We start from the raw sequence: 60006 nt of genomic DNA, 5'->3' as shown, positions 1-60006 counted from the left end.
TTGATCTAAAAAAATTTCAACATGGTATCAGAGCCAAGGTTCGGGCCCATGCAAGCCAACAAGCTTGTCACCAAGAAGGAAACAAGCCAGGACTCTTAAGAGAGAGTTGGCCTCTGAGTTCCATTGAAAACAAGTATGGACTCTTAACATATAACCAACCTTTGAGTTTCAATTTCCAATGTATGGATCTCTACATGTGAACCACTAAATGGGGTTACACGTGAGGGGGAGTGTTAGAATTCCACATCGGTGGGTGAAAAGAAAACAATGGGATTTAAATATGATTACCCCACTCTAACTAATGCCGATGCCTTTTGTTGTAAAACCCCACACCTAACAAATTGGGCAGGTAGTAAAGTTAGGGACAATATCGATGTAGTTAGAGTGAGGCCCTCCAGGCTCGTCAATCTAAAAAAATTTCAACACTTCTAACACAGGGATTTTAGTCAGCACTCGTCTTGGCTTTATTGTTAGATTTTGGGGACTTTGTGGCGGTCTAATTTTATACTCGTACTTCAGGTTCTTGAATGTTTTAGAGTGAATGGTTTTATGTGAGGGTGATTTTGACCAAGCGACACTTCAATTAAGCAATGGTATGTAGATATGATTTTATATTTCTTCTTAAATTAAGCGATATGCATCTCTTCTTAAAGTCTTCCTAATTAATTTGGCCGTTGTCTTCAAAACTTATAATTATGTGTGCTTGTTTACTTTTTTTCTTCAGCTTGTATGACTTCACTTCACTTGAAGGGGTTCCCATGTGTAATTTTCTGTGGAAGTTTTCACATATTGGGCTGTCATAATAAAGAAATGACATTCTGTAAAGATTTGCGATCTGACCTCTTCTCTCTCTCTCTCTCTCTATCTTCTGATATGATATTCCATTGTTTGCGAGAGATGCGGCGGTGACGAAAGACAAGATAGTTAGTATGCAATAAATAAATAAATGCCTAGACCGCTAGAGAGCACTTAACTACTTCTCGATAAGAACTTATTTCAATATATGAAAACCCCTCATAAGAAGTGTGTGGCAACTGCCAATGGTACTGCTGTTCCTATTGTTGGAGTAGGAACAATGTGTCTTACATCCTCTCTCCCTTTACATCACTGTTTATTGGTTTTGTTAGGTACCGTTTGGTATGTGGGATGAGACATCCGTTCCGTTCCGTCTCGTTCTGTCCTGTCTCATCCCGTCTGCGTACCAAACGGTACCTCATTGTCCCATCATTTATTTATTGTACCACAAGTTATGAAAGAATTAGATTGTGTTGTATTAATGTATCCACTATTCTATGTACTTCAGGATATTCAGACCAAAGAGATCATTGGACATGGCACTAAGAGAGATGTTATATACTATGTGGATGACGTCGTTTATGGAAGAGCTAATTTGGTTTATACGTCTCATGACAGTAATCTACAGAAGATAGGGTTGTTGCATCACCGATCGGAACATGCATAATTTGAAGCATATGATACCTAGTTAATTTAGTAAAATTAGTGACTTAGATTTACAGTGTGAAGTCTATATTCTTGCTAAAAGTTATCATGTTTTGTTTGCTCTAAGTATGAATAAAAGTGTTTCCCCATTTGGTCCAGTCCATTCAGATGTCTGGGTATTTGTTAGTTTTGGTGATGATTGTACTTGTATGATGTGGTTATATGTGTGTTAAAAAAATAAGAGTGATATTGATTCGGTATTTCAGAACTTTTATCAGATGATTAAGGCTAAGTATTCTCATTAAAGTTCTCCCTTCTGACAATAGAAGCGAACATATTGATTTGAGTTATCCCAGTTTCTTCATGATCATGGCGTTTTACATGAAACTACTTGTCCTCGCACCCCACAATGAAACAGGGTAGTGGAAAGGAAGAATCGCCATATCCTGAAGATAGCCCGTGCATTGCTTTTTGGCAGATCTGTTCCCAAACGTTTTTTGCTTGCAACAGTTGTACATGCAGTGTATGTTATGAATCGTATGCCATCACATGTGTTGGGGTTTCAAACATCACTTCAGGCACTTACATAACGATGTGGAATTCCATTGTTTTCAAAAGGTATTATTTTTTTCTAGTGAAAATATATTTTAGATTTGTTAAAAGAGACTAGCATGTTAGGGTGTAAGCATGTGGACACTCCTATTTGTACTATACTGCACCAATCTCGAAATTACCGAGCATCAATCAACTTCATACCTTCAAAGGACCCACTGAAGGATTCGTGTTGAGGCACCCCTACTGAAACACACGAGTTTCTCTTCAACCAATAGGCTAATCACAACGCAATACATGTCAATATCAAAATAAAGCTCCTAAAGTCCCACATCGACTGCAGACGGAAGCCGAAGGCTCTCCTCAACTGTAAAAAGGAGACCATTCTCCTACAGTTAATCCCTAATGCTATTATTGTACTTAAATCATTATTAGAACCCAGTGATGATGACTCTACTTAAACCATTGTATTATGTCAACTTTACAATATTAATGAGAACTCCTCTACCTTCGTGGACGTAGCCAAACTTAGGGTGCACCACGTACATCTTGTGTTTACTTCTCTATCTCTCTCTACATATTTACTTACACTTAGTGACTAAAGCAATCATGTGAAGGTCACAAACTTGACACTTTACGTTGTTCTAAAGTCGCATCGTTTTTTTGCATCAACATTTGGCATTGTCTGTGGGAATGACATTGTTCCTACTCTCACTTATATTGTTAGGCTAGTTTCCATGTTTTGTATGCTCTCATTCGATCTGGCATTCCTAGCCAATATAGGGAGCGAAAAGAAGCCATAACACACAAAACTACACCCTTCTTTATGTCTAGTGTGAGGCAACAAGTGAGCAAAAGAAAGAAGGTTGCTTTACATGCCAAAGTCAAAGAGATTTAAGCTCAAAACAACAAATAGAAATCGGGAATAAGATCCTTCAAGAATAGTATAACAAACTCTTCGGGATGCTCCATGAGGCTAGACAAACTCAGTCTTATAAGCCGATCACCTCAATGATTGTCGATCATCATATGGGTACCCCCGACAATAAGGGTTAACCAGTTTTCAACATAGATGCTTCCAACAAGGAACGACCTTCTCATCAGAATGTTGATCAACATGAGACTTCTCTCAACCCAGCTGCTTTGACCTGAAGCAGAATAAGTAAAAAAAAGACATCTCCTTATAGAAGGAATAGAATGATCAAGAGCCATTTACTGTGACTGTCACGTTGAGAAAACATGTGAAAAAATGAATTTTTAGGGCCGGAGTAAGTTTGGTCTGAATGCTACTACCTCAAAAGTCTGGTCCTGGACTCACCAGCTTTTGGCAGAGCTGTATCAGATGGAGCAGGGTGCCACCATCACTCTACACTAGGGCACTAGGCAGAGTTCTAGCGACTCCGCTGGATGATTATGCTTATTCCGCAAGACACACTATCTGATCCGGATATGGACACAATCAGATCCTATAAGTCTTGGAATCTCTACTTCCTAGATATCCTATAGGATTCTTCCAGCTTAGAACAAGAATTCTATCCTAAAAAGATCTCTCTCCCCAAGGTATAAATACATCCACCTAGGATTCATTTATGGTAACACAATATAATATATATACTTCAATTCTCTTGCCCACAGCTTGAGTCTAAAATCATTCACTAACTTGACCGTCTGAAAGCTTTTTGCCAGCACACACCCCCCTCCCCGGGGCCATAGGTTGCTTACTGTTCTTTTTTGTTTTGCAAGTTGCTCGAGTTTGTGCTCAACCACCGTTAAGGAGGTGCACAAATTTGGTTCCAACAAAACTTATTCACATAGACTCAAACATCAATGATGCAAATGTTGTTAATAGACTTGGTCCCCTACCACAACTCATACCAGCTACCAATCCAGGGAAGAAGCGACAAACCTTGGAGAAAGAAGGTGTAGAAGACTCAGGGGGCTTGCAACAGGCACTTCCAGGTAGCCAGTACTATGAATCCAAAGAAATGCCACATGCTCTTTACCAAACTTAATTTCCTACTTCCAAAAGATGATGGAAGCTTGCGAAAAAGAGTTCCAAGAGTGCCTGATTCCACTAAGAACCCCCTTATCCTGCAACTCCTTGAAGAAGTGAAGAAGTTGAAGGTCGAGCATCAAGCCGTGATACCTGACTGGAATCAGCCCGACCCTCTGACAAGGAAGATTCTTGGCACCCTTTACAAAGATAAATGAAACAAAAGTTGGGTTTACAATTGTACAATGAGAGAGAAGATCCAATTGAGCATATACGCATCTTTGAATCCATTACGGCGTACTATAGATACGGTGGTGAAGAACGATGCCTCATTTTCCCCTCCACTCTCTAGGATGAAGCTCTCAATTGGTATTGTCATCTTTAACCTGATATGGTGGATTCCTTCGTTGAGTTAAGAAAACTCTTTATAGCTTAACACATATTATAAGATGATCGCTTACACTATGCTGATGATTTATGCACCATTCGTCAAAGGCCATAAGAGTCATTGCGTGAGTATGCTGGTCATTTCAACCATGAGTATTCTTGTTGTGCAAGGACAGATGACAAAACAACACTCAAAGCCTTCACGGTACGCATGCGTGAATGCTTTTTCACGTACATGATCAATGATAACACTTGGAAGACTTAGTCTAAGGTGATGACACAAGCTTACAATCATGCCTCTGCCGAAACAAGAACTTACCAAGGGAACGTTCCTATTACTAACCCATATCAACAAGATAAGAGTTGAAGTGAAGTTCTACCGAATGAGAAGATTTTGACCATTCAGACACCCATTGCATCTCTCCCTGCCCCACTTAGCAACCCACTAAGTCACCAAACATATTCATCCCATTGGCAAGAAGAATAATTTTTACTCTCAACAAGCTCATACAACAAGTAGGATAAATGTTCGCATCAAGACAACCAGGGGTGACTATACCTTCAACTACTATGACCCTAGGGCTCAAGCCTTACTCTTTCAAAGTGGGAGACTAGTATTGAAGAAAAGGCTACTCGGTGATAAAAAACTCTAATGGTGAAACATGTCATTCGGTAAATAAGTGGGCATGCACACTGCATACATCCTGACATTCAGCCATTCAGTTATCTTTGTAACACATGCCATTCGGTAAATATTTAATGAATTCAGACAACTTTGTCTAAATCTTTTACATTCTAACGTTGAAACACTTGGTCTAACTCTAACCTACCCTTGTACTCTAACTCAAAGCTTCAGCATGCATACTTTAACACAAAGTAAGTGAACCTAATTGGTAAGACCAACACGGTTCACATATCTAAACAATGGATTCCTTTATGCATAACAAAATATTGATAACCAACACGCATGTCATAAGCATCAATCATGTCAATCAACATAAACATCATACATTTCAATACATTCATACATAATCTAATTAAGCTTCCAAAAGGGTGTCAACATACATTTTTGCCTTTTGACGTGTGCTACAATGTGCCTCTGCAACTTGACATTATTCTCACTAAATAGGTGATGAACGGTACAACCCGTACTCTAATAAATAATTTTTTCCTTTGACAACTTGCCACTCTTCCCGCCAACCAGGTGATGAAGGAACTTACCTTCGTATCACCAACTAGGTGATGAAGGGTACGACTAATTCTTTAGTAAACATTTTCGCCTCAACAACTTGCCATTCTTCCCACCAACTAGGTGAGGAACAGTACAACTCATACGTGTGAACTCTTAACATTCACAAATAATCGAAACCCTCTAGCCTTACAACTCGAAAATGGCACAAGCAGGCTTAACTCAACCCAAGTGGGGGATAGCGCTTAAGCCCAATAAGGGTTATAGTCAACAACAAGATCTCATTACAAGTCAACGAGGGTTTCAACAGTGTTTGATACTTCACCAAGCAAACAAATGTTCAATGCATGTGTAATATTTCGACCTCATATTGTCTACAAGTCTCTTCAACAAGTCTAAAGTTTTACTAACCCAGACACACTATAAGAGTTCAAATTTTTACAAGATTATTGTCATCAACATGTGAAGCGGTCGCTTGCCAAAGCTTTTCAATCATCTTGGGTTTGCTTCAAGCATTTTCCTTTTCAACAACGCATACACTACAACCTCTGTGTGGGTTTTCAAGGGCACTGTTGGAAGGTAAAACAATTTATATAGCTTCTAAAAAGCTTCAAGCAACACTTAAGCTTCAACTCTTTTGGTTTAATTTGCAACATGCAATATGAAGCATTATTAGACATATCCTTCAACTACACCAGAAAGTCAAACATCAAAGCTTCAAAAAATTATTTGGGCTCCCAAGGGTATGGGTCAAATGAAGCTAATTTCGGGTTACTCGAAAGCCTCAAACATTAGCGAGATCTAGTTGGGTTCCCATGTATATGTTTCAAGGGAAACTCATTTATAGGCTCTCTAAAAGCCTCAGGTATTTTATATTCCAACATTTACAAGGACTCTGAAGTCGCAAACTTTGGTAACTTATAAAGTCATTCTTGAAAACATGCAAGTATTATATCTTACCTTCACTTACCAATGATGGTAAATAGGAGGCTTCGGTGGGTGATGCACACTAGCGTCCAAAGGAAAATCATATTGTGCCAATTCTCCAACTCTTCAACAACCCGAGAATAACCCAACAAATAAATTGTATTACACATTCTTGGTCAAGGGTGTGCAGGGCAAAATATTGTATGGTTCCTCCAAACCTTTAACTACAACAACATGTAGATTGCCTTCCACACACTTGCTCAAAGTGTGGAAGCAAAATCTATTTATGTGGTCTCTGCCACATTTTTTTTGTTCCTAGTTCAAAAACAAAAACAAAAAAAAAGCAAAAAAAAAAAAAAAAAAAGGGCTAAAAATTTATTATTATTAACTATTTAATTAATTGTCAATTATTAATTAATTTCAACATGTGGAAGGAGACCAACAAAAACTTTGATATGTAAGATACAACTACAACGTGTAGAAAGTCTCGCATGCTCTTGCTCAAGACTGTGCGAAGCAAATTCATATTATATGGTTCTCTAAACCTTTAACGACTACAATATGTAGATAGCCTCGCCCACTCTTGCTCAAGAGTGTGCGAAGCACAATCATTTTATGGGGTCCTATGACTAGTTTCAACTACCTTGGTATAAAAACAGACTATGAAAGGGTGAAGCTTCACACACCCTTGAAGAGAGGAAGCTTTACATGTTTATGAAGGGTGAAGCTTCACACACCCTTGAAGGGAAGAAGCTTCACATATTTATGAGGGTGAAGCTTCACACACCCTTAAAGGGGAGAAGCTTCACATACCTATGCAAGTGTAAAGTTTCACACACCTTTGCTTACTACTAAATTCAATAAAGTCTCGTACACTCTTGTTCAAGAGTGTGGAAGCAAAATCTATTCATGTGGTTTCAAAATCTTCAATCACATTTTTTATTTCAAATTAAAAAAAAAAACAGCAAAAAAGAAAAATGTGGGCCTATTTTTTAAATAACAGAAAAAGAAAAGAGGCGCTGGGTTTCTATGACACACCCCGACCCAGAAAGTCCACTTGGACCCTGAATCGAGCTGTGCTGGCCGACACCTGGACAGTGACGAAGCCATAAAATGTGATAGAGTGTAGAAAAAGTGAATAAATTTGAATCTAAAAGTGTCTAAGTACCAGAGTGCACTATGAGTGGGAGCGAACCCATTTCACACGCGATGTCAGAGCATAAGTAAGGTACAGTAGTGTGGGTAAGAATCATACCCTCAGAAATATCCATCAATACTAAGATTCGCCACATATTCTTGTCGATACAAACTCAGCAGCTAAAACCTGGAGGGCACCAAACAGAAGGTGTGAGTAAGCAATAAAACCAAGCTTCCCAAAGTTATTACCTCTCTAAAAGTAATGCCCCTAAATGTAGAACCCGTATCGTTCCATAAGACAGTACAACATATATACATATATCCAAACCATACTCAGAAATGACCAAAACCACGGTTTGCCATCAACTCCACCATACATTAATAAGTAGGCCAAATGAACTAAATCAATACAAAGTGATATATCAGTCAGAGTCATCTAAAATGACATGTACAACTTATCCATATCTCATCAATCATGGCTAGCATATAAGTCGGAGTCACCTATAGTGACCTGTACGACTTATCCATATCTCATCAATCCTGGCTAGCATATAAGTCGGAGTCACCTATAGTGACCTGTACGACTTATCCATATCTCATCAATCATGGCTAGCCAATAGCTCAATAAGTATACATGCACACGAGTCGGAACCACCTAAAGTGGTCTGTACGACAGGACTGGGTGTAAATAAATACGCTCAAGTGCTACGATCACGTGAAGACTGGGCGAATAATCGCGGGTCACCTACAAGTCGGAACCATCTAAAGTGGTCTGTACGACAGGACTGTGCACCTACCTTGAATCCAAGGTGAGCGTAAGGTGCAGGAGGTGAACATCACGTGAAGAACTGTGCCCTGGCCACGGGCGGGAGCACTAACACCGGGGTGTAGGTTTATGAGCTATACTATATCTCAACACAATCGTACTCACTACCATCACTAACATCAACATGTACTCACCCGAAACTTACCTGGGTGTCCTGCGTCCACCTTTGCACTTGAAAGCATTCCCAATAATTATATGCAAGTATAATACATATGAAGATACCATGATGCAATCTAACACTCAACCATGTTGTAGCATTTTCAATTATAAACTATACAGTGTGAAATGTACAATCAATAACGCTCTACTCCCGAACTACTTATTTTCAGGGATAATTATCCATAATAACCCAATTAACACTAATTAACTAACTAATTCACAAAACTAAAACTTGTCTTTATCAATTTCCTTCGCATTACTCAATTTCCCAAATAAGGCTTTTGTCTCAAATATTTTATGGCTGCATCTAACGTCTCGTTAGACTGCCTACGTACCCTAGACAGGGATCAAGCCATTCGTAGTTCATATAGTACTTCAAACATTCACAATAATTATATATGAAAGTAATATGCCTAATCAATTTAAAAGTGTCGATAAAACTCTCAACAATATGTACGATAAAAAGGAAAAGATCCACTCACCAGGAGTCCACGCTATGATTCTCTCGTGCACGCATCGAGGCGTCCTGAATGATTGGTCCCTTTGACCAATTATCAAATCACATCTCAGAACTCTTATCCGTAGAATATGTAATTCACATAAAACACAACCTCAACGACATTCTAAAATAGTTTGAGACCCATTGACCACAAGTTAACCGTCGATCAAAGATCGACGGTAGGGTTTACAACCCTGTATAACTTGACCGGGAAGATCCGCATATCAGATTTCCAATCCGAAACTCCCAACGATCCAAAATATGTTTCTAGAATAACATATTAAAATTTCATTACGATCCAACGGTCAGATCTCCGCCAATTGCCTAAAACAAGTGGCCGTGAACATTTATTTTACTAACTTACAAATCCAATTCAGGAAGATTCGTAAGTCAGATTCCCGATCCATAAATTCCTATGATCTTTAAATATTACGTATTATAATGTATCCAATTTTGGTGACGATCCAACGGTCGGATCATCGATTCACATTTTTATCAAGTAACGTATCGTAACGAATTTAGGTTCCAACTATCAACCTACGTCATTCAAATGACAAAACTGAATTCAAGACATTTGACATAGCCTAAAAATAGCATTGGTGGCCCACTGGCCACGCGCCTCCGTGGGTGGCGGTCGGCCGCCCCGACTCGCCGGAAAATTCAACTATTTCCAAAAATTCTCAAACTTCACAGAAATGAAGATCTCAGTGAGTGGAGCAACGTTCATACCTTCCATGAAGTCCAAAAGTGGAAGGAAGATGGTCAATTTTGCCCACAAAGCTGGCGGGTGCCTAAAACTTCCCAACGTCGATTCGTCGTCTACGGTGGTCCAACGGGGTCAAGGTTGGTTGGGTTTTTCTCCTAGGATGATGGGCTACAAATCCCAAGTGGTGGCATCGGCCATCGCTTTGCCGATTTTCCGGAAAATCGAAAAGGGTGGCCGGAGCACCATTGATTTTCGTCAACTTTCGTGGCCTCAAACCGCCCCATACCATGGTTAATCAAGGTGGTTCTTGGGTGGGTTTTGTAGAGGGGAATGAGAGCTTCAAGATGGTGGTGGTGGCATCCAAAAACTCCACCGGAGTTGGCCGGAATCGGCCTTGGAAGATGGACTCGCGGTGGTGCGGGTATGGGTGCACGGGAAGCTTTTCCCCCTTTTTTTTTTTCTTTTTTTTTCTTTTCTTCTTTCCTTTTTATTGGCTGCAAACTTTTCTTCTTCTTCTAATTGGTTCCTTGTCCCTTTAATTTAATTGGTCCACTAATCCCACAAGGTGGGAATTTAAATATTTAAATAACCAATTTCAAACGTCCATAACTATACCGTTATAATCCGGACTCGCAAACGGCTTTCGCCTATACGTTCGTACCAATGAGTACTACGAGGATATGCTAAAAGAATAAGTCCCACATCTCTCAAGTCGATGGTCAACAGAAGTCAAAGTCCTTACCTCTAGGGCAATTTCGTAAATTCACGCTTTTAAAATAAAATAAAAACGTAAAATTTGGAACAGGTTGTTACATTCTAATTTGGGCCTTTTTTTTTCTTTTAGGAAGAAGGAATTGGGCTTATAACACACACACACACACACATATATATATGGGGTTTAGGATCAAGGGACAAAGATTTTGACAAACACTTTTACACTTCTTTATAGCCTTTAGATCTTATAACATTCAATGGTCTAGATTAAGAGTGATGTAGAGATTTTTAAACATTAAATGACTTGGATGATTATGTGGATTATAACTAATAAGGAAAATACTAATTTAAATTAAATAGAAATATCTAATACAATAAAATTGAAAGAAAAAAAAATTGAACGGATAGAAAAAGAATGTAAAACCCACAGTGAAGAACACCCAAGAAAGGTGAGGAGACAGATCGATGTTCTTGCATCTTACTACTTGTGATAGCCTCTTAAATTTTACTACTTCTGATTCGATTGATAGGAAATTTTGGATGCACACACTACAACGAAACAAGTTATCAGTCTCTTATATCTTCTTAGAACAAAACCCTAAATTCTAAATCTTCAATCTTGACTCCTGGATGTCACTTTTTTTTAATACGGTGCAAAATGAATGGTTGATGATTTTGTGGCTGTAAAAATCTCAAACATGCTTGGCTCAATAGGGTTTTGCTATGGTGGTGGCAAAGTGATTAAGTTGCTAGATTAGGACTAGGGTGCTTAAACTCAAAACAAAACCCTAAATTATTCTCAAAGAAAAACTCTTTCTGCCTGGTATCATGTTTGTTTTTTCCTGTAATTAGGGTTCTTTGTTTGAAGGAAAGAAAGACTCTTCATCTAGAAGTTGCAAACCTGTTCGGCAAAGATGGTGTGAGATCAACAGATGGAAATGAAATTTTCATTTTTTTTATACTGGATATTTCAAAGTTTGATTATTTCTTTTTCAATTTTATTATTATTTGATATTCTTTTTAATTTAAATTATTGTTTTCCTTATTAGTTATAATCTACATCATCTTCCAAGTCATTTGATTTTCAAAAGCCTCTAACTCACTCTTAATTAAGACTATTGGATCTTATAAGATCTAAGGGCTACAAAGGAGTGTAAAAATATTTGTTCATTGATCCTATCCCTATAAATGTCACATCCCAGTTTCGACTCCGTCGTAGCACGATATTGTCCGCTTTGGGCCCCGGCCATGCCCTCACGATTTTATTTCTGGGAACTCACATGAGAACTTCCCAGTGGGTCACCCATCCTAGGAATGTTCTCGCCCGAACTCGCTTAACTTTAGAGTTCCGATCAAATCCGAAGCAAGTGAGTTCCCAAAATACCTCGTGCTATATAGAGGTGGGTATGTACATATAAGGCACATCACCCCCTTTTCGTTGGTCGATGTGGGATGATACTATAAATATACATATACATATATATACACATATACATATACATACATACATACATACATATATATATATATATATATATATATATCCTTGGGCTACATACAAGAAAAATAGGAGAGAATTTTTGAATTTTTTTTCTTCAATAATGAATCAGGAAAAGCTAGCCACCTCCTTCGGATATCCTCCTCAATTGGAGACTAGGAAGGAAGGGACCTATTGAAGGAATTGTGTTAAGGCACCCCTGCCGAAGTACAAGAGTTTCTCTCCAACCAGGATGCCAATCATAACTCAACACGTGTCAACATCAAAATCAAGCTCCTATAGTTTCACATCAACCGTTGACAGAAGCTAAAGACTCTCCTCAACTATAAAATGAGACCATTCTCCTACAATTAATCCCTATTGCCATTATTACACTTTAAATTATTATTATTAGAACCTAGTAATGATAATAATGCTTAAACCATTGTATTATGTAAACTCTACAATATTAATGAGAACTCCTTTACCTTCGTGGTAACCCAACTTAAGGTGAACCACGTACATCTTGTGTTTGCTTCTCTATCTTTCTCTCTCTACATATTTACCTATACTTAGTGACCAGAGCAACTGTGCAAAGATCACAAACTTGACACTTTACGTTATTCCAAAGTTTCATCAATTTTGTGCATCAACAACTCCCATTGTGGAAAAACATCACTTGGGTATTTATCTTGATCAGGTGCCTGTTGCTTAAGATGGATATCAAAGATTGGTTGGGAAAGTAATTTATTCAGCCCATACTTGTTATGATATTGTTTATGTTGTTAGTGTTGTGAGTCAATTCATGCACTCACCGAGTAAAGATCATGTGTCTGTTGTCATGTGCATTTTAGTATACTTGAAATCTATACCTGGTAAAGGGATATTCTATAGGGGACATGGGCATCTGAAAACTAAGGGGTTTACAGATGGAGATTGGGCAAGTGACGTCTAACATGCGTTCTACATCTACATATTTACATTTGTTGGAGGAAATTTGGTTACATTTGCGTAGCAAGAAACAGAAAGTGGTGTCACAATCTTCAGCTAAGGCAGAATATAAAGGTATGGTACATGATGTATGTGAGTTTCTTCGGTTACACAAACTTCTGGGTTGTCTGGGTTTCAAACCAAAGGATGCTATGCAATTTTATTGTGACAATAAGTCTGCAAGAGACATTGTAGATAATTCAATTCAACATGATTGAACAAAGCATGTGGAGGTTGATAGAATTTTTTCAAGGAGAATTTTGAGAGGAAAATTGTGTCTATAACATTTGTGAATTCAAAAGAGCAACTTGCTAATGTTCTTACTCATGCAGTGTGTAGTAGAGTGTTTAATGACTCTTGTCATGTTGGCATGTGATATCTATGCGCCAACTTGAGGGAGAGTGTTGGCGTGCATTATAAAATATAAATATTCTAGGAGTCCTTAATTTGGTAGGAATATGATTTTGTATTTATGTTTCCTTGTGAGATAGCGCATGTACATTTATATGTATATGTTGTAATCAAAGACTGAATAAAAAGTAAGAAAGTGTTTTGGGTATCATGTTCTACTGATCCTCCTTTCAACTGGAAGACATAATATCAAGTCCTTGTAATGACTACATACCCTCAATGAATTGGAAAGTTACAGTCACTGGATCCCTCTGTTTATGCCGGAAACCCTCAATTGTGTGGACCTCCACTTCAAAAGGCGTGTGACTCGGAGGAAAGAGGTTGTCCAAAACACTGTGGTAAGTAATGAAGAAGAAACGACGAGCTTATATAAGCAAGGGATTTTACATCTGGAAGGGGCTTGGATTTGTAGCTGGATTTTGAGGAGTTTGCACCAGTTTGATATACGTCAGGCCATGGAGATACTCATACAGTACAAATTCTTGAGTATTTTATATGATTCGTTTTATGTGAAGATTACGGTGATTAGTGGAAGATTAATGCTCAAATGATAAGCGTGTGGTAATCTTTACTACCACGTACGTAAGTACTCTCTTTCTCTCTCAAACACACGCATACACAGAATTGGTATATTATTGTACACAAACGTAATCACCAGTTCTGGTTTTATTTTTTGCTTTTAGGTACATAGCTCCTGATATATTCTGATTCATTTCATCAGTCAAAGATGCCATTATGCATGGACAATCGATTATCTATAGTAATACTTCGTTTTAATTCCATAAAAATACTATTGAAGTTTGATTTGTACTTCGTTTTATAAGGTTATAAACTAATTTAGTAGTAAACTCTGTTTTCATGTGCTTACATTGAAAGCTGCATAAATTTTCTCTTTGTTCTCCTATGAAACACATAATGATGATATCTTACTAACCAGTTCTGAACTAATAATTCCAAGACTATCAATTCCCAAGTCAAGAAACTACATTATTCCCACTTTCATGCTGGAAAGCTTGATTCTTTGGCCACGTCTCTCTTTAATTTAAGTATGTTTATGCTTCCTGTTTTATCTTTCTACAAATACATGGTTCTGTTCCGGTCACCTTTTGCCTAAGTGTATACAATTTGTTGTAATTTGTTTGAGACAAAATGGCAGACAGCTGGACAAGTAGGAGGCTTCCTGTTTTATCTTTCTATAAATATACGGTTCTGTTCCGGTCACCTTTTGCCTAAGCGTATAGAATTTGTTGTAGTTTGTTTGAGACAAAATGGGAGACTGACTGGACAAGTAGGAGAGAAACTTCGTAGTGCCGCGCTACTAGTGAAGCTCTCACACCGGATGGAACCATATACAAGAGGTCCCATGCATATGTGAGACATACGGATGACACGGTCGGATTGTCACTACCCAAAATTTTCTCAGAGGAGTAAAACGCTGATTTTTTTCTACTGATACATGGATTAGTACCCACAAATAAAATTCTTTAGAAATTTGTTGTGCTATATGTAAGAAGTTGAAACTTCTCCATTGAGATATTCTAGTCTCATCGTTGACGTTGTGCGTAGTATATTTTAAAATTTAGAGGACGCTACTTTCTAACTGGTTTCTACAGTGTAATTATATGGAATGCATATCTCATGGTAATTCAGTCTTCAATTTTAGTCCAGAGTCCAGACTTATCAATTAGTAGGTCTTCCGTTCCCGGAAATGCTCTGGTCCATTTAGTTAGTCCGGTCACACACATTGTGATTCCTTTTTAACTTTTTTTTTTTTTCCACAGGTCACTGGTGTTGATTAATATGGACTGAGAAAGTAGCTATTTTGCTCCTTGATTTACCCTGTCTCGTACATCTCAGTATGAACGTGTGACTGTTTTAGCTACAACTGGCTTCATCATCCTTCTTTTTTTTTTTTTTTTTTGAACCTCTGTAGTACGAGGAAAATTTATTGACATGAAAAATAAAAGTTACATCTAGTCAAGGAGACAAACATTTCCCGTCATACTACAAGAAATGAGAAGGGAACAAAAATTTGGAAAAGGATCCTCGCCGGATCTTTTTTCTAGGGATCCTAGGGTTCCCGCGATCAAAACCATTCATCGTACATCATGCAGTCATAAATCATTTCAAAATTTAAAATTTAAAATTAAATATAAATAGTACCTAACGAAAACTGACTGCACGATGTACGATAAAAAAGGATCCGGCGAGGATCATTTTCCCAAAAACTTGCCCTTCTTGAAACTTGAAGGAAATGAATACAAGAAAAGAGGAGGTGCAAAGGATCAAAACCCCTCTGAAAGAGAACTTAGAAGTCATTGCAACCAAGTGACAATCTACAAACCATATCCGAAAAATATTACCTCGGACGAAAAAAAGGAAGTCCAATATGGTCTCTTCTATATGATGCCTTTGCAAAATCAAGTATCAAGTCCCACCACGTAAAACTACTATTTATTGTACCAAAATTAAAAAAAGAATCTGCCAAACAATTTCCTTCCCTAAAAATGTATGAAAAACAGAAGCACAAGCGAGCAATATACCATAGACAACTTGCTTCATCTAATTGGCTTTGTGTTTTCTGTTTGTATATGATATACCATATCATATATACCATAAACAAAGGTCAATGGATTCATTGACGTTTAGCGTAATTGACAATTGCCTACTTATGAATGGTTGCTTGGCGATTTGCAATTACAGGTCTCCTTATCACATATGTGGCTTTGAACTTGATGGACGGTCAAGGCCAACTGGCTTTGTTTGTTCCGTTCACACTTGGTAAGACGCAAGCTTGGCTAATCTGCACCAACATCTATATTGATTGTGCTCTATAGAATGGAATTAGGTTTCGCGCTGAACGTTCATTGCAAAACAGAATCCACGAGCATCCATTGACATAAGCTAGTTGCATTTTTGCAGGTACCTTTTTGACTTTGGGACACATGAGAATGGATCTCAAAGTTCTGTGGATAAGGGGGGAATCGGAAAGGCCATGCATGTTGAATTGTATGTTGTGAGCTGATAGTATTAGAATAAGTTTTGATTTGAAATGGTGTATCCACTTGTGTCAAAGAATGCCAAATGCAAAATTCTAATATGTAAGACCATGAGTGCCATGTGTCTTTTGATCCTAGTTATTAGATAGATGAGTGGCTGTGATCAAATCCTAATGGGAGAATGATCCAGCACTTCCCTAACGGTAATATTCGTTCCCCACGACTTGTATGAGATAGAGGTGTGTGTAAGCATCAATGAAAAAAAAAGTGAACCACTCTTCTGTGACTTGCAGAGTAAGAGAGAAACAGTTGCCATTTTCCATTTCTTTCTATGCATTCTTCCTTGTCTGAATCCATCTAATTGGAATTTCAATTCATGCTAACATGGTATCAGCCAGGTTGCGATCAAATCCAGGCGTGAACTATGAATTTGATCATCACCGATGTTCGGTTTTCTGGGTTACATTTGGGTTTACTCAAGGTCAAGTGAAGTTCGCCGAAGTCTGTATGTGATCTAAGAACTAAATGTTTTTTGGGTACACTCAAGCTCACGATGGCCAAATCTGGGAGTGCTGAAGTTCGGACTCCGATCATCTTCGATGAGAACTACGAGTTCTGGAGAATTAAAATGGTCACCATTTTCAAGTCACATGGGTTATGGAATTTAGTGGAAAAAGGGATTATGACTCCCAATTCAAAGAAGAAGGTGAAGGTTAAGGAAGACACAGACATTGATGATGAAGATGATGAAAAAATTGCTACAATCTTCATGAAAGATGCAAAAGCTCTCGGCATCATACAAAGTGCCGTTTTCGATCAAATCTTCCCTTAGATTGCTAACGTGGACTCAACAAAAATGGCATGGGATCTGTCGTATGGAGAATACCATGGTGGAGATCAGGTAAGATCAGTGAAACTTCAAAATCTTAGACGAGAATTTGAATACACTAGAATGCGCGATGATGAATCCTTATATGGGTATCTTACTCGATTGAATGATTTGATTAATCAAATGAAGATATTTGGAGAAACTCTTTCAAATGAGAAATTAGTTCAGAAAGTTCTAATTAGTCTCACTAAGATGTATGATCCTATATGCTTAGTAATAGAAAATACAAAGAGTTTGGAGTCTGTTGAATTGCAAGAAGTTTTAGCTATTTTGAAGAGTCAAGAACAGAGGTTTGATTTGCATTCCACGGATGCAACTGAAAGAGCTTTTGCTTCCTTCACTGTTAGTTCAAAGAGACAGAATCGGGGTAGTGCTCAGTTTAGCACATTTAAGCCACAAAGAAACTGGAATTAAAAAGGTAAGAAGTGGGATTCAAAACCCAAGTTTTAGCAAAAGTCATTCACTAATGCTGCACAAAATGGTAACCCCTCTCTAACCATTGGTCAAGATAGTGTAAAGCCTCAATGCAAAGTGTGTTCCAAGCTCCATTATGATGAATGTAGATTTAAAGGAAAATCCAAATGTCATAATTGTGATAGGTTTGGACATTGGGCCAGAGAATGTATTGTAGGAAAGGCTGTTCAAAAGGCAAACTATGTAAATCAAGTGGAGGTGACAAGAAACTTGTTTTATGAAAATAGTGTTGTTGCTGAACCAAAAATTAATGGAGAATGGTATATAGCTAGTGGCTGCATCAATCATATGATAGGGAATATCAATCTTCTTGTTGATCTAAAAATAAATGTTGTAGGGAAAGTTCAAATGCCAACATGTGTGTTAGTGGATGTAGCAGGAATGGGATAACTAGCATTTGAAACCAATAAAGGGAGGAAATACATTAAAGAAGTTATGTATTTACGAGGTTTAAAGGAGAACTTACTCAGTGTTGGGCAAATGGATGAACATGGGTATTATCTTGTGTTTGGTGGAGGAATATGCATTGTTTTTTATAGTCCTTCTCTTGATTGTCTAATTATCAGTGAAGATGAAAGGGAACATATGTTATCCTCTGTCTCTAATGCCTGAGAAGCAACTTGTCTTGAAACCAATCTTACTTACTGCACCTGGACCTAGCATAGAAGAGTAGGTCATTTGCACTTTGGAGGACTCAAATTGTTGAGAGACAAAGACATGGTTTATGGTCTGCCATATCTAGAAGAGTATGATGGAGTTTGTGAGGGTTGCTAGTATGGTAAACAACACAGAGAAAGTTTCTCAAGAGATCAAACTTGGAGAGTTAATGCTCCACTTGAACTGATTCATGTTGACTTGTGTGGACAATGAGAAATGAGTCTATTGTAGGAAATAAATACTTTATATTTCTTTTTGATGACGCAACTAGAACGATATGGGTATATTTTCTTAGGTATAAATCTGATGCTTTCACTTGTTTCAAGAAATTTAAAGCAATGATTGAATTACAAAGTGGGTTAAAAGTGAAGTGTTTGGGAAGTGATAGAGGGGAATTCTTATCTGCTGAATTTAATCAATTATGTGACACTGAGGGCATTCAAAGACAACTTTCTCTTGCACACACTCCCTAACAAAATGGAGTGGTGGAGAGGAAGAATAGATATGTGGTTGAAATGGCTAAATCCATTCTAGATGATAAAGGGATGCCTTATTATCTGTGGGCAGAAGTTGTGCACACTGCAGTTTATATCCAAAATCGATGTCCTACCAAGTTTGTTGACAACATAACCCCATTTGAAGCCTATAATGGAAGGAAACCAGGTATTGCTCATTTGAAGGTTTTTGGCTCAGTATGCTATGTTCATACACCATCTGAACTGAGAATAAGCTTGAAGCAAAAAATGTCAAGGGAGTTTTTGTTGGATATGCAAAGTGTGAGAAAGGATATAGAATTCTTGATCCAATCTCCAAGAAATTATTCATGTCAAGAGATGTTGTGTTTGATGAAAATTCAACTTAGGATTGGCAAGGAAGCACAAAGAAGTCTATGTCATTGCCCAACTGTGATTGGAAATCTGTTGATGTGACAGGAAATGAGACCATTGAAGATGAAGTCAATAATTCTAATAGCTTGTACATTGAGGAGAATCCCCTGTGACTTTGATGATGCACATATCACATCACAATTACATTCATGTGAGTTTTCTGGCAAAGTGTGTGAAGATGTGAAGGACACTCAAGCTATTGATCATACCCCTTTAAAATGGAGGAAGCTGGATAATGAACTTGCACAATGTAACTTAGGCATTATGGAACCAGAAAAATATGAAAATGTTGCTAAGGATGAATCTTGGATGAAAGCCATGAAGGATGAATTATCCATGATTGAGAAGAATGCAACCTAGGAGTTGGTAGACAGACCAACTAACAAGCCTATAATTGGAGTTAAATAGGTGTTCAAGACTAAACTCAATCTTGATGGAGTTGTACAAAAGAACAAGGCAAGCCTTGTTGCCAAGGGATATGCTCATAAACCAGGAATAGACTATAATGAAACTTTTGCTCCTGTTGCTAGATTGGACACAATCAGAACTCTCATTGCTTTGGCTGCTCAAAAGAATTGGAAGCTTTATCAACTTGATGTCAAATCTTTCTTTCTAAATGGTGTTTTAGAAGAAGATGTCTATGTAGAACAATCTAATGGTTTTGTGATCCAAGGAAGGGAGGACAAAGTTATAAACTTCACAAATCTCTATATGGTCTCAAACAAGCACCTAGAGCCTAGTACGGAGAAATTGACACTTACTTTGCACAATTTGGATTTGTGAACAGTCAAAGTGAAGCAACTCTCTACATCAAAACAAGGGGAGAAGAAATTCTGATTGTTTCTATCTATATGGATGACATAGTGTACACTAGTAATAGCAATGAGATGCTAAAGGAATTCAAGAAAGATATGATGGATAAGTATGAAATGACTGATTTGGGTCTTCCTCACCATTTTCTTGGTATGGGAATTATTCAAACTCACTCAAGCATATTTATTCATCAAAGAAAGTATGTTGTTTCTTTGTTGAATAAGTTTGGTCTAAGTGAATGTAAATATGTGTTCAACCCTTATTCCATCAGATAAGCTAAGCAAGAATGATGGTAGTGGACCTGCAAGTGAGGAACAATATAGAAGAATTGTGGGAAGTTTGTTATACCTTACTGCCACTCGGTCAGAATGTATGTTGCTAGTCCTCTTGCTAGGTTTATGCACAGTCCTACAAACAAGCATTTTGGTACTGCCAAAAGAGTGCTAAGGTATATCAAGGGCACTTTAGATTATGGCTTAGAATATGAGAAGGGTAAAAGTGTAATGCTAATCAGATTTTGTGACAATGATTAGGGAGGATCTGTTGATGATGGTAAAAGCACTTCTGGTTATGCTTTCTCTTTTGGCAATGGAGTATTTTCATGGGCCTCTGGCCCTCTGTGAAACAAAACTGTGTAGCTTTTTCTACAGCAGAGGCAAAGTACATTAGTGTCTCTGAAGCCACTGCTCAGGTCATTTGGCTCAGATTCGTACTTAAAGATTTTGGGGAGTTACAAACTGAAGCAACACCATTGCAGTGTGACAACACAACTGCAGTTACCATCACTAAAAATCATGTGTTCCACTAGAAAATGAAGCATATTGACAGGAGATACCATTTCATCAAAGATGCATTGCAAGAAGGGATAGTTGACTTAGTGTATTGTCCAACAAATGAGCAAGTGGCAAATATATTCACTAAGGCTCTAACCAATGATCGGTTCAACTATCTCAGAGACATGCTTGGTGTGAAATCAGTTCAAAACTTAAAGATGAGTGTTGAATTGTAAGTTGTGAGCTGATAGTATTAGAATAAGTTTTGATTTCGAATGGTGTATCCACTTGTGTCAAAGAATGCCAAGTGTAAAATTCTGGCATATAAAGCCATAAGTGCCATGTGTCTTTTGATCCTAATTATTAGCTAAATGAGTGGTTGTGATCAAGTTCTAGTGAGAGAATGATCCAGTCATTCCCTAAGGTACCGTTTGGTACGTGGGACAAGGCGTTCCGTCCCACGTTTGGTGTGCCTAAAACGGGTGGAACGAGCTGTTCCACGGGACGAGTTTTGGGTGAATTTTCGTTCCACCTCACCCCCCTGGAACGACTCGTTCCACATCCGTGGAACACAAAATTATAACATCTCCGTCTCCTTCTTCTTCCTCCTTGTTTCCATCCGAGGGCGTCTTTGATCTCGCTCCGTTCCGTTCCGTCCTGTCCCGTCCCGTCTTGTCCCATTCCGTTCCGTCCCGTCTCGTCCCGTCTGCATACCAAACGATACCTAACAGTAATATTCCCTCCCCACGACTTGTGTGAGAGAGAGATGTGTGCAAGCATCAATGAAAAAAAAAAGTGAATCACTCCTCTGTGACTTGCAGAGTGAGAGAGAAGTAGTTGCCATTTTCCATTTCTCTCTGTGCATTCTTCCTTCTCTGAATCCATCTAATTGGAATTTCAATTCATGCTAACAATGCCCGCACTTCCATCTGCAACCAGTTTGGGTTACTCGAATTTGGGCTTTTGTATGGGGAAGAATTGAAGGGCGGGCTTTGTGTCTGTTTTTGGGTGCCCTCTATTGCTACCCAATTTATCTGCCTTCAAAACAAAACAAAAAAACAACTTTTGATAGAACACGTGGATGTGGATGTGCCACTTAATACTACAGTTTAGTGGTATTCTCCATCATCGATAAGTGATATGTTTTAGGTTCAATTCTCTCAAAAGTGAATTTGAACCACTTTCGTGCTAGCACATTATAAAGCTTAACCCAATTTCCCTCTCTGTTAATGTAAATAATATCGTTTGTTCGAAAGAAAAACAATTGCATTGCAGTGGATCTCAGTAAAAGTCGAACTAGGAAAAAGAGAGCACGACACATATGTTTAACAAGTCAAACAAAGGATCTTGTTTATGCCAAGGTATCTTCAAATAAAATGCCTCCAGTTAAATCAACAATAGAAAGGAAAAAAATGGGCACTGCCCACTTCCAAAAAATGGGCAATGCCTCCTTATTTGTCATGGTTGTAGAGGATAGCAAATATTTACCAAGTTGTAACTATAAGATGATTTTTAAAGAGTCAACTGATATAAGTTAGAATTTAGTTCCAAAAACAAAGTCCGTTTTCTTAGAAACTATATGCTCCAAAGTTGCTGGATATACCACTGGTACAAAAAAGGTCATAAACGACAATTTTTAACTGTCTGTCTGGTACCAATTACTCAAACTTTGATGATAAAAGTCATAAGCACAATTGTGACTGAGATTAATTACCAAGAGATCTTATAATATAGAGAAAATTTTCATTGTAACTGAAACACGAGTGGTACATATACATTTAGTGAAAGTATAAACATTACTATGTATACTGGGCCTGATTTTCACGACACTAAGCTCATTTAAGCATCTTTTTTCTAATATATATATATATACTGTGTTATGAATCAACAAAAGCAATTAAATGCCTTGAAATTTGCATTTTATATTCTTGGCTGGCCGCAAAGCATTCTAATGGGGATATAAAATATTCAACTTTGCCGAAAGAGACAAATAATAATGTAAATTTACATATTTTGGAAGTGGGCAGTGCCAATCAAGGAGGGTACAATAAGTGGAATATACATTGACATATCTCCCATTCGAGTAGAAGTAACACTATCTATTCTAAAATTGATGAAGGATTTAACTGTAGCTTAGATACAGCCAAATTTTTGCCCCTTGATTTTTCTTTATTTGCACACTGCTGCCACCAAATCTGTGTTGGGCTGGGGTAATTACTAAAAAGTTTGGAGGGTAATATTGTCCGTAAGTTTGGGTGCACTAGGCCTGATTCGGGCCTATTTTGGGTTGCTAGTTTTGGGCCAAGTGTGAGCTTCGGAAGTGGGTTGTCCAATGTGTTGGGCTGGGTTGCACCGAAAGAGTCGAAATGACTCTTTTACCCGCTTCAATCCAGATCCAACGGACAGTATTTGGAGGCACTTTTGTCATTCTGCATTTAGGGTGTCGATGTCGTCAGAGGCATGTTCACAGAGGGGTTGATGGGTTGCGCGTAGAGAGAGGGTTGACGGGAGGGGTTCCAGGTGGACGGAGTGGGATGTGGGTGCGGGATTACAGGGAGAGAAGGTGAGAGGGTGGGTGCGGTCGTGATCGATTTGGGGGGAAGGTTCTGGGAGAGGGACGCGTGTTTGCTGCAGAGAGAGGGGGGTGGTGCGGTTGCCCCGCCGCCGCGGGGGGGGGGGGGTGGGGGTTGAGGGGAAGGCTATAGAGAGAGGTGTAGGGTTGGTTATTTCCACACCAAAAATCGTCATCCTCTTTTTCAGTAAGTAGAATTAGTACTAGCTGAACAGAGTTCCTCTCTGCAACTCCTCCTCCATTACTGCATTCGAATTTTCGACAATGGTGGGTAATTCAAACTCTTCTTTTGTTCGATCGTGTTTATTTAATTTAATTTGAATTCTTTCGGATTTTGTTTTTGGTGTATGGGTTATGAATTTCCATGTTTTCGGTACTTTTATGCAGCTGATTGCTTTCCTCGCTTTTTATCCATACCGTTTGGTTCAAAGAATGAAAACACGCATTGACCTGAGAAATCTTAAGAGTTGTTTACAAATTAGTAATTAACTTTGCAGTGTGGATGGCTCTTGATTGTTCCTAATGGTTTTCTCTTGCCTAATAATCAGGTGAACAAAATGGTTTATTTGGATTTACGTGTTGGTGATGTCATCCGTTTTGGGCTGTGAGTATCTTCGTATCTTAACTCTCACCCTGCAACGTGATTGACGATCTCTTCGATCTCTGTTTCGTTATCTCTTCAATCCCTGCTTTGCGACCTCCGTTGTTCACCCTGCCTTCTCATCTCCGTTGGTATTTTCGCCAACCAATGAAGTGCCCGGAGTTTGGACATGAAATGCCCAGGAAACAGCCCAATGCAAGGTAAAGTTTCTTTTTTAACTTTTCTGGGTGAAATGTCAATGTGGGTTTGACCTAATTACTGCAATTGATAAATTATTGGTTTTGGTTGATGGTTTACCTTGCGCTGGGTTTTAGTTGATGGGTTTTGCTTGCATTTGGTTTTGGTTGATGGCAGGTATATTTGATCTCCGTTGCACACCTCGCCTTCTCATCGCCGTCACACACCTTACCAGAACTTGAATCAATGGTAACGTATAAATTGTATGGAATTTGCGCCTATTTTAATCTTCGTTAACGAAATTAGCGTTTAAGTTGAATAATTCATACTCTTTTGATATTGGAAATTAGGCTCTGATTTCTCAGTCCCATGCTTCTTTGCTGTATAAGATGAGTTTGTGTTATATTACTCAGAAACGGGATTTTTTTTTTTTTTTTGTTCAGTAAGAGAGTGAAAATCCCTAGCCTTAAGTTTTTCAGGTATTTGGGCGGCAATAATAATTTGTTTTTGCTTCTTTATATGTGTGTCTGTCTCCAAATATGAGGATCTCTTAATTTGCTTATGTAGCTTTTGTAATTTGTAATATAATGATCTCTTAATTTGCTTTTGCATATCTTCTTTGCTTCCTCTGCTAGCTCTATATGTGATTCTATCTCCAAATAATTATTCCATATTTCCTATTTTTATAGGAACCAAATCATTGAATACACATGGAAAATTAAAAGGATTTTAGTTTTTGGATTGGTTTAAATTTTTTATTGTTATTGGTTGTTTGCTGTCAAATATTTGATGGGAAGTTTGAAATGGAGAACTTGGTTGATTGGGACAGAGAGAATCCGACAGCTGCAGACTCTCAGTTCAGTTCCACAACGTAAACCAACTTCTCAGTTCAGTTCTCAGATATGAGGTTTCTCAGCTACCTCTTTTCTATCATGAAACATTTGAATAGTGCTCGCGGGGATATCCAATTAATTAGGTCAGTTTTTGTTTAATTGGGATTCTTAAATTTGATATTAGGGATTTTAATTTGATTGGGTTTTGCATTGCATTGTACACAGTTTCGGGTATCTTTAGCAAAATAGGATCTTTTTTTGGGGATTCTAGAAGTTTAGTTGAACGCTAATATTAAAGTTCTAACCCCTGTGGTGCCTCTCTCTATTTGAGTTTGAGTTGGGGATGGTGGACAATGAGCAATTCGGAGATTTATCGCAGTGCAATTTGTCATTTCCATGGACCACCTATAATACTGGCTTACATTTTTCTTCTTTTTTCTTTTTCTATAGTAATATTATTGTTTATTTCCAAGATCTGAGTTTGTCATTCAGAAGAGATGCTTCATTCAGAAAATTGAAATTTCCCAAATCTTTGTTAATAGTTGTATCCCTTGCAGAAGGATTTAATTTTCTTGGATATCTACTTTTGAGCTTTAAGTTTTCCATGTCTGCAGCATTACTAGACCAAAAAAAGCGCAGTGTCGTGGAGTAATTAGGACTGTTTCTGTTCCTTTTTTTATTTTTTATGTTGAATTGACAAGTGGTTTTAAAAAATGGATGATTTTTTTACTGGGTTTAGTTTCTGTGTTTGGTTTGAGAGTAAATTCAGAGAGCTAAAAGGCAGTAAAGTTTGAATTTTTATGTTTAATGTTGTTTTGGGTTTGGATTAATTTTTTTTATTTGATATGAGAAATTGAGTGATAGAGAATTTGCACTTTTCTCCCTTTTGAATAGCTTATAACTCTTTTCTCATTTTCTGTTTGGTTTCCGAGAAAATCGAGGGAAAAAAGGATAGAAGATTAATGAATTCACTGAATTGAGTGCTTTAAGTCCATTTATGATTGAAGTTATTCCCTTTGCTTTCATTTCTGCTTTTGTTCTTTTGGGCTTCAAGCACGTTGAGGATGGTAAAATCAATTATTTTGATTTTGGAAGTCTACTTTGTTTTTCAGCTTTAGCGTTTGGGAGAAGTGAAAATATGATTTCGTGTATGGTGCTTGTATTTGTCTATCATTTGAAAGGAATTCAGAGAGAGAGAGAAAGGAGAGGGTAGGTTTGTTGTCAGTGAGATTGAAGGATGTTCTGATGTATCCTTGCAGGTGAACTATATGCTCGCGCACCCTCATCCAGTGGAACCTGTAACTGATAGCTGCAGGTTTTTCCTAATTCTCACTAAACTGGAGCGTATCTTTATTGGACTCATGTTAAAACATCATGCGCGTACGTTACTCTCAATAAGATTCCTTTACATTAAGTTTATTGAGCAGTAAGTTTTACTTGTGCATTTTGATTTGTATCAAGGTGGACTGAATGTTATTTGTTTTGCAGATATTTTGTTCTACGTGTAGAGGGGAACATTGGTGAGCTTATATACTCTCTCATTGTTGCAAACTCTAATGATTTAGTGAATCCTATTATCCTATCGTTGGAACAATTCAAAGAGTGTTGTATACTGCCTGCAAATAGGCTTGAAGACAATAAGGGTGGATGATGTATTTCTTGGTATTTTGTTTCTCTGCCACCACATGTTCTAGGTTTCAAGGGTCCATATATATGGCTAATCATCTTTTTTAGTGATAGTGTCCCGATAAATATATGTCAGAACCAAACCTTTTTTTGTTAAGAGGAAATATCCATCACTCGAGCAGAAAATTGAAATCAAGAATTATTGAAGTTAATAATTGAACTGGATAATTATACTTCGTAAAATCTCGTCAAAACAATAAACTTGCCCGGAGCACCAGATACGAAAGAAACCCACACGATACCTAAACTTTTACAAATTAAAAAATATTTTGAATACCTCAACGCTTGGGTTGGTTCAGTGAAGAAAAAGAGCAATGAGAAATATGCAGCAAAAGAAGGATTAAGCGCCAGATAAATATGTAAGATATATTGTTCTCATTACGTCTTGAATGAGTTGTAGAATACTCATTTTGTGTTTTTATTTTCTCAACATGTGTAAAGATAAACTTACATACTGAATTGGGTTTGTGAGGATTGTTTAGGTAGTAAATTTGAATTCAAAGAGATATTGATGGTTTAATTAAAATTAATATGGATGTAGAGAGTAAATTTATTGTAGAAATAAGTTATATAGATTCAAATGAAATTTCTCAACAACCCCCCAAAACCAAACCCGGGGACCTCCCCCACCCCACCAGAAAAAGAGATGTCGGTCTCGTGGAAAAGAGCGTATTAAACCCCACGCACTCCCACGCATTGATTCTTCATTCCTCCTATACCAATTTTCCACAAGTCTTGTCAGCCGTTAATCTCTCCACTTTAAAGAAATTCCTATTTTTTACATAAAAAAAGAAACAAATAACAACAAATGTGGTTTTGATTTTTGACTTTTGACTTTTAGAAAGTTGCACATGAAATATTCCTGCCAAAGGACAAAGTCAATACATTTCAATTGGCTTGGTGAAAATTTTAATTTTGTTCGTCATTTATTTTCTCAGTTTGTATTCTTCATTCTTTAATTGTCTCTTCTTTGCAAGTTGTGACGATTCCAATGCTAGAAGAAAAGAAGACTTTGGAACAAATTATCCCTTCTAATAGTGTATCATTTTATTCTTTTCAATAATTTTATGGGTTGGGAGAGACTCCATGAAATGTGGAAATGATGATGCAAAGAAGAAGAAAACTAGGAAATGGACATTAATGCAGCGTCTAAATAGAAATGTAAAAATAGAACCAGGAAATGAACAATCAAAATGCCAAAAAAAAAAAACAAAAAAAAAAAAAAAAAAAAAAACCAAGAAACAAATACTACGACGTAGTTTCTAAATCAAAATGTAAAGAAAAGAAAAATAGAATAAGGAAACGGACAAAAAAAAAAAAAACCCAGGAAACAGACACTACGTTGTAGTTTCTAAATCAAAATGTAAAACAAACAAATAAATAAAAAAGGAAACATACATTGCGTTGTAGTTTTTGAATAAAAAATAATAAAATTGAAACAGAATAAAGCATAGAAGGCGTGAGTGATAAAAAAAAAGGGAAACAGGAAACGAACACTGCAATGCAGCGTCTGAATTCAAGTGTAAAAAACAGAATCAGGAAACAGACACTGCGTTGCAGTATCTGATCCTTTTTGACCTATTCCAAAATATGAAAAATATGAGAAAGGGGATGTTAGTTGAAGTGCGTGCCAACTGTAATGGCAGATTTTATAATTTTTGTTTATTTTAAATGCATTTAAGTGTCACAATATATGATTGACATATTTATAATTAACATAAATATTGTTGATCTATTGTCAATATGGTAACTTTGTATTGATTTTATACAAAATCACCCTTAATATAATATATATATACGGTCTTGGTAGAATTATTATAAAGTAATTATATTTTATCAAAACCTAGCGGGTGGGCATAATTCAATATTATATAAATACATAATTATTTCGAAAGAAAAATACTACAGGGACTCTCTCAAAAGTATGACTCTCTATAATCACTCCGCCACCTCATGTTTTTTACACAATTCATGACAATATTATAAAATATTGTGCAAAATGCATGAGGTAATGGAGAGTCTATGCACTTTGAGAGTCTCTTAACATTTCTCTTTTCAAAATTATGTAAGGCAAACTAGAAAAGCAGTAAATTACGTGGTAAGTATATTTGGTAAAGAATCAGCTATATCTGATGCATCAAAAAGTCTCATTTTATCAATCATGTTGTCTGGTGGAATTATTGCATAGCTAATTGTGCTTCTTGGTCTTAATTTGACTCTAATGAACATGGTTGAACTTTAAGGAAGGTACCGCTTCAAAGTCCTTTAAACTAGGATTTCAATACCTTGGTAGAATCGAGAAAAAAGAAGTTTGGTGGAAAGCAAATTAGGTAAAGACCAACCCATATATGGTGCATCAAAGAGTCTCAATTTATCAAATTATGCTGTCTACTGGAATTATTGATCTCCGATGGGGACCTTGGACACCACAGCATAAGGACAAAGGGTTTCTAATGGGCCGGAATAGAGGTCATTTATCCTCTTCTTCTTTAACCATTGGAATACCTAGAGATAGCTTTTTGGCTTTTTGTTCTTGTTTTTATCAATAGCAATGCTCCAACGACATTAACAACGTTTTTTTTCTAATATTTTAGTCCCTACATTTATGTATTCTACTATAAGGACTTTTCATTGAAGACAATATTCATTTAGAGACCCAAATATTACCTTGAAGCCCCTAAAAGAGTTCTCAAGAGTGGTGGTGGAGACCCAACAATAGGGTCTCCCATTGGAGATGCTCTTAGTACTTGATGAGTGGAGAAATAATTTTTCTTTTATCGCTGACATGAATCCCTGCAATGGATGCCTAGAGAGGATTTTACATCAGTATAGGGATTGGGTTCGTTGTTGGATTTTGAGGCGTTTGTGGCACATTGATATACAATAGGTCATGGAGATATTCAAGTACACTTCAAGTTCTCAAATATTGTAAACGATTGTTCTTTAACAATGCCCTCATCTATACAGATTTTTTGGCTTCATCCCTGCCTGCATCTACCATTCAATTGGAGACGGAGATTGAAAGATTCATGCCAAATGGTAAGGCAAATACATGTAATAAATTCAAGACAAAAAATCACTAATTCAAGTCAATACATTTTCTGTTTGCATTGTGAAAATTTTGATTTTTTTTGTCATTTATTGTCTCAGTTTGTATGAAAAAGTTTTTCCTTCTAATACCGTGGGATTTTTTATTTTGCATTGTGGAAATTTTGATTTTGTTCCGCTTTTTTCCAGTGATTCCGACAACTATTTTCATCGAGTGAGGTATTGTCACGCCCCAGACTCGAAATGATGAAAGAATTGATCCTGCACCCGATACGCGAATAAAAATAAAATAAATAAAAAGAAACTGAAACAAGTTTGAAGAATAATTCATTTAAAAATGATACAGAAGAATAAATAGGTTGGAATGAATTGGAAATCGATTTATTAAATATACGAGTCAAATACACAATAAATCAGAGTTTACCAAAATACAATAATCACCATTCGACTTCACGTATATCTCACAAATCCCTTAATTCTCTAAATTGATTTGCAGCCTTAGATGCTTGGATTCGACTCCCTGATCACTGAGGTGAAAATTATACTGTAATTTGACTTAACTCAAGTTATGAAAATACAGTAAAGAAGGGAAATGGATCCTATCCGGATCCATTCCCACCTAATCCACCTATTCCAGAATTCGGACCGTTCAAATTTGATCCAACAGCTAAAGTTATTATCACTTTTAAAGGAGCCCCATGTTTGTAACCGTTGGATCAAATTTGAACGGTCCGGATCTCGAACTAGGTGGATTAGATAGGAATGGATCCAGAGAGGATCCATTTCCGTAAAGAAGTTGGAAGGCTACAAAGTTCCCTATGCTTTGATTGCTATGATGTTGGATTCATCAGCTAATCAAATGGTAAAGCTTCAAACTTCAGTTTTGCGTCAAATTTATGGAGTTTTATTGATTTGTAGAGATTCCATATAAAGTTTTGATTAAATTCCCTCGAAATCTTAAGGGAAGACGTAAGATATGTGGATGCTTAAAATACATCCAATTGAAAACACCCCTTATTGTGATTGGTTTCAGAGCAATGATGGGTTTTTTATGATTCAATTGTTTTCTTGTGTGTAATGTGTAGGATTTTGAGGCTTTTCATGGTATTGAGGAAGTTGCAGAGCCCATAAGGGACAAGCATGTTGATAAGAATCTCAGGTTTTGATTTATTTCTCTTTGCTTGCTTGATTCTCGTTGTCATGAGTTGTGATTTGAAGCTCTCTCTGCTTAATGTCTTTTGAATTAGTCCTCTTGATAAACGAACAGTCACAAGTGAATAAAACGCAAGGAACTGTTGTGCTAAAAGACCATAAGTATTGTCTTGATCAAATGACAGTGATGATTCTTCACTAACAGCAATTTAGCATAATTTCTATGCAAATACATTTAAGTCGGTCAATTTAGCATAATTTTTATGAGTTGTTATGGCCTGAAGCCGTCCCTTTCCCACGCATGGATTCTCCCCAATTCAACGAAAGTCCTCTTTCTTACATATACAAAAAAACAACAAACACGTTTTTGAGTAATTATATCTCTGCCTGCCCTTTTTACTTTTGACTTGAGAGAAAGCAGCCCATGTAAAGTAAGATTCATGCCTAACTCTAAGGCAATACATTATTCTAACAAACTATAAAACCTAGTTTTCCCAATCAACATTTATTCACACCCAACACATTACACTGTCGGTTGTTTTCCATACCCCCTGAGTCCTCACCATTTGAACTACACTTGCAGCTTTCCTTTTGCTCCTAAATCAAAATCCTGAATCCACAGTTTTTCTTCCTTCTTCAATTGTCTCTTGGTTGATTTAGTTCAATTAAGATGGAGGGTGACGGAATCAGGTGCTTGAACAAACTCTTTCGTGCTTTAATTGTGGTGGTAATTTTACTACAATGTGTTGTCAACCCTTCCCTTTCCCTTGGATTCAATAATATTTCTTCAGCAGGAGTGACGAGGTGCTTTGAGAGGGAAAGAGAAGCACTCCTTGCTTTCAAACTGGGCCTCGTGGATGACTACAATCTCCTCTCTTCGTGGGGAAGAGAAGAACAGAAGCAAGATTGTTGCAAATGGGTAGGCGTCCACTGCAGCAACCGAACCAACCATGTTACTCAACTTGATCTTGGGTGGTATTTTTTGAATGAAGCTTACTCACTTCAACAGAAAGGACAACCGGAGTATCCCGAATATTATTTTCAAGGTAAAATGATGAGTCCTAAACTAATTGAGTTGCAGCATTTGAAATATTTGGACCTTTCTTCCGTTAACTTCACTGGGACCCAACTTCCATATTTCATTGGTTCTCTTTCCAATTTAAGACACCTCAATCTCTGGGATACTTCTTTTGGTGGTCGATTTCCAAGCCAGGTCGGAAACCTTACACGCTTGCAATATCTTGATCTCAGGTCCAATCACTTTGCTAATGTAGAAAACATGAATTCATGGCTGCCTCGTCTTTCTTCTTTAACATATTTGGACCTGAGTTTCAATAATCTTAGTAATGTTCCTGACTGGCTGGAAGTAGTTAATAAGCTCCCTAAACTTACAAACTTGTCTCTGTCTTATTGCAGTCTTCCTTCTCCTCTAATTCATTCCAGTACTCTTTTTAACATAAATTCTTCCAGATCTCTTGCTCATGTTGACCTCAATTACAACCAACTCACTTCTTCCATATTTCTTTGGTTGTCCAAATACAATGCCACCCTTGTTCATCTTGATCTCAGATCCAATCTCAGATCCAATAACTTTGCTAATGTAAAAAATCTGAATTCATGGCTGCCTCATCTTTCTGCTTTAACATATTTGGACCTGAGTTACAATAATCTCAGTAATGTTCCTGACTGGCTGGAAATAGTTAGTAAGCTCCCTAAACTTACAAACTTGACATTACAGGGGTGTGGTCTTCCTTCTCCTGTAATCCATTCCAGTACTCTTTTTAACATAAATTCTTCAAAATCTTTTGCTCATGTTGACCTCAGTTCCAACCAACTCACTTCTTCCATATTTCTTTGGTTGTCCAAATACAATGCCACCCTTGTTCATCTTGACGTCTCTTACAACCAGTTAACTGGCTTATTTCCCGATGTCATTGGAAACATGAGCTCTCTTGCATATCTAGATCTCTCTTCTAACCAATTTGAAGGGATGATTTCAGAAAGTCATTTCTCGGGTCTCTCCAGATTAAGATCTTTGTCTCTGTCCTCTACCTCCCTAACTTTAAACTTCCATTCTACATGGGTTCCTCCCTTCCAATTGGATTCTATAATCTTGGGGTCTTGCAAGATGGGTCCACATTTTCCAAACTGGCTTCGAACTCAAAAAAGTTATCAGAGTCTTGATATTTCTAATGCAGGAATTTCTGATATTCTTCCAAGTTGGTTTTGGGAAAGGCTGTCTCATGCTCCTGAAATTGGTCATGTAGATCTCTCCAACAACCAAATTAGAGGAACAATTCCAAACTCGCAAATCAATTTTGTATGTTTCTCTCGTCTACTAAATTTGAGTTGGAACCAATTGGAAGGTGAAGTCCCTCCATTCCTATTGAAAGCCTCGTCATCTCTCTTTCTCTCCCACAATAAGTTTTCAGGGTTGTTCTCTTTGTTGTTTCCAATTAACGCAAGTAATTTAAGATTGCTTGATCTCTCGAGCAACCATTTACATGGAGAACTTGCCGATTACTGGACTCATTTCAAAAATCTTTTAGTTCTTGATTTGAGTGACAACCTTTTTTTGGGGAGAATTCCTGCCACAATGGGCTCTTTATCTTCAATTCAAACATTGAACCTAAACAATAATGGACTTGTGGGAGAATTGCCTTCATCTTTGAAGAACTGTTCAAGTCTCGTGGTTTTTGATGTTGGAGAAAATAAATTATCAGGTTTGATACCTGAATGGTTAGGGGTTGGATTTCCAAATTTGACTATTCTTATCCTCCGCTCTAATCACTTCTATGGAAGCATTCCATCACAATTGTGTAATATGGGAAGCATTCAGATTCTAGATTTTTCGATCAATAGCATCTCCGGAAGTATACCCAAATGTCTCAACAATTTGACTCATTTGGCTCTAAGAGGAAGTTCAAGTCTAACCATCACTCACTCAAAGTCATTCTTCACTGCTATTGATGGTTATGATGACGAAGCATCCTTGATATGGAATGGAATAATGTCCAAATACAAAAGTACTCTAGGGCTTGTAAAGAGTATCCATCTGTCAAGTAATCGATTAACAGGAGAGATTCCTAGTGAAGTTACTGATCTTGTGGGGTTGATTTCTTTAAACCTATCAAGAAACAACTTAACAGGTCAAATAACTCCAAAAATAGGGAAGTTGCAGTCTTTAGATTTGCTTGATTTGTCAAACAACCAAATACATGGTTCAATTCCAACAAGTCTCATTGGAATATCTAGCCTTGGTAAGTTGGACTTGTCCAACAACAACCTGTCTGGAAAAATTCCCCTCGGGTCTCAACTACAACCCTATGACACCTCTGTTTTTGCCGGAAATCCTCTCCTTTGTGGAATTCCACTTGAACATATGTGCTCTCCTAAGGAAACAACTTTGAAGGAGAAACCGGTGGTTGAGAATCAAGATGAAGATAATGACGGGTTTATAACACCTGGATTTTACGTGACTTTGGGGCTTGGATTTGTCATTGGATTATGGGGAGTTTGTGGGAGTTTGATATTCAACCGGTCATGGAGATACACGTACTTCAAGCTCTTGAATGGTTTAAATGATTGGCTTTATGTCAGGGTGACATTGTTCAGGCAACGAAGAATGCTCGATGAATAAACTGTAAGTTTTCTGTGACATAATGAATAATATTACAATTAACATACATGTCTTCTTCCCCTTTAAAATCCCGGCTAACGGCTAACGCCTGTGGTTTACCTGAATTTTTGTAGCTCGTTCATCGTCTTGTTTGGTACTTCATGCTAACCCTTTCGGCTTTCGGTTTGAGGAGGAGCCTGAAGGAGAAGAAGAATGCAATAACTTAAAGTTATGGAAGAAGAGATTTTACAGAATGAAGAGCTCTACTGTTACTTGTAACAATAAGTTGGAATTTCTCCAAATACATTAGAGGTAGATGTATTTGGATCATTGTCGAGTTGTAATTTCACACAAGTATTTATGGTTTTAGTTTCAATTTTTCCCAATTTGTATGAATTAATGGATGAATAAACTGCATTCCAAATTGAAAGCCAGGATTGAAGAGCTGTGTAAGACACTAAAAAAAAGGGCACTAAACGAAGGTAAAATTTCAAAACTACATTGAATTTGTTATACAAACGCCAAAATAAGTGAGACGACCCTAAATAAATGGTGGAATATGTGAGCTAAAAAGTTAATAACTTAAAAAATAAAATTTCCCACCATTCCTATTAAAACACGTGGTGTACCACTTGTGTTCCCGTCACAACTAAAAATTTCTCCCATTTGTGCAACATCACAAGCTTGTGATAAACGAACAAGTTTGGCTCATGAAAACAGAGGCAAAATTATTATATTTTATTTATTTATTTATTTGTTGCCCTAACATACAAACAGTTGCCCCCAAATCCAACTCCAGCTAATTACCCCAACAAAAGAAGAAGATTAAATTATGAAGAAGGGAAAAAAAATAATTATGTTTGGGGTCCAAATAAATGAGAATAGGAACTCTTGGTAGCCTGTTAGCATCTGGCCAAAATTGTTCCAGCCTTTGGCCGATAAGAGTTTTGTTCCAGCCGTTTCCACTCTGGATGTACTCCTGTATGCACGAGTGGAAAGATGAGTAATAGGGAATGTAATGCTGAATAAGTGCTATTGAGTTTAATGCTGAATAACATACGATTCAGAAGCGGATAAAACAGATACACACTCGGGATTGGTACAATACTAGTGGAATTACGCTTGTCTGAGTGAGGGAATATCACTAATCAAATAGCTAATGCACAGCCAGCTAAGTGAACAGGGAAAGGGAGCAATATTGATATCAATATCAATTCCTCTCACTTGGTAAAATTATAACGTGACAGAAACAGAACGGCCAACTATGAATAACCAGGAATACGAAAAGAAATTCTAATGAAAAATATTCATCAGCCCATGAAAAAAAATAAAAAAGATTTTGGAAAACCACACGTAGGAGACAGGGAAACAGATTATACTTTCCAGCTTTCACTCCACAACTATATACTTTATGGATATCATATAGTAAAGAGGAATGGTGAAAACAATTTCTTTTCGGGTTGCATAGCTAAGTTTCATAGACCCACCGGGATTAGCACTCGCCCTCCACCCTTGGTCTCAAGGAACATGGCATATCATGAGGTTTAAATGCTATTTGAAAGGAGAAACATGTAAAGCATTTGCAACGTTACTTACCAAAAGAAAGTAACGAAAATATCTTAGCACAGATTTACTTATGTGACAAGAGTATTGTGTATCGGGAAAAAAACAATGGAAGAAGCTTTCGGAAGGGAACAAAAAAGCAAGAAGAAAGAGAACATACAAGCATATCTTCTCAAATAACCGTTTCCATTAATGGAAAATGGTACAGGCCTCCTTTCCTGACCGAAAGATAAGATCTCTTGCATCCTTTCAGGCCAGTCTGAATTTAACCTCCGAGCAAAATCTTCAACCTCCCTGAACAGCGATTTAAGAAAATATGCAGCAAGAACAAGTTGTCTCTAAAAATTGCATATTCACATGCAGAACCATGGTGGAGGATGCAACTTGAAATTCCAGTTTATCAGAAAATAAAATAATACTGACTAGAGAGAAAAAGACCTGCAGAACCAGAAGAGTGGGCGGCCGGAACCATGTTTCACAACAGATGCTTAATGGTGATGACCAGAATGAGAGCTCTTTTTCTTTATAAACATAAACGAATATTTATTTAAAATGTCCAAACAACTATTGCACACAGAAAATCAAAAACCAACATCTTTCAAAGCCACCATAAAGAGCTAGCAAAGGCAAAACATTGTCCCCAATGTTTACTCATTTTTATCACAGACCAACTTTTTTAAGCAACCTTTTTCATCTTCTTAGCTGGGTGAGGAGTCGATTTGAACATGGGACAGTTTAAAAAAAGAAGTGGAGAAATACCACTACATTAATAGCTATTTAGTTTTTAAGCAAACTCTGCAACATTGAAAAACATATGACAACTTGAAATTCCTTTGCAGGTATCAAATTTCATCTTCTAATTGCACATCTTCAATTTCAGAACTGCGTTCATAAAAAAATAAATTAAAAAAGCAACGAAGTTACACCATAATGAGATCCACCATTCTGTTTCCTTAAGCTTTCTATAACTAAAGTCATCATCGACAAAGTTATTACCGTTCAGTTCAATTCAGTAACTTTTCTTCCACATGTTGCTCAACGTGATATATATTTTTTTTTCATCCACTAAAATTAAAAAAGATGAGATTATATTGCAAATCATGTAATAACCCAAAATAGTTGCAGGCAAACCTATCAATTTTTTCCTTCAATGCCGGATCAATCTCATCATCAATATCACCATCATCAAACCCAATCATATCCTCCACCCTATCATCCTTTAGATCTTGTAGCTTTAATGTCAAACTAGAGCTAGGTGTAAATTTGTTAAGTTCATCACTGGGGCAAGCAAAGTTAAGATTGCTCGACACCTACAACATTTGGGCGAAAAGAAAAATGAAGAAAAATTAGCTACCTAACAACTCAAGCGGAAATGTATAAGTTCAAGACCGAATTAGTGATTCAAACCTCATGGATCTCATTAGCCTCATATAGACATGTGCTTTTCTGCTGATCTTTTCTCATGCGATTCTTCTTTTTGTTCTTGGAAGTTTTAATCCCTTTGGAATCTGTGAAACATAATTTCCTTACCTCCAATGGGGCCTTCAAAAGGAAATAAAGTAAAAATAGACGACTAAGACACTACACTTCAAATCCCATTTAAAGGAATCTTAAGTACTCCCAAGTACAGTATAATGTGGGCTAATGCAATCCTGAAAAAATTAGTATCAAGTATGCGTTGTGCAATTTGCTCGTTGGAACTACAAGCAACTCAATGATAAATCCAATTTCTCAATTAACAATAACTATGCAGTCAAGGAATAAGAGAGCAATTACTCAGGTATACCTCCAATTTCTCCATTAATGAATGACAAGAGATCATCAACTGAACGTTCATCATTTTGCTCTTCTTCAAGCTCGGCATTCTGAAAAGTATGGAAGGTTCAATAATGACTACCAGTAAGAAGGATATATTATTTAGCATAGTATAAAAGCCAGAGAACGTATTATGGAATACGTTTTGAATTCAGATTCATCAAATACCAAAGTCACCTTCAATTTCTCTCTTTCCTGAAGTTCCCTCCTCTTTCTTGCATATAATCGATTCAAAAGCCGGATGCGTGGATCGTCAGTTGAATTTTTCAAAGGCTCCAACTTCTCTTCCTGGATGATTTCTTAGTGGTGTTAAAAACAACAAAGAAACACCAAGTTTTTGCTAAGCATACACAGATATCTCAAGCATCGGAGACCTCTGTAAGATCATCAGGGAGATGAAATATCTCACGTATCTCCTCACGTGTTTTCCCTTCAATTATTCGTGCAAGAGCACGACTAGTAAGATCCACCAATGGTTTAATTGGAGGCTGTCAGCAGCTGTAGTCAACTCACAGAGCAACTTTGTGTCCATTCGGATGTATTTTTCATCAAAAGCCTTGCACTCCTATATAAACGAGTGGTGCCGAGGGTGCCGAGTTTACACCAGCATCAGAGTAAACATTTAATCCAGTGTGCAGGTGGAGATTAATGTCCTCAGTAGCTCAAATTTATGCAAAACAGACAGAGGGCATAGACTCAGAAAGAAGGAAAACAGAATGACATTCCAAAAACATGTAGAACCTTGTTCGAGCGACCTGGTACTTGATGAAACCTGCAGTAATCAAGAATTAAGCTCAACATTGCAGTACTGACTCTTTCAGGAAGAGGTATTGCATGGTTCTTGGAAGCTCCCATCCCTTTCTGTATATTTTCTTTGCATATCATGGGGCAATACATGGCAACTTCTTGTTCCACTTGTTGGATTGAACCGTCGGTAGTCTGAAGCCAGATGTAAGACTTCATCATCTGAGAATGAGTTGGCACCGATGTGGCTTTAGAATTCCAACATTACAAAGTAAACGAAAAATATAAAACAGTTAAACAACCCACCCACCTTACCCCCTCCAAATAAACAAAAATAAAAAGAGAGAACAAATTAACACTCAACAAGTAGAGGCAGCTACAAGCATTCGAAAGAAACGAAAAACAGAAAACAATCGATTCGACTATGGCTTGAAGAACAAAGAAAAGAAAACATAATGCATTAAGGGGCATAAAAAGAAGCCCGAAGAACGTGTACGGAAAAGTGATAATACCTCAGGTTTAATAACAGTCATGTCACCTTCTGACATTTGAACAATCCCAAGTTCTGAGGCTTAAAAACTGGAGTGCATTCAGGCAAAAGAAAACAGCTTTATGCTTCTTATGCAACAACTTGCTGATACCCTGTTAAGTCAAACAAAATTATAATTAGCAGCCCTTTTATGCAAATCCTTACCCAAAATTAAAGTTTACACAAATTTAACATAAACCCAAGTTAGCTAGGGCAGTAAACCACCCTTTGCAATCCCCACTCCGTCGTTTAGATTAGATTAGAATATCGCTCTCAAAACACATACCCAGCTCTTACTTGCCATGAAACAATACAAGTTCCATTTTTATCTAACAAATCTATACTTCATACATATATATTTCCACTAAACTTAATTCCATTTATTCCAAAGTACATGAAAAAGCATTCTGGTGATTATATTGCCCTAAATCAAGTGAGAAAAATTGCAATTCATAGGTATTTTAGCTGAATTGCTCGATTAAACTCACTTTTATTACAAATAAATGATTGTTTTTCCTAAAGATTTTAGTTCACCGAGCTCCGGATTAAAGGGTACTTAGCAATTTCATTTTTCCATTCAATCATTTCCATTTTTCCTGCACTTTCTAGGCAACCAAACAGGCATCCAGAAGGGGAAAAAAAAACATGGTAAAGAAAAGCAAAAGGATAGATAATTAATTAACACGAAGGAGACATACGAAATGTACGGATTCCAGGTAGAGGGAGCTTTGAATGCAGAGATTTGGCGGTTGTCGGCGAATCCCAAAAATGGATAAAATTGCGAATAAATTTTAGAAAAAAATAAAAAATAAAAAAAAGCCTCTTTGTGTGACTGAAATTGCGTCAAAAATCAAAAGGTCTGCAAATCACACGTCAGCGTTTCGTTAGGGTTTCCTGACCTCTTGTATTTATTTTGATTTGATTGATTAGTGTTGTTTGTTTGTACACTTCCTGGTGCGGGCCCACCTTAATCAACGGATCATATTGATCATCAATGTGAGCTGGTAATTAGCAGCCTTTGATTGAAAATGGTTCCTATCATTGAGGCCCGTACTCCCTTAGATAGTTGGACACTGAATATTGAGTGGAAACTAGATGCAGTGAGAGGTTTTTGTGCGAGACCATCGTTGGTGGTGAGTCATTAGTGTATGAACTGAATGAGGATGCTCTTCGGATTTTTTTTGTTATGATTTCAGAAAATTTTTTAATCATCGTATACTGTGTGTTCATTAATTATTTTAAATATTTTATTTAAAATTAAACACAAATAGTATTTGAAGAAAACTGACCGCACGATTTATTATAAATAGACACAATTAAAGAATCCTTTAGATCCTGACAAAGAGGATCCCAAGAGAATCCTCATTTGTATGAGCCACCTAGTCTAGGCTCTGAACAGAAAAAATTCTCCTTCGTAGGGCATATTTTCTTATGAGTCATGTCACTAATACATCACGTAGTCAGTTGATTAAGTGTTTAATCAGTCATTACTTTTATTACCCTTTTCTTCACTATTTTGTTTAGTTTCTTTTATGTGAGTCGTTTTTTTACATTTTGCAAGTCATTTAGAGTAAAGAGAGAAAAAGGAAGAATTTTCAAGAGATTTGAAGCAAGATTTGTCAAAGTGCTAGAATGTTGCTGGTGGAATGTCACGAAGATTAATTTTCCGGGACTAGATCAGGAAGAATTTGATGGTGTGCCATGTATGGATCCGGATCTAGTTTTTGGAGGCTTTTACCTTTTGTGATACCGATGCATGAAACAAAAATTATTGTTGTTTTAGTAACTGCTGCTCAGTGTGAAGTTTCTTCGCGAAAATTGGAGAATTAAAAAACTAATTCAAATTGTTAAATTGGGTTTAAGAGTTAATGCTGCTGAAGTTAAAGATTGGAAAATGCACTTTGATGAAAAAATAGGAATAACAATGCTGATGTGGAATTGGACTAATCCTAATCATCGAACTCGTTGGGCCTCAACTAACTACCTTTTGGTGTGGGCTTTGGTCATGGATGAGTTCATACTCGTGTTCTCTAATTTAAATTTGGCCCATCGGCTTTCTCTATGCACATTAGGGTTTTTTTTTATATTACAAACGATATTACTCATCTAAAAAAAAAGTGTATATCCACTAGAGAGAATCAACCACCTGTTGTATATAATTTTTAATTAGCTAAAGGGTGCATACTTTACTAAAAAATCAACTATTTTTAAAAATTCCCAAATTTCACAAAAATGAATATCTCAATGAGTAGAGCAAGTTTTATACCTGTGACTAAGTCCAATTTGGCCGTAAAAAGCTCCAAATAGCTATGAATCCACCGGAACCCTAGAATTTGGATGTTCTTGATTCGTCCTCAAATCAACTCCGACGCTCCAACCACCGATTGGGCTTTGTTCCTAACCTCTTGAGGAGTATTTTGGTGATGGTAATTGAAGAGAAACGCTTCAAAAATGGTGGATTGCCATCAAAATTCCCTCGCACCCACCAGTGCTGTTCTCACGAAATTGGGTCTTAAAACCCTTCGATCTTGGGTGGAAATGGTAGATGGGAAGTAGCAGGTGAAGAATGGGTGAATTTCGTTGGAAAAAGTGGTGGAAATTGGTCAGAAATAGAACCAGGTCGAAACCGGTTTTGTCATGGGTGCGGTCGACGGGAAGAGGGAGATCTTCCCTCCTGATTGGCTGCCCCCTTTTTCTTCTAATTGGTCCCTAGCCCTTTGTTTGATTGGTCCACTCATTCCTCCCTAATTTCTGATTGGTTACAATTCCCACATTGTGAGAGTTAATTACTTTCAAATCCATACATTAGTAAAACAACTTCAAATGTCCGTAACTATATCATTATAATCCGGACTCGTAAACAGCTTTAGCCTATGCGTTCGTAGTGATGAGTACTACGAGGATACGCTAAAAGAATAAGTCCTACGTCTTTCAAACTGATGGTCAACGGAGGTCAAAATCTTTGCCTCTAGAGCATTTTCATAAATTCACATTTTTAAAATTTATAAAATCGTAGAACTAAGGACGGGTTGTCACATGTGAAATTTTAATCTTGTAAATTTGTGAGTTTGATACAATATTTACTCTTATAGTGTAAATATATGTCATTGTATAAAAATAAAAAACAATTTCACACCAAAAAGACAAGTCAATGTAGTGAAAAATATAGCAAGAATAACAAAAATGTTATTTTTATTATCTATTATTTGGTGTGGAACACATTTTTTCCCTCCGACGGGTTTGAAATTCTCAGCAAGATTTTTAATGAAGCCATATGCATCCTATGGTTGTACGTATTATCTTCATTAATGCATATCCTACAATTTCATCACAGCCACCCATGCCCTCAGCCAACACGGACCACACAACCCAACCTAACCCACCCACCCACCCAACAAAATTCCTGACCATTTTGAACCCCATTTGCAGCTCTTGTAAATCAAAATCCTGTATCCACAGTTTTCTTCCTTCTTCAATTGTCTCTTGGTTGATTTAGTTCAATTAAGATGGAGGATGAAGGAATCAGGTGCTTGAACAAACTCTTTCGTGCTTTAATTGTGGTGGTAATTTTACTACCATGTGTTGTCAACCCTTCCCCTTCTCTTGGATTCAACAATATTTCTTCAGGAGGAGTGATGCGGTGCATTGAGAGGGAAAGAGAAGCACTCCTTGCTTTCAAACAGGGCCTCGTGGATGACAACAACTTCCTCTCTTCGTGGGGAATAGAAGAACACAAGCAAGATTGTTGCAAATGGGTAGGCGTCCACTGCAGCAACCGTACCAACCATGTTATTCAACTTGATCTTGGATTGGAACGTCACCATCGAACTCGCTCATTTGATCAGAAAGGACACCCGCACTTTATCCGATATTATTTGCAAGGTAAGATGATGAATCCTGAACTGATTGAGTTGCAGCATTTGAAATATTTGGACCTTTCGTGGATAAACTTCAATGGGATCCGACTTCCAGATTTCATTGGTTCTCTTTCCAGTTTAAGATACCTCGATCTCTTTGGTGCTTCTTTTGGTGGTCAATTTCCAAGTCAAGTTGGAAACCTTACCCACTTGCAACATCTTGATCTCAGCTTCAATCACTTTGCTAATGTAGAAAATCTCAATTCATGGCTACCTCAGCTTTCTTCTTTAACATATTTGGACCTGAGTTACAACAATCTTAGTAATGTTCCTGACTGGTTGGAAACGGTTAGTAAGCTCCCCAAACTTACAAACTTGACACTGTTAAATTGCAGTCTTCCTTCTCCTGCAATTCGTTCCACTACTCTTTTTAACATAAATTCTTCTACATCTCTTGCTCATGTTGACCTTAGTTCCAACGAACTCACTTCTTCCATATTTCTTTGGTTGTCCAAATACAATGCCACTCTTGGTCATCTTGACATGTCTTTCAACCAATTAACTGGCTTATTTCCCGATGTCATTGGAAACATGAGCTCTCTTGCATATCTAGATCTCTCTTTTAACCAATTTCAAGGGACGATTTCGGAAAGTCATTTCTCGGGTCTCTCCAAATTAAGATGTCTTGGTCTGTCCTCTGCCTCACTAACTTTAAACTTCCATTCTAAATGGGTTCCCCCTTTCCAATTGGATTCCATATTCTTGGGGCCTTGCAAGATGGGCCCACATTTTCCAAATTGGCTTCAAACTCAGACAAGTTATTCAGTCCTTGATATTTCTAATGCAGGAATATCTGATACTCTTCCAAGTTGGTTTTGGGAAGGGCTGTCTCATCATCATGAAATTGGTTTTGTAGATCTCTCCAACAACCAAATTAGGGGAACAATTCCAAACTCGCAAATTGATTTTTTATATTACCCTCGTCTACTAAATTTGAGTTGGAACCAATTGGAAGGTCAAGTCCCTCCATTCCTATTAAAAGCGTCATCTCTTGATCTGTCCCACAATAATTTTTCAGGGTCTTTTTCTTTCTTGTTTCCAATGAAGGCAAGTAATTTAACGTTGCTTGATCTCTCGAGCAACCATTTAGACGGACAACTTCCCGATTGCTGGACCCATTTCAAAAATCTTTTAATTCTTGATTTGAGTGACAACCATTTTTTGGGGAGAATTCCTTCCACAATGGGCTCTTTATTTTCTATTCGAACGTTGAACCTCAACAATAATGGATTTGTGGGGGAATTGCCTTCATCCTTGAACAATTGTTCAAGCCTAGTAGTTTTTGATGTTGCAGATAATAACTTATCAGGGCCGATACCTGAATGGTTAGGGTATGGACTTCCAAATTTGACTATCCTTATCCTTCGTTTTAATCACTTCTATGGAAGCATTCCGTTACAAATGTGTAATATGAGAAGCATTCAAATTTTGGATTTATCGATGAACAATATCTCCGGAAGTATACCCAAATGCCTCAACAATTTGACTAATTTGGCTCGAAGAGGAAGTTCAAGTCTAACTATCACTCATACCATTTATGTAAACTCCAATTCTCTCACGGGTTATAGTTATGATGACGAAGCATCCTTGATATGGAAAGGCATGATGTCCAAATACAAAAGCATTCTGGGGCTTGTAAAGAGTATTCATCTGTCAAGTAACCGATTAACGGGAGAGATTCCTTGTGAAATCACTGATCTTGTTGGGTTGGTTTCTTTAAACCTATCAAGAAACAACTTAACAGGTCAAATAACTCCAAATATCGGGAAGTTGCAGTCCTTAGATTTGCTTGATTTGTCAAACAACCAAATACATGGTACAATTCCAACGAGTCTCATTGGAATATCTGGCCTTGGTAAGTTGGACTTGTCCAACAACAACCTGTCTGGAAAGATTCCCTTAGGATCTCAGCTTCAAATTTATGAGCCCTCTGTTTTTGCCGGAAATCCTCTCCTTTGTGGAATTCCACTTCAGACGTGCCCTTCTGAGGAAACAACTCCAGAGAAGCAGCCGGTGGTTGGGAATCAGGATGAAGATAATAATGACAGGTTTATAACTCCGGGATTTTACGTGAGTTTGGGGCTTGGATTTGTTGTTGGATTCTGGGGAGTTTGTGGGAGTTTGATATTCAATAGGTCATGGAGATACACATACTTCAAGCTCTTGAATGGTTTGAATTATTGGCTTAATGTCGGGGTGACATTGTTCAGGCAACGAAGAATGCCCGATGAATAAACTGTAAGTTTTCTGTGACATAATGAATAATATTGCAATTAACATACATGTCTTCTTCTCTTTTAAACTCCCGGCTAACAGCTAACGCCTGTGGTTTACCTGAATTTTTGTAGCTCGTTCATCGTCTTGTTTGGTACTTCATGTTAACCCCTTCCGCTTTCGGTTTGAGGAGCCTGAAGGAGAAGAAGAATGCAATAACTTTTAAGTTATGGGGGAAGAGATTTTATAGAATGAAGAGCTCTACTATTACTTGTAACAATAAGTTGGAATTTCTCCAAATACATTAGAGGTAGATGTATTTGGATCATTGTCGAGTTGTAATTTCACACACGTATTTATGGTTTTAGTTTCAATTTTTCTCAATGTGTTATGAATTAATGGATGAATAAACTGCATTCCAAATTGAAAACCAGGATCGAAGAGTTGTGTGTAAGAGACTAAAAAGAATGGCACTAAACAAATGACATGAATTAAAATTTCAAAACTATATTAAACTTGTTAAACAAATGCCAAAATAAGTGAGACGACCAGTTCGTGTAACCTCATAAAAGCTCGTGATAAACGGACAAGTTTGGCTCATAAAAATAGAGGCAGAAGTATTATTTTTTGATATATTTGTTGCCCTAACATACAAACAGTTGCCCCCAAAATCCAACTCCAGCTAATTACCCCAACAAAAGAAGAAGATTAAATTATGAAGGGAAAGAATAATTATGTTTGGGTCCAAATAAATGTGAATAGGAACTCTTGGTAGCCTGTTAGCATCTGGTCAAAATTGTTCCAGCCTTTAGCCGATAAGAGTTTTGTTCGAGCCGTTTCCACTCTGGATGTACTCCTGTATGCACGAGTGGTAAGATGAGTAACAGGGAATGTAATGCTGAATAAGTGCTCTTGAGTTTAATGTTTGTCTCTTGTTCTGATCCTTCGGTGAATAACATACGATTCAGAAGAAAGAGATGTTATACAATGTATTCAAACGTTGATCAAACATTCAGGATTGTTACAATACTAGTGGAATTAAGCTTGTCTGAGTGAGGGAATATCACTAGTCAAATAGCTAATGCACAGCCAACTAAGTGAACAGGGAAGGGGGGCAATATCGATATCAATATCAATTCCTCTCACTTGATAAAATTATAACATGACAAACAGAACGGCCAACTATGAATAACCAGGAATACGAAAAGAAAATCTAATGAATAATATTCATCAGCCCATGGAATAAAAAAGAAGGAGATTTTGGAAAACCACATGTAGGAGACAGGGAAGCAGATTATACTTTCCAGCTTTCACTCCACAACTACATACTTTATGGATATCATATAGTAAGGAGGAATGGTGAAAACAATTTCTTTTCGGGTTGCATAGGTAAGTTTCACAGACCCACTGGGATTAGCAGTCGCCCTCCACCCTTGGTCTCAAGGAACATGGCATGTCATTAGGTTCAAAAGCCATTTGAAAGGAGAAACATGTAAAGCATTTGTAACCTTACTTACCAAAAGAAAGTAACAAAAATACCTTAGCACAGATTTACTTATGTGACAAGAGTTTTATGTATCAGGAAAAAAACAATGGTAGAAGCTTTCGGAAGGGACCAAAAAAGTAAGGAGAAAGAGAGCATACAAGCATATCTTCTGAAAGAACCGTTTCCATTAATGGAAAATGGTACAGGCCTCCTTTCCTGACTCAAAGATAGGATCTCTTGCATCCTTTCAGGCCAGTCTGAATTTAACCTCCGAGCAAAATCTTCAACCTCCCTGAACAACGATTTAAGAAAATATGTAACAGCAGCAAGAACAAGTTTTGTCTCTATAAAGTGCGTATTTACATGCAGAACCATGGTGGAGGACGCAACTTGAAATTTCGATTTACATCCTTATCAGAAAATAAAAAATACTGACTAGAGAGAAAAGATTTGCAGAACCAGAAGAGAGGGAGGGTGGAACCATGTTTCACAACAGATGCTTAATGGTGATGACCAGAATGAGAGTTCTTTTTCTTTATAAACATAAACAAATATATATTTAAAATGTCCAAACAACTATTACACAGAAAATCAAAAACCAACATCTTTCAGAGCCACCATAAAGAGCTAGCAAAGGCAAAACATTGTCCCCAATGTTTACTCATTTCTATCACAGACCAACCTTTTTACGCAACTTTTGTCATCTTCTTAGCTGGGTGAGGAGTGGATTTGAACATGGGACAGTTTAAAAAAGAAGTGGAGAAATACCACTACACTAATAGCTATTTAGTTTATAAGCAAACTCTTCAACGTTGAAAAACATATCACAATTTGAAATTCTTTTGCAGGTATCAAATTTCATCTTCTAATTGCATATCTTCAATTTCAGAACTGCGTTCATAAAAAATAAAAATAGAAATAAATAAATAAAAAAGCAACGAAGTTGCACCATAATGAGATCCACCATTCTGTTTCCTTAAGCTTTTCATACTAAAGTCATCATCGACAAAGTTATTACCGCTCAGTTCAATTCCGTACTTTTTCTTCCACATGTTGCTCGACGTGATATATATATATATATATTTTTTTTTTTTTCATCCACTAAAATTAAAAAAAGATAAGATTATATTGCAAATCATGTAATAACCCAAAATACTTGCAGACAAACCTATCAGTTTTTTCCTTCGATGCGGGATCAATCTCATCATCAATATCACCATCATCAAACCCAATCATATCCTTCACCCTATCATCCTTTAGATCTTGTAGCTTTAATGTCAAACTAGAACTAGGCATAAATTTGTTGAGTTCATCACTGGACAAGCAAAGTTAAGATTTCTCGACACCTACAACATTTGGGCGAAAAGAAAAATTAGCTACCTAACAACTCAAGCGGAAATTATAAGTTCAAGACCGAATTAGTGATTCAAACCTCATGGATCTCATTGGCCTCATATAGACACGTGCTTTTCTGCTGATCCTTTCTCCTGCGATTCTTCTTTTTGTTCTTGGAAGTTTTAATCCCTTTGGAATCTGTGAAACATAATTTCCTTACCTCCAATGAGGCCTTCAAAAGGAAATAAAGTAAAAATAGACGACTAAGATGATAATTATGGCAGATTAAGCCATAAAACCTCCATCGAAGAACAATGAATATCAGAGTAGAGAGAAAGCGATATCTTGTAAATGTTGTTGTATTTACTGAATGAGTACAATTGCTTACATTTTCAGTATATATACCTAACCAAACAAAACTTACAGCTGTCAAAACTTAATAACTAAGTTAGCTAAACACTTTAACCACCTAGCTAACTTATACAAAACTATGACTAAAATACCCATGCACATATACTCGGTTAATACTCCCCCTCAATCTCAACTGGGATATCCCAGTCTGAGATTGGTACAATGATGAATAAACAAAGGACTATGTAAACCTTTGGTCAAGACATCAGCAACCTGAGCTTCTGTAGGAATATATTGAACCTCTAGATCTCCCTTTTGGACCCTTTCTCGAACAAAATGGAAGTCAGTATCCAAGTGTTTAATCCGAGTATGAAAAACTGGATTAGAACATAAGGCTAACGTTGAAAGATTATCACAATGTAACACCGGTGCAGATGGAAGAAAAACATGAAGATCTTTGAGAACTGATCTAACCCAAGCTACATCTGCAGCAGCATTAGCTAATGCCTTATACTCTGCCTCAGTAGAACTGCGCGACACACTTCCTTGTTTCTTGGACTGCCATGATACAGGATTGGAACCAATAAAGACAATGTATCCTGTGGTGGACCTTCTGGTATTTATATCAGCAGCCCAGTCTGCATCACTATAAGCAAGGAGTTCCATATTGCCCTTAGCAGAATAAGTCAATCCACACTGCAATGTACCTTTAAGATATCGAAGAATCCTTTTAATCAAACAAAAATGTTCTTCAGTAGGAGTTGTCATAAATTGGCATGCATAATTGACTGCATAGGCAATATCAGGCCTAGTGAAGGTCAGATACTGTAAAGCACCAACCATACTTAATCCATACAAGAAGGGCAAAGGAAAATTTTATCAAGGGAATAGGTATCCTCATTCTAATTCTCGACAGCAGTTTCACACTACTTTTCCTAATTCGCATCCTGGTGTTCTTGGCCCTTCACCACAGTATTTTGGTTCTCATACCCCACCACAGGTTTCTTGTCAACTGTGTAATACATTTGGTCACACGACTCCGTTCTGTAACTCCAAACCAACAGATAGGCAAGGTTGTAACATCTGTGGTAAAGCAAATCACACTACTTGGTATTGCTTCTTCAATGACAAAGGTCCTAACTTCGGTGATCCCCATCATTATACAGCTGTTTTTCCTGATGTTGTGGCTGGTACATCTTCAGTTTCTGTTCATGATGTGAATGATCCTGTGATTCATAATGATGTCATTAATGTGCCTTCTGAGCATAATATGATTACAAGGTTAAAAAGTGGAGCTTTGCAAAGGAAAGATTATTCTAGTTATTGTGCCTCTGTATCCATGACTCCGGGTTCTTCTTTATCATCTGATGATGATATTATGTTTAGTGGTTTTACTGCTGTATTGGATATTCATGAGGCTTCAGAACCAACTCATTACAAGCAAGCTGTTACCTCTGTGCAATGGAGAAATGCAATGAAGGAAGAATTTGAAGCTTTGCAGAAACAAGGTACTTGGGAATTAGTACCAGTTCCACCAAACAGAAATGTTATAGGCAGCAAGTGGGTGTACAATGTTTCATAAACACCTCTTCTTGTAATTCCCCATGAAGAAAGGCATTCTTCACATCTAATTGCCTTAAATCCCATTTGTTCATTGCTGCAAGTGATAAGACTAGCCTTACTGTTGTGTGTCTGACCACTGGATGAATACAATTGCTTACCTCAACAATGAATATCAGAGTAGAGAGAAAGCGATATCTTGTAAATGTTGTTGTATTTACTTAATGAATACAATTGCTTACATTTTCAGTATATATACCTAACCAAACAAAACTTACAGCTGTCAAAACTTAATAACTAAGTTAGCTAAACACTTTAACCACCTAGCTAACTTATACAAAACTATGACTAAAATACCCATGCACATATACTCGGTTAATATAAGACACTACACTTCAAATCCCATTTAAAGGAATCTTAAGTACTCCCAAGTACAGTATAATGTGGGCTAATGCAATCCTGAAAAAATTAGTATCAAGTGTGCGTTGTGCAATTTGCTCGTTGGAACTACAAGCTACTAAATGATAAATCCAATTTCTCAATTAACAATAACTATGCAGTCAAGGAATAAGAGAGCAATTACTCAGGTATACCTCCAATTTCTCCATTAATGAATGACAAGAGATCATCAACTGAACGTTCATCGTTTTGCTCTTCTTCGAGCTCGGCATTCTGAAAAGCATGGAAGGTTCAATAATGACTACCAATAAGAAGGATATATTATTTAGCATAGTATAAAAGCCAGAAAACGTATTATGTAAATACATTTTGAATTCAGATTCATCAAATACCAAAATCACCTTCAATTTCTCTCTTTCCTGAAGCTCCCTCCTCTTTCTTGCATATAATCGATTCAAAAGCCGGATGTGTGGATCGTCAGTTGAATTTTTCAAAGGGTCCAACTTCTCTTCCTGGATGATTTCTAAGTGGTGTTGAAAACAACAAAGAAACACCAAGTTTTTGCTAAGCATACACAGATATCTCAAGCATCGGAGACCTCTGTAAGATCATCAGGGAGATGAAATATTTCACGTATCTCCTTACGTGTTTTCCCTTCAATTATTTGTGCAAGAGCACGACTAGTAAGATCCACCAATGGTTTTAATTGGAGGCTGTCAGCAGCTGTAGTCAACTCACAGAGCAACTTTGTGTTCATTCGGATGTATTTTTCATCAGATAAGCTAAGCAAGAATGATGGCAGTGGACCTGCAAGTGAGGAACAATATAGAAGAATTGTGGGAAGTCTGTTATACCTTACTGCCACTTGGTCAGATATAATGTATGTTGCTATTCTCCTTGCTAGGTTTATGCACAGTCCTACAAACAAGCATTTTGGTACTGCCAAAAGAGTGCTAAGGTATATCAAGGGCACTTTAGATTATGGCTTGGAGTATGAGAAGGGTAAGAGTGCAATGCTAATCAGATTTTGTGACAATGATTAGGGAGGATCTGTTGATGATGGTAAAAGCACTTCTGGTTATGCTTTCTCTTTTGGCAGTGGAGTATTTTCATGGGCCTCTGTGAAACAAAACTATGTAGCTCTTTCCACAGCAGAGGCAGAGTACATTAGTGTCTCTGAAGCCACTGCACAGGCCATTTGGCTCAGATTCGTACTTGAAGATTTTGGGGAGTTACAAACTGAAGCAACACCATTGCAATGTGACAACACAACTGCAATTGCCATCACTAAAAATCATGTGTTCCACTAGAAAATGAAGCATATTGACAGGAGATACCATTTCATCAAAGATGCATTGCAAGAAGGGATAGTTAACTTAGTGTACTGTCCAACAAATGAGCAAGTGGCAGATATATTCACTAAGGCTCTAACCAATGATCGGTTCAACTATCTCAAAGACATGCTTGGTGTGAAATCAGTTCAAAACTTAAAGAGGAGTGTTGAATTGTAAGCTGTGAGTTGATAGTATTAGAATAAGTTTTGATTTCAAATGGTGTATCCACTTGTGTCAAAGATTGCCAAGTGTAAAATTATGGCATATAAAGCCATAAGTGCCATGTGTCTTTTGATCCTAATTATTAGCTAAATGAGTGGCTGTGATCAAGTTTTAGTGAGAGAATGATCCAGCAATTCCCTAACAGTAATATTCCCTCCCCACAACTTGTGTGAGAGAGAGATGTGTGCAAGCATCAATGAAAAAAAAGTGAATCACTCCTCTGTGACTTGCAGAGTGAGAGAGAAGCAGTTGCCATTTTCCATTTCTCTCTGTGCATTCTTCCTTCTCTGAATCCATCTAATTGGAATTTCAATTCATGCTAACAATGCCCGCACTTCCATCTGCAACCGTAAGCCTCCTCCTTACTTGTCATGGTTGTAGAGGATAGCAAATATTTACCAAGTTGTAACTATAAGATGATTTCTAAAGAGTCAACTGATATAAGTTAGAATTTAGTTCCAAAAACAAAGTCCGTTTTCTTAGATCCTCTATGCTCCAAAGTTGCTGGATTATACCACTGGTACAAAAGGGGTCATAAACGACAGTTTTTAACTGTCTGTCTGGTACCAATTACTCAAACTTTGATGATAAAAGTCATAAGCACAATTGTGACTGAGATTAATTACCATGAGACCTTATAATATAGAGAAATTTTTCATTGTGACTGAAACACGAACGGTACATGTGCATTTAGTGAAAGTATAAACACTACTATGTATACTGGGCCTAATTTTCACGACACTAAGCTCATTTAAGCATCTTTTTTCTAATATATATATACACACACACTATGTTATGAATCAACAAAAGCAATTAAATGCCTTGAAATTTGCATTTTATATTCTTGGCTGACCGCAAAGCATTCTAATGGGGATATAAAATATTCAACTTTGCCGAAAGATATAAATAATAATGTAAATTTACATATTTTGGAAGTGGGCAGTGCCAATCAAGGAGGGTACAATAAGTGGAATATACATTGACATATCTCCCATTCAAGTAGAAGTAACACTATCTATTCTAAAATTGATGAAGGATTTAACTGTAGCTTAGATACAGCCAAATTTTTGCCCCTTGATTTTTCTTTATTTGCACACTGCTGCCACCAACTCTGTGTTGGGCTGGGGTAATTACTAAAAAGTTTGGAGGGTAATATTGTCCGTAAGTTTGGGTGCACTAGGCCTGATTCGGGCCTATTTTGGGTTGCTGGTTTTGGGCCAAGTGTGAGCTTCGGAAGTGGGTTGTCCAATGTGTTGGGCTGGGTTGCACCGAAAGAGTCGAAATGACTCTTTTACCCACTTCAATCCAGATCCAACGGACAGTATCTGGAGGCACTTTTGTCATTCTGCATTTAGGGGTTGTTGATGTCGATGTCGTCAGAGGCATGTTCACAGAGGGGTTGATCGGTTTGCACGTAGAGAGAGGGTTGACGGGAGGGGTTCCAGGTGGACGGAGTGGGATGTGGGTGCGGGATTACAGGGAGAGAAGGTGAGAGCGTGGGTGCGGTCGTGATCGATTTGGGGGGAAGGTTCTGGGAGAGGGACGCGTGTTTGCTGCAGAGAGAGGGGGGTGGTGTGGTTGCCCCGCCGCCCGGGGGGGGGGGGGGGGGAGGGGTGGGGATTGAGGGGAAGGCAATAGAGAGAGGTGTAGGGTTGGTTATTTCCACACCAAAAATCGTCATCCTCTTTTTCAGTAAGTAGAATTAGTACTAGCTGAACAGAGTTCCTCTCTGCAACTCCTCCATTACTGCATTTGAATTTTCGACAATGGTGAGTAATTCAAACTCTTTTTTTGTTCGATCGTGTTTATTTAATTTAATTTGAATGCTTTCGGATTTTGTTTTTGGTGTATGGGTTATGAATTTCCATGTTTTCGGTACTTTTATGCAGCTGATTGCTTTCCTCGCTTTTTATCCTTACCGTTTGGTTCAAAGAATGAAAACACGCATTGACCTGAGAAATCTTAAGAGTTGTTTACAAATTAGTAATTAACTTTGCAGTGTGGATGGCTCTTGATTGTTATGGTTTTCTCTTGCCTAATAATCAGGTGAACAAAATGGTTTATGTGGATTTACGTGTTGGTGATGTCATCCGTTTTGGGCTGTGAGTATCTTCTTATCTTAACTCTCACCCTGCAACGTGATTGACGATCTCTTCGATCTCTGTTTCGTTATCTCTTCAATCCCTGCTTTGCGACCTCCGTTGTTCACCCTGCCTTCTCATCTCCGTTGGTATTTTCACCAACCAATGAAGTGCCCGGAGTTTGGACATGAAATGCCCAGGAAACAGCCCAATGCAAGGTAACGTTTCTTTTTTAACTTTTCTGGGTGAAATGTCAATGTGGGTTTGACCTAATTACTGCAATTGATAAATTATTGGTTTTGGTTGATGGTTTACCTTGCGCTGGGTTTTAGTTGATGGGTTTTGCTTGCATTTGGTTTTGGTTGATGGCAGGTATATTTGATCTCCGTTGCACACCTCGCCTTCTCATCGCCGTCACACACCTTACCAGAACTTGAATCAATGGTAACGTATAAATTGTATGGATTTTGCGCCTATTTTAATCTTCGTTAACGAAATTAGCGTTTAAGTTGAATAATTCATACTCTTTTGATATTGGAAATTAGGCTCTGATTTCTCAGTCCCATGCTTCTTTGCTGTATAAGATGAGTTTGTGTTATATTACTCAGAAACGGGATTTTTTTTTTTTTTTTGTTCAGTAAGAGAGTGAAAATCCCTAGCCTTAAGTTTTTCAGGTATTTGGGCGGCAATAATAATTTGTTTTTGCTTCTTTATATGTGTGTCTGTCTCCAAATATGAGGATCTCTTAATTTGCTTATGAAGCTTTTGTAATTTGTAATATAATGATCTCTTAATTTGCTTTTGCATATCTTCTTTGCTTCCTCTGCTAGCTCTATATGTGATTCTATCTCCAAATAATTATTCCATATTTCCTATTTTTATAGGAACCAAATCATTGAATACACATGGAAAATTAAAAGGATTTTAGTTTTTGGATTGGTTTAAATTTTTTATTGTTATTGGTTGTTTGCTATCAAATATTTGATGGGAAGTTTGAAATGGAGAACTTGGTTGATTGGGACAGAGAGAATCCGACAGCTGCAGACTCTGATTTACTGGCTTTAAATGGAGAAGTTATTTCTCGGTTCGCTTCCGCAACGTAAACCAACTTCTCAGTTCAGTTCTCAGATATGAGGTTTCTCAGCTACCTCTTTTCTATAATGAAACATTTGAATAGTACTCGCGGGGATATCCAATTAATTAGGTCAGTTTTTGTTTAATTGGGATTCTTAAATTTGATGTTAGGGATTTTAATTTGATTGGGTTTTGCATTGCATTGTACACAGTTTCGGGTATCTTTAGCAAAATAGGATCTTTTTTTGGGGATTCTAGAAGTTTAGTTGAACGCTAATATTAAATTTCTAACCCCTGTGGTGCCTCTCTCTATTTGAGTTTGAGTTGGGGATGGTGGACAATGAGCAATTCGGAGATTTATCGCAGTGCAATTTGTCATTTCCATGGACCACCTGTAATACTGGCTTACATTTTTCTTCTTTTTTCTTTTTCTATAGTAATATTATTGTTTATTTCCAAGATCTGAGTTTGTCATTCAGAAGAGATGCTTCATTCAGAAAATTGAAATTTCCCAAATCTTTGTTAATAGTTGTATCCCTTGCAGAAGGATTTAATTTTCTTGGATATCTACTTTTGAGCTTTAAGTTTTCCATGTATGCAGCATTACTAGACCAAAAAAAGCGCAGTGTCGTGGAGTAATTAGGACTGTTTCTGTTCCTTTTTTTATTTTTTATGTTGAATTGACAAGTGGTTTTAAAAAATGGATTATTTTTTTACTGGGTTTAGTTTCTGTGTTTGGTTTGAGAGTAAATTCAGAGAGCTAAAAGGCAGTAAAGTTTGAATTTTTATGTTTAATGTTGTTTTGGGTTTGGATTAATTTTTTTTATTTGATATGAGAAATTGAGTGATAGGGAATTCGAACTTTTCTCCCTTTTGAATAGCGTATAACTCTTTTCTCATTTTCTGTTTGGTTTCCGAGAAAAGCGAGGGAAAAAAGGATAGAAGATTAACGAATTCACTGAATTGAGTGGTTTAAGTCCATTTATGATTGAAGTTATTCCCTTTGCTTTCATTCCTGTTTTTGTTCTTTTGGGCTTCGAGCACGTTGAGGATGGTAAAATCAATTATTTTGATTTTGGAAGTCTACTTTGTTTTTCAGCTTTAGCACTTGGGAGAAGTGAAAATATGATTTCGTGTATGGTGCTTGTATTTGTCTGTCATTTGAAAGGAATTCAGAGAGAGAGAGAGAGAAAGGAGAGGGTAGGTTTGTTGTCAGTGAGATTGAAGGATGGTCTGATGTATCCTTGCAGGTGAACTACGTGCTCGCGCACCCTCATCCAGTGGAACCTGTAACTGATAGCTGCAGGTTTTAACTAATTCTCACTAAACTGGAGCGTATCTTTATTGGACTCATGTTGAAACATCATGCGCGTACATTACTCTCAATAAGATTCCTTTACATTAAGTTTATTGAGCAGTATAATCTTATTTAAGTTTTAATTGTGCATTTGGATTTGTATCGAGGTGGACTGAATGTTATTTGTTTTGCAGATATTTTGTTCTACGTGTAGAGGGGAACATTGGAAACTCTAATGATTTAGTGAATCCTATTATCCTATCGTTGGAACAATTCAAAGAGTGTTTTAGCCTGTATTTCCTTCCGTTATTGGCTCCTAAGGTAGATTTTTCCCCTTACCCAGTTTACTGTTGTGCATTTAACCTATGATCAATCATACATAGGAGATATTGGGTGAAAAATTGTAAAAGGATGGTTTGAGAATCATCTGGAGAATACCTCTTTAATTCCCACTTTCTCCTTAAGAGTTGTAGTTCTTGGCAGTGTGATAGTGAGATATTTTTAAATTCGTTCCAATTATAGTAAAAGGTAACATACTTTTCCTCCCGTGGTTCACCTATCCCTTAGTTATTTAAATTCTCATCAGCTCGGTTCACCCATCTCTTTGTTATTTAAGTACTTATCAGCTCGGTTCCCTCATCTCTTGGTCATTTAAATTCTTTAGATATGCCTGTATTGATTTGTGATTTTGTTGGATTTACTCTGGGGAAATGTGTGTTATTTGCGTTGGTGCATTTTAGGGTGTGACTCCGTTCGTACCATCTTTGTAGTGCATCTTTCTGTGCAAATTATTTATGCATGTTGTGGACAAAGGTTTCAAAACCCGCAACGAAGCAATGGTAATTTTTCTAGTTTATCTCTAGAAATGTGAAATGTTATGTAAATGTGGTATTTACATTCCAAGATTTTGCATCTCTCCAGTGAAGATAATTCAAATTTAAACTTTGACTGACGAGTTTGGTATATTATTTATTCCACTTAATGTAAAATATATACATGTATAAAAAAGAAAAAGGGAAATTTTATTTGAACCCAAACAACCTCACTTTACATCCAACCTAAATCTTCATTGTGAATTGTCTTCTTAGCCCTATTGTCTAGTTACCATCAAGTACAAGATGAAATTAACACAAAAATCAAAATTTATCAATAAACCATCTCCAATAGTCAAACCTTTATCATCATGCAATAATTTTTTTACGTTTTGTTTTGACTAAAACCCTAAGACGTTGTCAAAGAGAGAAATAAGCTCTTTTTGACGGATGGATGATAATTTGGAAGTTTTAAATCCTTCAAATAAAATATGAATCCATTTATGTTAATTTTTTATTTGATTTCAATTCATTTTGTTTAGGCTTTAGTAGCAGTTGTATACTGCCTGCAAATAGGCTTGAAGACAATAAAGGTGGATGATGTATTTCTTGGTATTTTGTTTCTCTGCCACCACATGTTCTAGGTTTCAAGGATCCATATATATGGCTAATCATCTTTTTTAGTGATAGTGTCCCGATAAATATATGTCAGAACCAAACCTTTTTTTTGTTAAGAGGAAATATCCATCACTCGAGCAGAAAATTGAAATCAAGAATTATTGAAATTAATAATTGAACTGGATAATTATACTTGGTAAAACCTCGTCGAAACAATAAACTTGCCCGGAGCACCAGGTGCGAAAGAAACCCACACGATACCTAAACTTCTACAAATTAAAAAATATTTTGAATACCTTAATGCTTGGGTTGGTTCGGTGAAGAAAAAGAGCAATGAGAAATATGCAGCAAAAGAAGGATTAAGCGCCAGACAAATATGTAAGATATATTGTTCTCATTACGTCTTGAATGAGTTGTAGAATACTCATTTTGTGTTTTTATTTTCTCAACATGTGTAAAGATAAACTTACATACTGAATTGGGTTTGTGAGGATTGTTTAGGTAGTAAATTTGAATTAAAAGAGATATTGATGATTTAATTAAAATTAATATGGATGTAGAGAGTAAATTTACTGTAGAAATAAGTTATATAGATTCAAATGAAATTTCTCAACAACCCCCCAAAACCAAACCCGGGGACCTCCCCCACCCCACCGGAAAAAGAGATGTCGGTCTCGTGGAAAAGAGCGTATTAAACCCCACGCACTCCCACGCATTGATTCTTCATTCCTCCTATACCAATTTTTCACAAGTCTTGTCAGCCGTTAATCTCTCCACTTTAAAGAAATTCCTATTTTTTACATAAAAAAAAGAAACATATAACAACAAAAGCGGTTTTGATTTTTGACTTTTGACTTTTAGAAAGTTGCACATGAAATATTCCTGCCAAAGGACAAAGTCAATACATTTCAATTGGCTTGGTGAAAATTTTAATTTTGTTCGTCATTTATTTTCTCAGTTTGTATTCTTCATTCTTTAATTGTCTCTTCTTTGCAAGTTGTGACGATTCCAATGCTAGAAGAAAAGAAGACTTTGGAACAAACTATCCCTTCTAATAGTGTATCATTTTATTCTTTTCAATAATTTTATGGGTTGAGAGAGACTCCATGAAATGTGGAAATGATGATGGAAAGAAGAAGAAAACTAGGAAATGGACATTAATGCAGCGTCTAAATAGAAATGTAAAAATAGAACCAGGAAATGAACAATCAAAATGCCAAAAAAAAAAAAAAAAAAAAAAAAAATCCAGGAAACAAATACTACGACGTAGTTTCTAAATCAAAATGTAAACAAAAGAAAAATAGAATAAGGAAACGGACAAAAAAAAAAAACCCAGGAAACAGACACTACGTTGTAGTTTCTAAATCAAAATGTAAAACAAACAAATAAATAAAAAATGAAACATACATTGCGTTGTAGTTTTTGAATAAAAAATAATAAAATTGAAACAGAATAAAGCATAGAAGGCGTGAGTGATAAAAAAAAAGGGAAACATGAAACGAACACTGCAATGCAGCGTCTGAATTCAAGTGTAAAAAACAGAATCAGGAAACAGACACTGCGTTGCAGTATCTTATCCTTTTTGACCTATTCCAAAATATGAAAAATATGAGAAAGGGGATGTCAATTGAAGTGTGTGCCAACTGTAATGGCAGATTTTATCATTTTTGTTTATTTTAAATGCATTTAAGTGTCACAATATATGATTGACATATTTATAATTAACATAAATATTGTTGATCTATTGTCAATATGGTAACTTTGTATTGATTTTATACAAAATCACCCTTAATATAATATATATACGGTCTTGGTAGAATTATTATAAAGTAATTATATTTTATCAAAACCTAGCGGGTGGGCATAATTCAATATTATATAAATACATAATTATTTCAAAGGAAAAATACTACAGAGACTCTCTCAAAAGTATGACTCTCTATAATCACTCCGTCACCTCATGTTTTTTACACAATTCATGACAATATTACAAAATATTGTGCAAAATGCATGAGGTAATGGAGAGTCTATGCACTTTGAGAGTCTCTTAGCATTTCTCATTTCAAAA

The 60006-nt window shown here is 37.0% G+C and overlaps 2 protein-coding genes, 2 long non-coding RNA genes and 2 pseudogenes across 7 annotated transcripts; 4 read left to right on the top strand and 2 right to left on the bottom strand.

The window, feature by feature from the left end:
- The first annotated feature begins 23588 nt into the window (after positions 1–23588).
- On the top strand, positions 23589–26697 carry LOC137721310 (uncharacterized). Of its 3 annotated transcripts, none has more exons than XR_011066626.1 (5): positions 23589–23738; positions 24020–24272; positions 24427–24498; positions 26342–26397; positions 26571–26697. It is a non-coding gene; the product is annotated as an uncharacterized lncRNA (long non-coding RNA). The 3 variants fall into 3 exon arrangements; XR_011066624.1 differs by having other exon boundaries at positions 26342–26462; XR_011066625.1 differs by having other exon boundaries at positions 24427–24512; positions 26342–26462.
- Positions 26698–31496: 4799 nt separating this feature from the next.
- On the top strand, positions 31497–34968 carry LOC137721168 (receptor-like protein EIX2). Its single transcript, XM_068460276.1, has 2 exons — positions 31497–34611; positions 34722–34968. The coding sequence occupies exon 1, from the start codon at positions 31639–31641 to the stop codon at positions 34606–34608; it is 2970 nt and encodes a 989-aa protein (XP_068316377.1). The 5' UTR covers positions 31497–31638; the 3' UTR covers positions 34609–34611; positions 34722–34968.
- Positions 34969–35160: 192 nt separating this feature from the next.
- LOC137719807 (SKP1-like protein 21) lies at positions 35161–38928 on the bottom strand (annotated as a pseudogene).
- A 3660-nt stretch (positions 38929–42588) lies between these two features.
- LOC137721094 (receptor-like protein EIX2) lies at positions 42589–45834 on the top strand. The gene is made up of 2 exons (XM_068460209.1): positions 42589–45393; positions 45504–45834. Exon 1 carries the CDS (start codon positions 42745–42747, stop codon positions 45388–45390), a length of 2646 nt encoding a protein of 881 aa, XP_068316310.1. The 5' UTR covers positions 42589–42744; the 3' UTR covers positions 45391–45393; positions 45504–45834.
- A 948-nt stretch (positions 45835–46782) lies between these two features.
- LOC137719806 (SKP1-like protein 21) lies at positions 46783–51785 on the bottom strand (annotated as a pseudogene).
- A 1908-nt stretch (positions 51786–53693) lies between these two features.
- LOC137721311 (uncharacterized) lies at positions 53694–56300 on the top strand. 2 transcript variants are annotated; one of them, XR_011066628.1, is made up of 4 exons: positions 53694–53825; positions 54103–54355; positions 54510–54581; positions 55162–56300. It is a non-coding gene; the product is annotated as an uncharacterized lncRNA (long non-coding RNA). The 2 variants fall into 2 exon arrangements; XR_011066627.1 differs by lacking the exon at positions 55162–56300 and having other exon boundaries at positions 54510–54970.
- The last annotated feature ends 3706 nt before the right edge of the window (positions 56301–60006 follow it).

Source organism: Pyrus communis, chromosome 16 (genome assembly GCF_963583255.1).
Source record: "Pyrus communis chromosome 16, drPyrComm1.1, whole genome shotgun sequence".
Taxonomy (NCBI): domain Eukaryota; kingdom Viridiplantae; phylum Streptophyta; class Magnoliopsida; order Rosales; family Rosaceae; genus Pyrus; species Pyrus communis.
The sequence above is the reverse complement of the archived record's forward strand: the minus strand, read 5'-3'. Positions and strand labels throughout refer to the sequence as shown.

What these genes read in the sequence shown, in the direction of transcription:
- LOC137721094 (XM_068460209.1), top strand. Translation starts at nt 42,745, where the DNA reads ATGGAGGATGAAGGAATCAGGTGCTTGAACAAACTCTTTCGTGCTTTA.
- LOC137721168 (XM_068460276.1), top strand. Translation starts at nt 31,639, where the DNA reads ATGGAGGGTGACGGAATCAGGTGCTTGAACAAACTCTTTCGTGCTTTA.